Consider the following 72,089-nt stretch of genomic DNA (forward strand, 5'->3'; position numbering starts at 1 on the left):
GTTATAGTGGGATTAAACATTTTCATTACTGTTAAAACATGCCCCTTCATTATTCCCCCAACACAACTTGAAAGTCTCATGAAATATGTTAACCTATCCTAATTTGTCATAATCACATGAATACTTTGCCAGCCTAAAGGTCTGTCTAGCTCATTATCTTATCTCCAACAAGATCTGGACAACCACGCATAAATATTTTCTCAATTTCTGGCTATTTCTAGCCCAGGAAGATTTCTAAACTGGATGTGGTTTTGTATCATTAATCCTCAATGTGTTGCTTTTTCATATGAGTCACCGGAGACCTACTGTCCTCTGAAGAAGATGTACTTTTTTAGTTTTTCATTTTTCAGTATGGTTTCTCCTAGCTCCTTTGGAGAATTCTGGTCATTATATTGAGGAAGATAACGAAGCTCAGTTCCTACCCTCTTTATGTTCGGTCATGGTTCTATAAACTCCAATAATATTCCCTCTAAGTCATCTTGTCTGTGGATTCAGGTTGCTGGGTGTCTCGGCCACTCCTTGTACCACCCACACCTTTGATCATAATAGTTGCCCTTCTCTGAATCTCTCTATTTTACTTACAGCTGTAGTGGGTCAAGGGTACAAGGACTGCACTCCATATTCCTGGCTTTGGGCAGATAAGGAACTTCTACAGCAGCATAATGATGTTGTCTATTTTGGTTTATCTCTTCTAAAACTCTGAGATGAGAACTGACCTAAAACTCTCTGCTAATGAGAACTGATCTGATGTTTTCATGAGCCACCTATGATAACCCCAAGACCCCTCTTTTACATTGTAATAATTATTACTTTTTAGATATGCTTCACTTTATATTGTCTACACTAAATTTCACCTGCCATTTGTTGCTTGCCGAGTTGGATATTCTTGCCAATTATCCACAGCCTTTGTCCTCAATTATCCTGAATAATTTAGAAAACTCAAAGAACTTTCCTCTGATAAATGGATGGCTTAACTACCTCTGGATCCCCTTAATGCTAGGGCTTTTCTTTCTCATGGTTTTTGCAGCCCACTTTCCTTCCTCTGAATCCTCCATGAAAGAGTTAGGCTTGAGGTGAACAAGCAGTTGCAAAAAGGTTAATACTCTAAATGAGCTCTTGAGTATTTGGGGAATATCATCTCTGCTGTAAATTAATTTACTCTTATTCACTCTTATTTCCTTCAGGTCATCTTTCACTACCTCCACTATATGTTGGTATTATAGATCCTTATGAAAGTTTGCTAGGAGAAATTCTTTGTATGGTTTTTGTTTTATTTGGAATAGCTAATTTTACTGTTTTCAGCATCACCATTCAGAATTGAGTGCATATTTGTATAAAGATCTCTATTATTCTGCTTCCAGAGAGATACTTTTTAAAAAAAATCACCTGATTTTAATTCACAAACATGATAATGGTATCTCAGCATCAGATTTGTCAAAGAACCACATGAAAAAACCTAGATTGCTGCACAAGTTATTGTACCAAATTAATGCTGAATTTCTGCATGGGTGAGAATTAGGAACATCTGGAAGTGGCCCCGTAGTATTTTTTTTTCCAGTGAAGTGATTCCACTTGAGACGAGAATAAGGACCTAAAAAGCAGAGAAGGATGGCTCCCTGCCAGTGGCTGGGCAGGAGGTATGGAATAGGAGCTTGGACCTATTGGAAAAGCTGTTGAACAGGTGAGAGAAACTTGGAGCAGGTGCTACAGGTGGGTGGGAGAAAGGGACAACATGCCAGAGTCAGTCCTGGCGGCAAACTGAGCTGAGAGCAGTGGTGTTTTACAGGAGCCTTTGAAAGAGTTCCTGTCATGAAGTGAGAGCAGCATGGGTGCTTCTTACTCTTATATAAAGTGAAACTGTTTGCCCCTACCATGAACCAGCCTGATCACAGCAATCTTTAACATTTTGCAGTGGCTTATACACCACACACAGCCATTTTACAAAGAAACAGATAAGGCTTTCCCTGACTGGCATCCATGCAAACCTACCACATCCTGGAGGTTCCCCCAAGCAGCATCACCACTGGTGGGGTTGAGGTTTGGTGGAACATCAGAGAAACCCCTGTGCTCCCATGACATTTGCAGTGAGAGCCCCAGTGACTACCTCTTGGGCTATGAGTAAAAGCACCAGAGATCACTGCTCTGACTCAGAGCTGTGTTGCCTTTGGACTAGCCAGGCAGATGCATTCCAGGGAATGAATCTGAATTCACTTCCAGACTGGAGTCAGGCTATGGGACCCATCCCCTCCATCTCTGCCATATCCCCAGAGCCCAGAGTGAGTGAGAACATGCTCAACATGGACCTCTATGTTGGTGTCAGCTGAGGGGACAAGGCTTCACAGTCCCAGAGGGCCTTTCGGTCCCCACAGCAAGCAGGGTTATCTCATCTGCTGTGATATGCCACTGGGATGCAGTAAAGCTTAGCTCTAATTTCATCTGCTGCTGATTTGACTGACACATCCAGAGCAGACTCTCCATCCCAACTGTCTTCCCACCTAGCACAAACCTGTACTAGGCCTTCTTTTAAAGATAGTTAGCAAATTGTCAAGTCAATATTTGTAAAGCATTCTGAAGACGGAAAGTGGACCTTCCACATGACAAGCTTCTGCTGTTCCTGATCTCTTTCCAAATCACAGGTTTCTTACTACTCTGATATTCTTCTGCAATGCCACATATTTCCCTGTATAACACAGGTACTTTTTTGGGTTTCTGTTCTTGAACTTGCCATTGATATCTTGTGATCATGGATTTAACTGCTCTGCACTTTGTCAATGTGTACAGTGGTTATAAAAACATCTAGCCAGCTAACAGGAATTGTGAAATGGATGGACCTGATGAACACTGTGGCTTGTTTTTATGGGCTCATGTGAAAGGCAGATAAAATGTGCCAAGTAAACAAAGTTTTACTGCTGTTATTGTTTAGTTTGATATTTACTCTTTAGCATGATGGGAAAATACCGTGATATGATAGAGGACAGCTCTAGCAAAGGAAAACCCTCCTTGGTCCTTTTGGTCTCACATACCAGATACTTCTCACACAGCGTACTTGATGTGTCTGGCAGAAGAAAAAAGAGAAAGAGAGGGAAAATGTGCATTCTGCAATTCTGTTTTCACCAGGCACTGGCCAATAAATTATGTCTAGACTTTGTCCCTTAACCACTATGCAGAAGGTCTGGTCTGAACCACCTATAATAAATTAATTGTGGTGAGAAAAAAAATCACAGTGGGAAAAGAAGCAGGGTCTTCGTTTCAGCTTCCCCTATAACTTCTCTGCCAATAAACAGCTTTACTATGATAGCTCAGCCAACAGGCACTCTTTTGAAAACTTGTACTGAAGCCCAGACTTTCTTACAATATCACAGTTCACTGACTTGCCAAATAGTTTCTGGGTAGATAGCACATCTGTATCTGGATCCATCCCAGTATTTTCTTATATAGCTAGACTCCATCTGAAGTATTTTACATAAAACCCTCTGTAACCTCTTCTTGTTTCGAGCTTTGAAATCAGAAGAATGATGAACTATTTAATTATCTCTGTGTCCTGCCAAGGCTCTTTCATTACCTGTAGCTGTCTGTGTGCAAAAAAAGGAAAAAAAGAAGACATTTTCTGAAAACAGGACTGTGTCTGGGAGGTCTGTTTTTGGAAAAATGGTCAGCTCCAGCTCTCTGTTGAGGTGTTGCAATCCTGTGCCTCCTGCACAGGAGGAGAGACAAAAGATGTGACACACCTCAGCTGAGCTGTGAGTGGGCTCGGCAGGAGCCAGCTTCCCTATATCCCGTGCATGGCATGGAAACTGATAGATAAAAGGGCCCACAATTTTTAGAGTTTGGCAATTTAAACATGCCAAATATATGCCCATATATCTGTGGCCACAAAACGAGTTGTATGTGTGAACCTCAACCTACGCCACTTCTATTCCATGATTTATATTCCCCATGAGGTAGTCAGAGAGGCAAACATGCTCAGGTTTCAGCAATGAAGTGCAGACACAGATTTTCTGACTAGAACTTGCTCCTTCACAAGTGCATCCCAATGCAGAGCTTTATTTCAGTAAGATGAGAGAGTCTGGGTCAGAAGCAGGAGAAAAAATATACAGCAGCTACTTTATAACCCACTCAGCATTTATGTGACTCTTTGCTTTTACAATGTAATTTTATTCACTCATATTAAATACATCATTTCTATACCTGCCAGTTCAACCTGCTGCTGTGGCATGTGGGATGGTGGAGCTGGTTGCCATCCTGCAGCAGGACTTTGTGACACAGAACCTGTTTAAGGAAAACTCCACTATTAGCTGTTTAGTAGTAGACACAAAGGCAGTAGCCAAAGGAAAGTAAAGTAGAACAGTGGATTTTCCACCTGTCTAACGTATCTAGAGCCCTTCAGTTGCACTATGCTTGTTAGGCTAGCAGGCTGAAACTGAGATCTGCCAAAGAGTTTCTGCTCCTCCGTTTTTTCTCCTGAGCAACAGCTCACTGTCTCTGGAAGCACTCTTATGAAACATTACTAGCACCCTTTGTTCTTCTGTCCTTGCATGGCTGTGGGTCCTTGATTGCTCTCAGACAGAGCCAGAGATGGAACCATCATCAAAGCTATCAGTTCTGGCTAAACCTCTTAAAGATTTTTAAGTATTAGGGTTTTTTCCAGGCTGATGCTTGGTGCGTTAGGCCAGTGTAGTCATACAAAAAACATCCCCGTAAACAGGCTAGCACACAACGTGAGCAGACTGTTGCATGACAGTGCCAAGTCTATTACAGACACTCTTTGAAAATAGCATTAGAACAGTCTATAAGGTGTCAAGCTTGCCTATTTAGACATTCGTAAGCCAGGGAATTACAAAGTTGAGGTATGGTGATTGAACATAAAACCTGTAGTATGATATTTGATGCATCATGTCTTCAATGGGTCTCTAATTACAATTAGCATACTATTTCTCAAAGAATATACTTTCCCTGTCACCATGATTATTCCCATGTACAGAATTTTGTAGCGTTTTTCATCATACACGTTAATTTTTCCCACTGAATATATAATTAATTTGATTGTTTTTCTTATTTAGAGACATATGAGCATTCACACACCCCCAACATTTTTATAGCTGTATCTTAAAGCTCTTTAGACTAAATTATATACATCTCTCTGTAAGTAATATGTGAAATAGGATTTTTGATTTTTATTTAAGATTTAATCCTGTTGAAGTTCATAGCACTAATGTAATTGAGGTTAATGATTTGGAATTAACCAAATATAATTAATATATTAATAACCAACATATAATTAATTTTAATTATATTTATTATATGTATATATACATTTTTATATAATTATAATTATAAACCAAAAAACCAAATATAATTAATTGATATATTCTCAGGAACCAAATTGTCTTGGAAAGTCAAGGAGATCGCACTGCTAATTTTCTCGATCCATTGAAAATCCATGCATATACATTACATATTTTTAAATAGTGATTTTGGGTTTATGATATGAGTTATCAGTATTTTAATATTTTAACATGAGTGGAAATGAAAGTGACTTAAACACCCTTGGGAATAAAAATCATGGATGGGATGGGCTCTGGTACTATAGAAAGGTATAGTTCAGCAGCAGCCAGGCTAATACTGCAGTATATGAATATATCTAGAGAGAGAGATCAAGCACAGTTCATCTCAGTAGGGCTTCTTGATGAGCAGTGTTCTCACCAAGGGATTTGGGGATGATGGTGTTTGGTGGACAATGAGTGAACTGAAGGCCTAAGAGAAAACCTCTAAGCTGCCAGTCTCTGTATGGGACGGATGGAGCACAAATAGCAGTGGGAACTGATGTGATCAGAGCTACCTTGAGCAACTCCACAAGTGCACAGTAAGGAAAGACTTGGTAGGAGTCTCCGTAATATTCTGTAGACCCAGGTCATTCCACCATTGCCATTTATTTTATCCTTTCAAACATACAGTTCATGGGGTGGCTACAGGCTCACCTCTTTGGGTGGCAAACAGGATAGTTTGGGAGGAATAAGAATGGGAAAGACAGGGAAAGCTGATCAGGAACCAACAGAAAAAAGAAGACTCCTAGGAGAAGAAAACCTGAAAGAAAATATGTGGACACAGCTAGGTATTGATAAAAAAGTTAGATCATCAGAGAAGTACTTTTCAGATATCCAAAGGCTTGGAAAAACTTGCACCTGGCTGCTGTGATGCTTTGGATGTATTGTAACCTCCTGGGTGTAAACATATGAAGCACAGGATGATGTGGGATCTGCGAAGCCCTGGGAAATTCCTGAAGTACACTCACATCTAGTGTGAGTGTCTTGGAAATGAGGAAGAGTAATTTATATTGAAATTTTCTAATTAAATATCGCAACATTATCATACCTACTTTTATAGTTTGTTTTCATTTCCCTTCCCACGTCCCAAAACAGCGCTATTTCATTTTTTTATCCAAATCTGGGACACATGGGTGTGTGAAATACTGGCATCTTCATTTGAAATTCCTGGGTTTGCTTTTTGATCAGAACCTCTTGAGGAGGATAATAAAGAAAATAATTTGGGATGATCTGTGTATCAGTGTGTCAACAGGTACGATAAGAAACCCAAATGGAGCTGTGCACATAGAAAAACATATGAAATAAATCAGTACAAGTTAAGAGGACTCGCCCACCCATCTTTTCTTTGCTGGAATGAATAATGTGTAAGTTTCCACTAGATCATCTTTTGATTGTCAGGACTGATTAAATATTTTCTGCTTTCAACTCTGAGAAGATGCTTTTAATAATTTTTTAATATTTTATTGGAGCACTATGTATGCTGGCTCCCATTAGCAATGAAATCTGTCCAGTGAGATTTGGATTTGACTGAAAACACAGATTTTGCCTTTCTTCAGTTAATCTTTTCTTGGGTACCAAATGGATGAGCGGTTAGTGGCAGAAGAACACTAGAAAGAAACAATGCCCCAAATTATACATCCAGCCAGGTCACCAAATTTGAATGAATGTTATATGTTTAAGTCCCATGTGAATGCTTTGACTGTTGTTATACATTTCATTGCATCTGAGTTATGATTTTAAACAACTTTCCATAAACCTAATCAGGGGGCTGTACAAATGCCTGTCTTTAAAAAGCCATTCAGGTTATACAAAAGCATGCGGGTGACTAGGCCCAGTATTTGCATCACACACAAGTAACCTTATCCCTTCTTGGGTGTCTTCAGGTACCTGCATATGAAGAAGGCACTTGAGGATAAATATATCTGTTTTGACCTTCCAAAAACCGCAGTTGCCCCACTCCTGCCAGGCTCTTCCTGTCTTGCCTGTGCATTCTTAGGATCTCCCTTTGGCCCAGTAGTTCTGTATTCCTTACTGGATCTGAAACACCATATTCAAGCTTTTTGGCAAATGCCATCCACCCCTGGCTATTTGTTACAAATTTCTTTGACTTATTTTAAAGCCTTCTGCTAACTTCACCTGTTTTCTGAAGGACAGAAATTTTCTAGCAGAAGCAACTGTTCTCATTGTAATTTTGGGAGCTGCTGTTTTAGTGGGAAAATCTTTGCTTTCCTATCATAACCTTGAGCTATTTGGCATAGTAATAGCTACTCACTATGAAGGCAGCTACTTAACTTCTGGAGATGATCACCCCCAGTCAGTCCAGATTTTAAGGAACTAGTCAGTTTAAAGCAGGGAATTGTTATCCTCAAATGACCCATGGCAAGTTGAAGTACCTCTGTAGGAAGAAAAGAAATGGCAAAAATAAGAGACATAACAGATACGTTGCTGATCCAGGTACTATACACAACTTTGAAATGGAAATGAAGGTGAGTTGAGAAAAGAAAAAAATCGTGTTTTATTTAGATTATCATGTTAGAAAGGGCTGAGGAATCTGAGAGCATTTGGAAAGGAATGAAAGAACTTTTTAGCAGAGCTAGAACAACTCATTTTAATGAATTAAAGATTTGAGTTAAATTGTAACAGACATAACAAATAGTTAGGGCATTAAATAATCATCACCTGGCCTGTTAACAGATTTAGAAACCTTCTGACCTTCAAGAAGTCAAGTTAATCTACTTTGTTGTAGTTTGGTTTTTTTTTTAAATCAATAATCAACTTTTCATCTTTTGAAATTACTCATTTAAATAAAGTACTGAAAATAATTAATTGCCCTTTGAAGAGACTGGTGGATGAAATCCCCTTTTTACAGTTCAAATCTGCAATCATTTTCTTTCATGATTCCTTCAACATGTCTCAGTGCTTGCTGAAACTCTGAACAATTTGGAAGACTTTTTGTGTACCAGAAATGTGGTGTTTTCTCGGATTTATGTAATCACAGGTTTTCAACTGCTTTAATGCCATTAACTAACGTTTCCAAATGTTTGGTGTGTGGAAAGATCAATAGCTTTATTAATTTAAATGTATTACTCCCCTCACCCTTCCCTATTTCAAATCTGGTTTCTGTTTAAAGCTCTCCATAACCTCAGCCTTATTCTAGGTTAAATGTGATATTAATCAAGCTGTGGATAAAGGCCACATATATGACTGAAGCTGTGTTTATTAGCTTTAGTGAAGCCTTTGATTTGGTCACACATTCTTTGCTCTTAACAAAGCCCCAGAACAATAAAATATGGGGTTTATGTCAATCCCTAAATTGGTTATCATCATATTTAAGCAATAATGGAAAACAAACTATGCTCACTATAGTGGCATATGATCTGATTTTAAACCCTCTGGTGCAGGTGTTGTCAATGGTATTCTTCTTCTAGTACTTTGGTTGTTTTCTTTGGAAATGTCATATTCAATATGCGTGGATAAATAGAATATCTGCTTTTGTAAAGAATTTTGTTTTTTTAAATCCTTCCTCTAATCATAAAGTAGACTTTATTTGTACTTTCCAGCTTATGCAAGATGTGGTCTGAGGAGAGGAAAACTGGATGTTCAAATAGTTAGTTGTTGCATGGTGTTGTGAAGAGCTGTTTTGAGGCTGTGTGCAGCTCCAGCCCTCCTGATGGCTAGCAGGATTTCCAACTGCAGGGCTGTCCTGTGGAAGACATTATTGGCCTGATTCTGCTCTTGATGTGCTGGGTATAATCCCCGCCCAGGATTAGGCATGTGGTGCAAATTCAGTCTGAGCCCCTTGAAGAGAAGGCCACCCTTCCAGGTATCAGTCAGCAGAGAGGGACTATAGGAGCCACCACAGGGAGAAGACTTTCTTAGACTCTTAAGTCTAAGAAAGTCTTGGCTGTCAATTCCTGCTCTTGTGCTAATAGAATAGGGAGCAGAGGAAGCAAATGTTTTACCCTCTTTTAGTGAGTAACTACTGACTATTGTGCATATTTATATACTAACATTATAACAGACATTTTAAAAAACATTATTATATCTGTAAAGAATGTGATCACGAGAGCTCAGAGCAGGGCTGTGCCTCCCACAGAGACAGAGGGTAGAAAGGTTAGCCTTCTTCCCCATCATGGACAAATTAATATCATGCCTGGAGGGCAAGTTTCAGGACTTTGTCATTACTTGGTCTCCATGTCCCTTTTCTACTTACATGGACAATAATTTCTCAAAATGCAGGGAGACCCAAAGGTTAACATAGTTCTCTCTTTGAATAATCAATCCTTGTAATGTATAGCCACTTATGCAGTCTCTGAAGCAGTGACTCAGTCCATGACAACACGCACACCTGATTTAGAATATAGTATTCTAAATTGCTGAAGCCTCTTTTTTGATTTTGCTTCTCCTGCCAAGACTCATTGGCTGGCTGCTAAAGGTAGAAAAAATTACAGTTGTAAACAGAGTGCAGTTTTTAACAGGAAGAGATTCAACATCTGAAACTGGCACTGAGACATGTGATGCTGTCATTGGCACAGGGACACTTCATGCCTCAGCACCAGTTGGCACACAAAAAGATTCTGTGATAAAAGAAAAAATACTTTCTCCATCCTCTGTTAGAATTCCTCCATTATGAGCTCTTGGATTATCTTGGAGATGTAGACTGGCTTATGCTGCAGGTTGGGAATACTGGAAATAAATATTTTCATCTTTTATAGTGGGTGCTTTGTTGGATTGTTGAGTCTTGTTTTCCTATTATACTGTTAGTAGTAACTAAATCATAAGAAAACTCTGTGTGAGGTTATTGTTTCCAGTGACATCTGCTGTAGTTGTCTAGATCCCTTTGAGAGCTGGCATCTGCTTTGATGCATGATATGCACTTTCTAACCTTCAAGTAAATTATTTTCTTAAGAGCAAGGGAGGGAATTTTTCAAATCTCCAGTTTGCAAATATTTTCTGAGAAGACAGTCTGCATTAGTGTTCAGCACAGCTAATATCTGCAAAATGAAATAGCTTCCATGCAGCCACCATACTTGATCGAGATCCAGAAACACCTAGAAAAAACAGTCATATCAGATGGTCTCACAGAACTGCAGATGTCACATTCCATTGTCAGTGACTTAAGGAGGAGCTATTAAAGCCACCAACAATCATGACGTAGTGGTTCCTGCTAAGCTCCTTCACGACATTGTTTTACCCAGGTGAATGGCATAAGAATTTGACAAAATCATGGTGTAAGTATTATAAAACTCCCACCAGAGAAAAGGGCACTGAAAGCAAGTGCAGAATTGAGAGATGTCTTGGAGATCTGAGAAGTCCCACCTGAAAACCTTTGCTTTCATCAAAGTGAAGCGAGGCCGCTATCAAAGAGACAGAAAGAGAGTTAATAGGAGTGAACAATAAATTTTTGTTGCTTTGCAAGGCCACTCAAATACGTGAATCATTATGGCATGATTTCTGAAGTAGTCTGGAGCAGCTTTGTATAAGGTTTGTGAGGTCACTCGCAGATAGCAGCATCAAAACTTTTAAATGCTAGAATATCCCTTCCCTCTTCTCTCACTGTCCATCATATTCAGTGGAACGAGAGCAGCAGGACCAGGTCAGAGTTAAGGTTGGCTGCCAAATTTCAAAGCTTTCAAAACCTCATTATTTCATAACTGCAACATGGTAATAGCACTGCTTTAAATTAGCTGATATGTATTTACTAACTTAATCTTAGTACAATGCAGGGGCTTAAGGATCTGGGAATATTGCACAGCTTTGATCTCTATAAACCCCTATTAGCACAGGTACTGATACAATTATCTGCTAGGTCACTCTACATACTTACAGGCTAGCAGTCCAGTCAACAGATCAAACTACCTCATTTATCATCATGTGATCTGTTTCTAATTAGTTCGCTCCAGTTAATGTTTTCTTAAAACTGTCTTTTTTGAGTTTTTTTTTTTTTTCAGAAACACAAAAACCACTTGAAATAACTTCTCAACATTGGCTAAACATATTATTTATTTTCTGGCATATTTCCAGTTGTATGAGTTACACAGAATTCATTTAATTCATGAAATAGCTAATTTTCTCTGCTCTCAGAGATGGAAGGCACAGAACAATGTTGTGGTGATGGTAGGGTCTGATAAAAACCTTTTCTACCACATCTATTACATTATCCTGGCTCATGGAGTCGGACATTCACCATTCTGAAGTAAGCCTAAATACAGCTAGTTTTATCTCCTTCCAGGAAAACATAATCATGAGATTTGCTGAATGGCCGGTACTCTGTGAACAAAAGTCAAATTAGACTTAAAAGTACAGGTTGTACTACTAATATGGATTGGAACAAAAAAGGAAATGTCAGCAGTTTTTCATACCAGTTGTAAATTGCTGGTCTTAATTAAAGTGTAATAAAAATTTTAATTTGATCAAAGCACGCAGCACCTTTTGTAAGCCTACTGTTTCGTCAGAGAGAGTCAGTAATTGCATCTGCTTATTACTAGATTTGCTATTGGAAATACACCCCTCCTGATGGTCTGTGGGCCAGGATTTAGTGTTATTAGGCTTGACCTGGTTTGATTGCCTGTCAAAGAAAACCCTTCAGCCCCAAGCCTTTCATAAACCACTGTGACCAGCGTGTCAGGAGGAGTGAAGTGGAATTTAACAAGCTGGGTATACTGGTGTGGAGGGCCTGTAAAGAGCATGAAACTACCAATCAGAAAAAAAAAATTTAGTTAGACTGGTAACGAATGGCTGTCTCAGAAACTCATAACCTGAGTTTTCATCAAAGACTGAAGCGTTAATATGTTGTCATACTAGTTTCTGCAAAGCAGGTGTTCACTTCTGAGGGAGAGTACACATGGACACAAGCCAGGGTTGAAAATCCTGCTTTACTTTTGCCCAAATCAAGTGAAGCCCAAGTTTCAGGTATCATCAGTTCAGCACCACCTCTTTGCTTCCAGGTGACATGCTGGGTTATTTTCCAGAATTTTTCTTTTTCAATAAGATTCGTAAGGGAAGGTAATCTCTGAAATGAAGTCATAGTTAGCACTGGCAGACACCTGCACATCGAGTATGGCAGGGAAAGATGCACAGGCTCAATCCGTACCTCCAGATTTTCTGTGTAAAATTTTGATGTCCCAGCATTAATAGGAAGACATCTGTGCGGCAAATGCTTATCATGCAACTTCCCATAAATTTTATAGGATGAAGACAAAGGGCAAGAAAAAGCCAGCAATGGAGGAAAGAAATAATTTGGAGAAGGAGAAAAATGTTAAAAAATTGTAACTAAGGAAAAGGGAGAGGAAAAACAGTGTTTTTTCTCTTCCAAATATTGGTGACTCAGGCACTGAGAAAAACTCCTGCCCTTGTATGTCAGAGCCTTGCCAGGATCAAAATTTCCCACTCTCACATTTCCTGTTAGATCATCAGAAAGCAGAAAAAGAAAAGAAAAAAAAAAAAAAGAGACCCCTCTTTCCAATTTTCTCCAGATTTGGAAAATAATAATTCCCTATGAATGCCCCTCTCTCTCCAGTGACATCTGTATTGTTAACAGAAATGAGAGCTCAGAAACGCAAACTTCTGCAGTAAGAGCAGTGCTCACATCCTGGTTTTGCCTGTTTGACAGTCAAAGCTGACTCTCATATCCTGTGTTTTTTTCCATTGTAAGGAGAAGTTCCTATTAAGGCAATTATTGCTCCCAAGCTCAAGAAAAATCTCTCCATTTTTTGACACCCTCTTTGCAATGCTTCTTCGTTTCCATGGAGAAATTTTGTGCTAAGCTGGGTTTTGTTATCAGTTGGCACCTCTAATTATAGCTAAGTGGATACTCCTGAAACTGAAATAAAAGTTTCTTTAGCCACCTTTTCATGTTACATCCAGTCTTGCCCTTCTGGAAGTACCTGGTGTACCTACTGTGTGCTGATGTCCTGCTGTTTTAGATAGTGACTCATTTGTAATGAGTTACACTGAAAGCAGATGAGATTATGACACATTCCTTTATATTCAAAATGGGCTTATTCCCTGACTTCTTTGTTGTTTTTCTGTGGGTTTTTTTCATGGAAACTACTTGGTAAAGTGGGAAATGTATGTGTTCTTTTAGGAAAGCCAAGAAATAACCACAGTGTGATCTACATGTAAAATCACTGAAGGTAGATCAATTTTATCCCAGTAGTAATGGATATGGTTTTTTTAACAGTGTGAAAGGATATTGTTGTAATGATGACAAATGGGAAGCAATGGTCTCTGTCATAATAAAGTGACTTCTGATCTTTTCTTCAACTTGCCATTTTGCTACTGTTGTTTCCTTGTTGTTTGCTTGCAGCTCAATGTGGATATGTTAAGGGCTCTCAAGGAGTTTGTTCAACTGTTTAAACTGTTAAATGCTTCGTGATTCTTTGGTTCCAGTGAGAGTCATGAGGCTCTTACAGTCAGTACTACAGAGTACTGTAAAACAAATATTATGTCATATTGGCATATACCATACCTCTGAGCCCTGCCAATATTGTGGTTTTGTCTGACCCATTGCTTCATGTGCAAGGCTCATGCAGATGTTCTCATCCACACCTCCATGCTGAAGTTTTAAGGTTATTGAAACTTCAATTCTAACTTTTTGAATAATAAATAGGCATATTTTTAGCTTTTACCTGCAGTAGGATGGCAGATACCTACAAATTAAAAAAAATACAATTTCAATTCGCAAATATTAAAGATATCTTGTTGTGCATAAAAAACAAATGCTGGGATGTTGACTGAGCATAAGTGCTGGAGTTTGCATAAGGAAATGTCAGCATGAATTTCATAGGGTGAATAATAAATTCCTCACAGTGTATCCAAGACCATCATGACGAAGACTTACAGAAATGGGTAATATTTTTATTTTAAATTTTTTATCCTTCTTTGGTGTGGAAGAAGTTCTAGTATCATGAAGACAGGCATAAAAATAAATATCTTTCAGTAAGTAACTGGAATTGTTTCATTTGTCACCTTAAGAAAGTGGGAAGGAAAAGATGTAATATCTCAAAAATATTTGAATTACATATATATCTTAAATGAGTTCTGAGGAATAGTAAATTCACAGCCTGGAACTAGAACCATCTCTATTTTTCACAGTGTTTGGGTTTTCCTTGAAGGATGTGGAACTCCTATTTACACTGTCTTGGAAGCTGTTTTTGTGGTTTTGAATCTTTACATAGAGACAGTTTTGAATCACATGCTGTAGCATATGTCTAGCCCAGCTGTTCTCTCTGCACTTATATGGTCCCATCACTATAAATCTCTGAGTGGATCAAAAGTAAAAACAAAATTATTCCTGCAGTACCCATGGCTGGGGAAGCCTTTGGTGTCCACCATTAACTATATGGGTAAATTAGAGATGAGGGTTATGAAGCGTTTAGTCTCAAATCAAGCACAATGTCTCTGACTCTGCTTGAAATTGGTCTTTTTGCTGAGTCCCAACCAAGGGCACCTTCTTCATTACACCTTTTTCCAGGAAGCAGAGAATATGGGTATTTTTGAAGTGACATGTATGGACAGTTCTCGTGTGGCACTGATGTCTTCAAAGATTGAAAAAAAATTGCAGCTAAAATCCTCAGTGCTGTGCAGCTGTATTCTGTACAACCCTGGGAAGGATGAGCAGTTCCAGGAAAAGAGACCGAAAGCAATTATCTCTGCAATTTTTGTCTGTCTTTTACTCTTTTAGTACCCCAGTGAGCCATCTCTGCTTGTATTCTTTTCCCTAACCCACAATAGCTTCTAGATCGAAAGTTTAACACGAAGACCAGATCCAGCATATATTTTTGCCTTTTTTATACACTGTGCTATTTTAAATGTGGGGGGAGGGAAGAAAAGAAGGAGCTGTTTTGATCAAAGCATTTTTCTTTGACATAGCAAGGCATAATAATGTATCCTCACAAATACCTCAGCTTTCAAATACAGGAGGCATTCTCACATTTATACCATAGAAGGTGCTACTGGGATATTCCAGATTCCCTTCATTCCCAAGAGATCTGCTAATCTCAGAAAAATGAGGGAGGCAGTTTGCTTGGCCCCAGATTTCACAATACTGTGATGCACTTGGGGAGTTTCAGAACCCAGAATGCAGGCACAGGGCTACAGGTTCCTCTTGCTCCTGAGTGTACCACCAGCTGCACCCAGAGGAAGATCCCAGGCTGGATGAATTAGCATGAAACCACTTCTTAACAGCCACAAATTTTAAACAGCTCCCCCCTCCATCGCCCATTTGAATGTATTATTGGTATTTGAGTACATGAAATAACCTTGGTTTATACACTTAGCAGATAGGCATATCAGATGGGTGGTGTCATCCAGGCAGTGTAGTGTGAGAGCATCTCACCCACGGGATGTTGAGCAGAGACGGAGGGAAAGCTGCATGCGCTCCCCCTGGCTCTGACTTGTGGGAGTTGCCAGCCCAAAACATAACTATTTAACAGAAAATGAAACTCTAAAGAATAATCTGGTGGAGTTTTTGCAATGCCTTACACAATCCAGATTGCACTTCCTCTCCAAGATAAACAATCAGTCAAGCAATGGAGAAGTGGGGTGGTATTCAGGACAAGCGGGCTGTCCCGGCTGGGCATCCTGGCTCAGTGGGTGAGTGGGAGACCATTGTTTTGTATCCTGGGACAGTACACTGGGGTAAACACTGCCTGAAAAGACAGGTTTTGAGATCTACTGATGTACTACTGTGTAGTGGAGTGTGTTATACTACCTAATCAACTATTTATACTACATGGTCTAGAACTCTGTTCCTTGACAAATGGCTGAACTACAGTGAAGATGTCCTGCATGTTTCCCTGATGGAAACATTCTTCTCAGAAAGTCAGCCTGCAAATACTGAGTCATATCAGAGAAATCTAGAGCAAATAATGTAAATAAATGGAAGATATACGATCAAGATATATGGATGGCTGCCCCAGGGAGGGAGTTTGAGGAACAAGAGGTTGTTGCTATCTAGCCAGGAATGAATACTACTATTTTAGCACTTTTTTGAGCACTCTTGGAGCTTAAGTAACAGACATTCAGGATATTGTTATCAATAAAGCCTTAGAGACTGTTCTCCTGTTCCTCCTTCTGGCTGCTAAGGTTGGCTCTGTTTGGACTGTACCTAGAATGTCACAGTACCTCCCAGAGCCAGAGAGGCTCTAGCCATGTTCCCTGAAGGAAAGGCTGGAGGACTGTGCTGGGACAGTACAAATGATAGAAAGGCTCCAGGAGGTAAGAGCTCTAATGTACCACCTGATGACCAGCTGCAGCAATCAGTGTGGCTGAATAGCCTTGGGTGGGGCAGCCAGTGAGAATGTCTGAATGATCCGACATGCACTTGATTTGGAGGGACAGAAAGCACTTTGTAGTGAATAACAAAATCTCACTCCTTTTGGTCATTGATGTTTATCCTCAGAAGTTCCCTCTTAGACTCATAGATACATCCGAAAAGCAGAGAGGATCCTCATCACTTGTGCCATCTCCAGGCCACCAATGCCTCAAATTTATTTGGACACCATCAGTGTGGAGAGGGAGGTGAGCTGTCCCACAGTGGTGGCAGCAGTATCTTCTAGCTTTCTGTCATGCCTTGGGCTCACACAGGCAGAAATGTTCCTTGAGGTTTGCCAGGTGCTTTGACAGGGATGCAGGTGCTAAGAACAGGCTTTTCATTTTGACAGGAAATAAAAAGGCAACCTGAAGAACTTTTCTTCCTTTTTGGAAGTAGCATTTAGGACATGAGTGGTTCCCATTTCACAGGTTTAGAAGCCCAACATGCATCTGTACATCTCTGTAGCACAACTCATCCTCCAGTTACTCAAGTGAATCTTCCTGAGCATGTATACTCGCAAGACTCCCACTCAAATCTTTGTGTGCCAAGCTAGTCTGAGCAGTCAGGACGTGAGCAGTGTGATTCACTTTCAGATGTAAGAAAACAGTTCTTGAAAAGGATTACTGTGTACAACAACTCTGGCAAGAGGTTCTGTAGGAGTCCAAGGTCTCCTTCCTGACTTCCGTGCTAAGGAAGGCAATGTTATGGCAAGACAGAGCTCTTTTCCTCTACAAGAGTAGCAACTGTTAAGTAGAACAGACATGAAGCACAAAAAACCCCCAGGAGTTTCAGTAACTACTTCGAGCCAGATTTTAGAGGTTACATCTAATACATCAACATACCTTTCTTTCTTATGTTAATGAAATATCAGTCAATAACTTGTGCAGAACAAATCCTCTTATATGTATAAGCACATAGCTGTAAGTCATCAGGGTAGCCCAAAGCTCTAAAGCAAGAGATCTTCAGCAAGGATAAGTCAGCTTAGCTGCACTGCAACATTTACAGTAGACATCAAATGAGAATCTGGCTGTACAGCTGAGGACTGTGAAGCCTGAAGGAGGGGTATTCCTTGGGGACTGGGCTAATACTGCCTCCTCTAGTATGAACTGTCTTTGTATTTATTTTGAACTTTATTTTCTGGTGGTTTTGAAATGACATTAACTACTGTATTCTTTAAGTGGTGCTGAAAAACCAAAAGCATTTAATTTCCAAGGGTATGCTCTTTCTGAAAACTGAACAAGAAAATACACTGTACAGGGCAACAGGAACAGAGCGAATAAACCAAAAAACCCACACACCATCAAAATATCAACAGTGACTCATAAGGCTGACAAATTGCTACCTAACTGAAATTAATTATTTAAACTCAGCATAAACCAAACATTGTGATAGAGGCCAAATTCTTAATTTTGCTGCTAATAGTGGTGTCTGACAAATGCAAATACAAGAAACCAGATTTTATACATTATTGTTGTAGCAAAATTCTTATTTAGTATTTCATTTTGTATTTTAAGCCATGTCTAAGTTATGAGGCAGGTTTTCTTACCTGACTTCTGAGAAACAATGTGCTTAGATGTAACCTAGTCCCAAGAAGCACAACAAGATTATTTAGATAGCTAAATACAGTGTATCTGAAAACCCATTCGGGAATTTGATTTGCAAAATAGACTCAAAAGAATGTTCTATCTACTGTCAATCACTAATAGTTTTTCTCAAGGTAACTGGCTTATCACAATAGCTTAAATACAGATGCTCTTCCCCAGAGCAGATGATCGCTTGGGCACCTGATCATGTCTCCAGGGGTATACCATAGCTGAAATAAACAAACATGCAGGTTTTGCATAGTTTTGGAAATCACATCAAATTGGAGTAGCAAATATTTACAGCTGGGTGAAAAAAAAAGGACTATATACATGCAGTCTCAGTTTCTCTGTCACTTTCAATATTTTGTCACTTAGGATTCGGTCAAAGTTTTCCAAAATTTTTCTTCCATATCATGGTCACTGTTTCTCGGAAAGTTTTGCTAGTATTTTTCTGCTTCATGTCTTCTGTCTTTATGAACCACTGAGGTTTTCCAATTCTTTCATGTTTTTCTTTTAATACGGTCTCAATATCTGCTTGTCTTGTCTTTTTGGGGGGAAAAAAGTGAGGATAACTGGCTCTGTTTAAAATGTGGCTCATGAAAAAGCCAGGTGTAGTAGTGCTCCCTTATCTCTGACTGGACGCTCCCATATATGCCCTATATTAAGTTACAACTTGGTAAATGGTATTCTGATAACCATTCTGCCTGCATGTAGCAGATTTCCTGTACCCTGAGAAGTCCAGTGGTGTAACATGTTAGTCATAACAGCTGGAATTCATAAGCATCCGTAGGAAAAATTGTCCAGGTGGTACCTGCTGGAATTTAGGATTCGTAGTCCAAGAACAGGAGAGAAGGGAACAGGAGGCCATTGCTGTGAAAAGATGAGGTCACTCAGGTGTGGCCACTCTATAAATGTATTGTGGGTTTCTGTGCAAGACAATGCATATGAAAGGGTAAAACTGAGGATGGAATGGGAAGCAGTTGTGCTGCTGCGCACTCTGAACATTGCAAAGAGATACTCCTTCCTTTGGAATGTGCCAGTACTTTGCCCTTTGACTAGTGACAGTGTACATCTTTGGACAAATCTGAAAATTCAGAGGAGGTGAACAGAGCTGGTGGTAACAAATCGAAATAATTTCCCTGAAAAATGACTTTGTATGTCTGCTCTGTGCGTGTGTGTTATGTATGAATGTATTTGGCTTTACTTTGTAAATCTCATTCTTGTGTTTGATGACGATACATATACTGTTGTAAAATGGAAAGTCAGGTTTTAGAAAAACTGGGATGACACTGTACCTCTAAATATAGATGAGGAGTAGCTGTGTAAGTTGTTAGGTTTATCCTGCATGTAGTGGAGATGATGTGAGACAGCTTTCTGTGCTGAGCAGGAAGGTCTGACTTCCTGAGGCACCAAGATTAGGAAGTCTCTGTGTGAGTGCAAGGAACAACCTGGAGGACACAGAGTGTTTGGAGGAGAAATTAAGCTGCCCAAAAGCTGACATCTTTGACAGAGCAGCTGGGGAGAATGGGAACATGCCAACAGACCTGTGAAGCTCTGCAGGGCCCTTAATGCAGATAGGAAAAACTGAAACTGAAAAGGAGTGATAAAGGAGAAACCACTGAATTTACAATTATAGCGTTAAGAAGACCTTCCATGGGGGAAGTACATGAAATGATTAAGAGTCATTTCATTTTAGAGTGGTGAAGGGCTCTCAGATGAGCAATAAGCTGTAATGAACAACTTTTCAAGATGCCACCCCTTAGGGAAAAGCTCTTAAAACCCTTGCCAGTTCATTTTCTCCAGGGTTGATTTCAATTTGTGGGAGCTACTGAGCATTCCACATGGCACATCACAGCTCTGTTCTTTATTCAACTTCTGCCTAGAAATGGCTGCAAGTCTTTAATCTGGGATGTGTGAATATAATTCTTTTCCTGGCTTGGCTATCTGCTCTTCAAATGCTGCTAATTTCAGCGGGAATCCTTCCTTAGCTAGTTTGGAAAGATGACTCAAATCCTCAGTGGCTTTAGATCAGTACCAAAATCAGTGTCGGTGGGCCAAGGTCATGAAATGATCCCAAGGCAGCCCTTAGAATTATAGTTGATACCCACTCTGAAGACATAGAGAGAAAAAAATAGAAATTACTCTGTTATTTGTGTTTGCTTCAAATTACTCAAGAGCAACATTATTCTGTCCTTCCACATCAGTGCTCTCCACCTTCAACACCTTTTTTCCACTTGAACTGAAAACCTTCTCAAAGGAGAAGACTGGAGTTTACAAGAGACTGCTGGATGCTAGTCCTACAAACATCTTTGCACATGGTTAGCTTCATGCACAGGGGTGGTCTTGCTGATGTCAAGTTAAGCACATGCCTAAGTGTTTAGAGGAGTCAGCCTTACATCTGACATCCAAGTAAACAGACAATCATCTTAAATTCTCCAGGAATTTCTGATCAAAAAGGATGTTTTGTTAAAAACAAAACAAATCTTTCAATGTATCTAAATTCAACATAAAAATAGCTTTTAAATTAAAATGGTATTCATAGCTTTAAACCTTTAATTAGTGAAATCCCTTTTTACACAGTGAAGTTTAAAACTTCAGCTATATTTTAATATCTAAATGACGCTTTACACATTATGAAAGGTCAAATACATCTCCATTAAACAGAATTTACTCTATTGCTACACCAGTTAAGCATCAGTCACTCACCTTTGTTTAATTTAAACTGATTCTCTTGTATTCCAGAGTTTTCAGATAAAAATTTACTCCAGAAGTGATGAATTCTGCATTATGACACCCACAAGTAACAATTTGAAAGACAGTCTATTTTACTTGCACAGCCTCTTCCATCCGGTGATCTCAAGCCACTTTGTAAAGCTCACAGAAACATTCTTAAGCCAGAGGAGCATTATTGGCTGCATGTAGGGCAGCAGGTACAGGCAGGGGCTGCATGGGTGTGTTCAGCACTGCACCATGTGCTCGAGGATCAAGTTCTCCAAATCTAAAGGGCATTGTTTGGTTTCAAGCTGCTTTGGTGAGGCAGGAATCCAAGAGGACTCTGAGCAGTAACAGATCCTGCCACTTACAGACAGACAGAACAGTGGCTATTTTGTGGTCTCAAGTGTCCTCAGCGTGCTTTACTCTGAAAACGAGGACCTGGGAAGGGGCACAGTACCACGAGTCTCTGCTTCAAAGGCATGACAGGCTGAACAAATGGCTAGGTGATGTTGTTTGAAGGTAACAATTTAGTTGATAAATTTAGACATCATGCTCTTTTTTCTGTTTCTAAATTGTCTGTAATGCAACTGACTTCTCCAAATCTTTAGATACTGCAGTAGCTTTGTTTTTTGGCCTGTGGGCTACTGGAAAAATGACTTCTCTGACTATTCACTGTGGGTTGATTACTACTTCTTGCCACATGGTTGCTCAGCTTAATGGTACGGTCTTTCTGTTTCCTGATTGCACACTTCAAGCTTTATGAGCAGGAATAATCTTTTTGTTCCTTCTTTATGAGTTATTCATGAACACACAAGATTGCTCAATGCACATATGGAGTTAAAAAAATATAAGTATTTAAGTGGCTTTTGAGAGTCTTCATAATACTGTTATGCTTGAAAATATTTATTTGGTGCAGTTCCTTTACATCCCAGGGTTACTTAAAAATAAAATCTTTCATCTTCCAGATTGCTGGGATGAATGTGTTTGCACACACCAGTAAAGCAAGGTTTTTGTTCAGGAGACTCAGATCTGGCTTTGTGGATGCTATATTTTGCCAGACCTAAACCATTGATTTCCACCAAAGCGACTCAGTTTAAAATAACTTCTATTTTGGTTTTGCCAAAAAACCAAATAAACAGCTCAGAAGAGACTCTGTAGCTACATAAGAGAACATAGGATGTTCTTTGAACTACAAATAGATTTTTTTCTTCTATCTTACTGTAGTATAAATGCATATATATAGAAAAGGCATCTGATATGCCTCAGCAGAAAAGATGAGTCTTAGTTATCAGCTATGAAGTTTCAAAACACTTTCAGAGATATTTTAAGAGCAATAGGTAATAATCTATATACTTTCTCATAAATATAAGCTGAGGTTACCAGCTAACTGATACAGTAGATGGAATATGGGACACATGATCTAGACTTTGAAAATCTACAGCTTTCTTCCGCTTTGACTGGAAAACCACCTTCATTCAGTCAAAGAAATATGTGATCACATTATCTTGTTTGACATGCCAAGCAAGAGCCCCTGTGGGAATGGTATCAGTGTCTAACAGGCAGCACCAACACACATGCAGTGCCCTAAGGGAGTCCAGTAGAATTTAGAAGTGCATAAGGTAAGTCAAATATCCTGTCTGTCTGCCTTGCAGCTTAAATCTTTAAAGCCAATGATCTGCGACAACCATTTTTCACAGTTAGAAAATAAATCTCACTGATTCATGTCTCTTGAAGGCTTGAGGAGTGACTTCTGAACCTGAGATTACACTTAGCTAATGTACCTTGATTTGTACTACAGCCTTGAAAGAAAATGACAGAATAGTCTGAGTTGGAAGGATCATCTCTTCAGTGAATGGACTCTACAGGGATCAAGTCCATGACCTTGGCATTATTAGCGCCATTCCCTAACAAACGGAGTTAATTCATGATCATAGCATGTCAACACTTTTCTGGAACCTTAAAATTAGTCCTTTTTCAAGAGGATTAACATTATCAAAACTCTATTAGCCTATCTACATGAAAATTAGATTAAATGTAACTAGCACAACTTCAGGTGAAAATAAAACCCTTATGGACAAGTTTTACGAAACCCTAGACCACAAAAGCTGGATACCTGACTAAGGAAATAATGGTGATCTTTGTAGCCACAATTTTAGATGTTAAAAATGGTGTAAAGAATGTGGGCAAAGAAAGTCATAGCTCCCTTTTCTGACATTATTTTATGTGATCCTGAATACTAATGACCAGTGTGACCTCATTTTGACAAGATGCATTCAGGCTAAGAGGGAAGGTTATGTCTGAACAGTGTTACAGAATCCTTTGCTCATATCACCGGGAAAACCACATCTGAGTCAATGTAAATGCCCCAGGAAAATACCTTGCCTCTTCCTGTGGTCAGCTCTAGGTCAGGCTGTCAGAACTGGTGGCATGGCTCCTTTAAAAACTCTCTCTCATTTCCAGAATAGTTGTCTCTAAGCATAATAATGTTCAATAACTTAAAATGAAAAAGAAATGCCTTTAGCACTTTTTAGTTAGTTTCCAGGAGTCCCAAAATATACCTTTTCTAAACAACTCTAGAACAATACTTTCACTGTAGCACCAACTTCTGCACATGGCCTTGCACCCTGTAGCCCAGGTGATCCAAATCTTCCAGTCTTGTCATGCCCTTATCTCCTCTGCTTGCTGCTCACCCCTGACCTGCTCCAGCTCATGTTCAGACCTTGCAGTGGTGAGCTCTGTTTCCACATGCCCAGGCAGTAGTGATGGCTTTGCTCCATCCTAGCAGATATGCCATGAGCAAGACAAAAACACTTGCCCAGTGGTGCCTCTGTCTGCTTGAGATGTTACCTGTGATCGCTCCCAAAAGCTGAGGCCATATTGTAGTGCTCGCTTTCTTGCTAGCATGAGGGACAAAAGAGGCAAGCTGTTTGCTTGGGCTGCCAGCCTGGCCCCCCAGGAGTCCAGCATAACACTGGAGTTGCTGTGGGGATGTAGCAGCCTTCAAGGTGGTCTTTGCCTCACTGTCTTTATTTTGGCTTTAGATTGTAAGTGCGTAGAGGCTTACATGACCACTTTATCTTCTTTTGAGTATGCCCTCATGCATGAATCACCACAGTACTATCCAAGTGTCCTTTCCCATGCCAGACCTCAGCAGTGTGTACCTCCAAGCCTTAGCAGCAGCAGCAGTGAGGGTGCTAAGTGAGGTGTCGAGCTTTGTTAAGAACTGGCAAAGCAACTTCTTCTCATATTTTAGCACACAGTTTAGAGTTTTTGCACTCTGCAAATTTGTTGGAAAACTTATTGTTAAGGTGATCTACACTTAAAGAAAACCTCAAATCCTTTTCCTCTTTATTCTAGTACGTCTCTGTCTATTTATTTATCTGTCTAGAAAGCCATGACACTGGCAGTGTTGTTGCTTAGTTCTGCCAGTGTTTCACCAGGCAGAAAGTCAAACTCACCCACCTCCTGCACTTTGGGAGCTTCTGGTCTCGTAGCTACTAATGCTGAAAAACACAGTTTGCCCTTTGGTGCATTTGCTTCACCCATGTTAGAAGTCCTTGCAAAATGTCTCCTAGTCTGACAAGTGACAGCAGCTGAGCGGGGCATATGGGGCTGGGGCCATGGGGGCCTTGTGGTGCTGGCTGGAAGCCTGCATGACCACCATCTGCCCACTACACAGGAGGGACATGGGCCCAGCCACCACAGGGGAACCTGCTGCCAAAAGTACTTTATATGTCCTCTGAAAAAGGTGACGTGCTTTCCCACAACTGGCAACAGGCCTTGCCACAGCTGCTTGCTGGCAGGGCATGGTCCTGTGGGGATGCCATGTGCCAGTCCCAAGCACCGTGCCTGCTCTGTGTAGGGGAGAAGGAGGTCCCTTTTCCAGGCAGTGCTTGGCAGGGCTTGCCAGTGGGAACGAGGGAGGGCCTGGGGCAGATGTGGAGGCGGTTGGCAGAGTAAACCTTGGGAAGAGATGGTCTGGGTCTGTGTGTGTGGGGATGCCTGTCTGCCTGCTGAGAGAAGGGTGGGGTGCAGCAAGGTGGCCCTGGATGTGGGGAGCATCTCTGTGCTAGCATGGACACACACTGTGGGGACATGCAGATTCCCCTAGCAAGGTGGATACGGGCTCGTTCTTTCTGCAGTGGAACTGAGTCACGTTCCTCTCTTTTGATGATTCGATTAGGCTGTGAAATATAAGAGGAAACAAATATGAGATGAATGCAGTGTGAAAATAGGGAATTAAAACAGCTAAAGATTTCTACTAGATGGAAATGTTTAGAAGTCCTGGTTAAACAGCTGATGTTTCGATGTATGCCTTGGGAACAGGACACACATATCACAGAGGTTCTTCCCAGCACAGTTGTGTCTCTCCTTATCTCTTGCAGTAAATAGCAGAGGCTAAAATGAAAAATCCCTTTTCAGTGTTCAAAACTCTACAATCCCTGGAGAAATCATTCTGAAGCATCAGCTAATGAGTGCTGTCAAATGCCAGGCTGGTCTTCCTTGATCTGGTGGCAAATCACTCTGCTGGCAGGTTCAGAAATGCCTCAGTTCAAAATGGCCTCACAGATCTGATGGTGCCTCAGCTGAAGGCCACATTCTGCCTCTGCTGTTGTGGCTGCACCACGGGTGAAATGTTTACTAAAGACTTCTCCTGAGTATTTACAGGGTAATCAGGTGAGAAAGACTTCCATTGCCATTAGTAAATCTTCCTATGATTCTGCTTGGAGTAATATTTTCTAGGTGTTTTAGTTCAAATAGTAAATGCTAAAGGGCTGTGAACATTCCCAACATAAGGTTTAATGTTGGCAGGTCATTTTTGCACTGCCATCTTTTTTTCATGACTGAACTAAATTGCTCTTCCCTCTTATGGCCAGCCAAAAGAACTTTTTATTCAGAATGGCATTATATGCCAAATGTGAGAAAGGGCAGGCAGCTGGGAATGGGCTCATTTCTCCAAATTTTCATAAATGAAGCAAGGAGTCGCAGTCAATGCCACATTTTTTCTTTTATATTAAATGAAGAAAAAGTCATGGTCAAAATAATTTAAATTACAAAAATGCTGTTAAAGGAGTTCTTGAGATAGAAACTCTGAAACACTCTATCTTCAGTGGCAGACCAGGGGCCTCAGCACTTCCAGGAAGGGGGAGCAGGTATGCAGCCTTTGAGCAAGCAATGGTCAAGAGCAGCATTCTCTGATCACCTGCCCAAAGCCTCTGAATGTGACCAGATCCTGTCCCTGGGCACACTACCTTTAGGCAGTAGCCTGGATATAGGATGTCGTTACGCATCATGCATCATTGTGAGTAGCAATAATAAAACAGTAGAGAAGTGCTTACCACACAAAATGACTCACTTGAGCAATCCAGAAATAACTGCTGGAAGGATTTGAGGACCACATTGGAATCAATAACATTCATACCCTAATCAGTAAAATTCATTATTGCCTACTCCATAGTCAGAAGAAATGGGATCTTTCCATGCCTACTTCTCTGGGTGAAAAATGAGGCACATGATTAAGAACAAGTGTAAGGAAAAGCATGGGTATTTGGATATAAAATCATAAAGTCCAACATGAAAATTTGAATTTCATTTTGCATGTGGGAAAAAAAAGAGCAGCAGGAAAAGTTTCTATAAACAACCCAGAGGAGAAAGAACAGTACAGATCCTATGTAACAGGAAAGGAGAGCAAGACAGACATGGTGTAAAGAAGTCTAAAATATTTAATGCTTGGTTCTGCTTAACTTTATTGAGAAGAAAAGATCTCAGGTAAAATAAAGGAAGAGAACATGCTGAAGAGTAGATAAATGTATTCAGACTGTCAGGACCTGATAAACAATTCTGTATAATCTCTGAACCATTGGTGAGTCTTTGCAGTAACATGAAAAGCTGCAAATATGGTTCTTCTGAAAAAACCAGGAATCTATAATCAATCCCTTATAGGAACTCCTGGAAATGTTCTAAATTAATTTACTAAATAGACAATAAATAAGTTGCAGGAGGATCCCAAAGAGTTAAAATAGCCCACCTAAGCATGCCAAGAATACGCTGTGTCAAATCAACCTCAATTCCTTCTCTGAGAGCATTTGATTTAGGGAATAAGAAAAAAGCAGTATATGGGATGTCTCTCTGATTTAGACAGAATTATCCCACACAGGGCTTCTGCAAAACTGAGGAAATAAGCCTAGAGCTTTCAATCTAAACTGATTGAACAGCTGCTTGAAATGCTCCTTTCAAAAACTTCAGAGGCTTTCAAAGGCACAGCAGTTTGCTAGTTAGGTGTGGCTGCAAGTGTAGTCTTACAGAAGTGGGAGGTGAAGACCATTTCTCGCTAAAGTCTTGGCGAGACTGGAAAGAATCTGATACATTTGCTGAAGACATTACAATTAGGTGAACGATCCAAATTCAATGACATGATCCATACAGTCAAGACATGAATGTTACACCTATTGCCCACAAGAGGAAATGTAAAAGGCCATGGAGCAGCCATACAGTAGAAAAGGACAATGGGTGTCATACGGAGTGAGTCAGAAATGTGAAGGTGATGCAGAAGCAGGAAATCTTATTCTGGGAAGCATTATCAGGCTGCTGTGAGAAAACTACAAGATACAGCCTCTCTGTCCAGTGAAGCTTTGGTGGGTACTTGGGATCTATCCTAGCAGCCAGGACAAAGTAAACTGGAGCAATGGCATTTTAGGAATGTCTTAGAAAAATTGAAAAGAACCTGGAAGAGTTCAACAGGAAGAGTAGAACATATGCCCTGTAAGGCTGAGAAAGATTTGGTATCACTCTTTTAATAAGACTATATATACATCTTTATGACTGTTTGGAGCATTTGCTGAACTCTGCTTGGTTTAAAGTAATGCGTGTTCAGATTTCCCTTTGCCAGGCATCAAATTTCTGAGAATGTAAAGGAAAAAAACCGTATGACATTAGTTATCACGATTAGGGAAATTTTGGGTTTTGGGTTTTTTGTTTTTGTTTCTGCTGTTTTGGGTTTTTGTGTGGTTTTTTTTGTTTGTTTGGTTTGGTTTTGGGTTTTTTTGGGTTTTTTGTTTGTTTGTTTGTTTGTGGTTTTTTTCTTTTTTTTTTTACCTAGACATCCATTGAGGAAGGAGCCATGCCCAAACTGCTGAGTGAAAGTCGACCTTTCTCCACATTGCACCATTTTCCACTCATAAATGTCTTTCTGCTTTTGTCTGACAATGATGTGAACTGGTGTTTAGCAAATCAAGATGAAACTATGACATAATGTTTATAATTTAATCACGAAAAAATGTGAATCATTAATAATTTGGAGTTTCTAATAAAATCTCAGAAACATCAATGGTATTTAGGTTCATTTCAGATATTTTTAATCTGTGACATTTGGATGGGTTTAATTTTTCTTTCCCTAAAGTGATTTGTAATGAGAATTGCTAAATTTCAAAAGTACCTAATTTAGTCTCTGATCTTTATTAGAAGTTCTAACATATTTTGAATTGTTTTAATAAAGTCTTTCTTTGGAAGTGTTTTCAATCACAGTTGAAAACAATAAATAAGTTTGGGGAACCTTTCAGAAGTCAGTAGCTGCATGTCATAGGATTTAACATAATGCCATAGCTAATATGCAATGCAAGTCAGAAATAGCCTTCTTGAAATATAAACGTCCTATAAAACCACTACTGGACATTTAAAGCAGTGTCACTTCTCTTACCCATGGTAAGAGACTGCTGTGGTTAGATTTCTTAGCTGCATAGCATATTTTAATTTCTCATTTCTTATTCTGAATTTTTAAAAATGTAATTTAGCTCTATAGAAATTGTTAAGGGAATTGTGACCTTAGCTTGTAAACTTCTGTCCATTCAGTCTTCATTCTCCATTGTCAGCATGAAGATAGACATTAGTCATTCTGAGTGTATATAAAAATATTTCACCTTTTGCAAACTGCTCTGAGGAAAGAAGAGCAAAATTGAAAATATGAACAGAATTGTTGTCTCCAGAGAAAATTAATCTTACACTTTTCCTAGGTCATAGTATCTTTCTGGATATGTCTGACAAGGAAAAGCTGCATTCAGCAGTGGAAGAAATATCTGCCCCATGATGTGGCAACTCAGGATCAGTACATGATCTGCTATGAGAAAAGAGTATAAAATTTGAAGGACTCTTTTGTAAAAAAATCCAAAGGTCACTTTGTATGTTTCTCTGTTCCATGTGATGAAATCTAGAGACTAGATCTTGCAAGGATAAATGTGGGAAATTTTAGGGCAATAAATACTTGTTTTATGTTTCCTGCAAACATTCCCTTGTAATAACTGACATATATGCTGAATAACTTTGACCCAGGTAAGCACCTCTATTGAAGTCCACAGAATTGTTTTTGACTGGGAAGATGGAAGAAGAAAAAAAGCAGGCCATCAAAAATAGTGAAGTTAATCTTAGCTATTTGTAAAAGCCAAATGCAAAAATTTCCTTGGTCACTCCTAGGCATGAACAGTTGTGTTTATATATATGCACTTATACGTAAACATACGTGCCCCCATGTATGTACTTGAGTAGTGTTCACTTTAGTAGATCTTCAACGCTTAGTACAGTAACAGATTTTCTATTATAAAAATCATATTTCTCTTCCTGGATGAGTATCTAGAAGGAAGGAAAGCAGGGAGGAAAACTGGTGGGAGGAATGATAGGAAAAGTAGAAGGTAGAAAGGATCCAAGCTTTTTCATTGCACAGTTTCTGTCTCCTCTTCTGAGCAACAGCAAGGGAATGACAAAATGGAGGGAAAGCAAAGGTGATAATATAGTCCACTGGTACGTTATCACATTAGTCCACTGTTAAGTTATCACAGTCCGGAAATGCTCAGGGGCAAATAGGAAATGGGTTACACCCAGATCATATAAAACTATACAAGATAGGGAATGTTTCCATAAGGAAACGCTGGTTTGCAAGCTAATGGAAGTGAAGTGTTTTTGAACCTCCTGCACTGAGGTAAACTAGCACATCTCAGCTGAAAGCAGTGAGAATCTGGCCCACATTCGCTATTATTCTTTAGGATTTATAGTATGATAATAAAATCAATGATCTGACAGACATATGTTTTGGGCATGTGAGACAGGAAAAAGAAGTTGGTTCATTTTTCCATTTGTATCCAAGACCAGTGTTGAGCAGTTACCCAGTCTCAAAAATGTCATTTATGTCTCAAAAAAATTTGATAGATATGTATTTTACTTGCATTTTTGTTGGCTACTGTGGTGAATAGAATAGCTTGAATAATTGGCCTTTGTATTTGGATTTAACTACAGAAACTCTAGATGCCTGTAAGTTGAAGCAAACAAGTGGCTCTGTGAGCACAGAGCCAAGACAACCTGATTTCCCAGGTTTTTATGTCAGAGAGACAGCAGCCATCCTACTGCAAAGGCTGTGTTTATGGGCGGAGCTACCCAGTGTGATGTTGCTCCTACTCCCACATCTTGATGACACAGAGCATGGACCAGTCAGTTGCTTCACATCCTTCCCTAGAAAAGGAGCCAGAGCGTGAGAGGTAGGTGAGAAGTTCACCAAGTCCCACAACTGGATGGGCAAGGATCAGTACCCCAGCTTGCACAGTTGTGGTTCAGCAAGAGGATCTGAGTGTGTATGTAGTAACTTGTCCCGAGAATTAAATATTCTTAAAATACAAATTCAAGGAGAAAAAAATTCTTGTTCTAGTCCCCAGGTTTTGCATTACATGAATGTCAGTGCTACATTGGAAAAATTGAGAAAGAATTTCAAAGTTGCTGTAGTCCTGCAAGTGTCTGTATCTCTGAAGGAAGCAAGTGGAGAGAAACTAAGAATTAGTTTATTTGTTAAGAATAGATCTAGAGATGCATTTTAGCCATAAAGTGATGGTTCTTATATAATTTCAGGTACATAGAAGATAACTGTCTAATCTGAAATAATTCTCTAGGAAAATTCTGCACTTCAGAGAGGTGCCTGGAGGATTAGCTGCATTTGAAGAATTGCTGTCACTGATAATATCATTCTGCCTAAAACTAATACAGGAACGTACAGTATGAACAGGAGAATATATTATTTCTTTGGGTAATGTTTCATTAACATCTGGTCCTCAGAAGAAGAGAAACACCATGTTCTATGCACAGGTTAGGCTACAGAATCTTCCCACTAAAAGTGCAGAGAAGGCTTCAGAAAGGTCAGTCTGTTGTGCAACTCCTTTAAAACAATTGGGATTGAGAAGTGTCTTGAATGTGGCAAACTCCTTTGTCTGAAGTGGGTCGCTGAAACAGCCGTCTGACCGGATGCAATTCTGGATCTGTTTGTCAGATACTGGTGAAGATGGTTATCTAGATCATGCTACACAAACACAGGTTGTGTATTGCAGTAGAATTATGTTTAAAGTGCAAAGCAGTTTAACACCCAGGTACTGTGAATTTAAAAGAGTTTTTTATCTACCTTCCACTAAGTGACACCTGTGAAGTGACAGTGCCTGGCATTTGGAAATTAAGTGAAGATACAGCTGCATTAACCTCCTTAAACAGAAATTAATATTAACTATATTCGCCCCTGGCAATTTATTCCTAGGTTGAAGGCAAAAGTGCAAAAAGAATTTTTCCACAAAACCCCTGATAATATTTTATAACTGAAGTGGAAATTCCAATGAAAAGTGTAGAAAAATGTGCAGAAAAATAATGGGAAACAAAAGTGAAGATGATTGTTCCATGAAACAAAGTGAGAATTCTGAGAACAGGAATAAGAATAAAATGGAAATGGACAACCTGGGGAAGAAACAAGCGGCACTACTTTTGGTAAAGGAATTCCTATCATCCCAGGATATAAAAAACATGGCTTAAGAGGGTCTCTCTGATAGTCTCACACAAGAACTATTTTTGTTGGGAACTTTCATTTTGGCAACAGTAGTCCCTTGAAAGTACAAGTATTTGCCTTGGGAGTCCACAGGCTCCTCTGCCTGACCGATTGACAGCTCCAAAGAGGAGGATGGGATCGTATTTATAATGGGACATAGCGGAATGCAGCTTTATCCAAAAATGCTATGGATTTACATACATTTAATATCCACATTCCATTAAGTGACATCTAAAACCCAGGGAGAGACTTTACTTCAAAAGAAAAGAGACATTGGATGATTCAGAGACTTAGTAATGGAATACAGAGCCATTCACCTCTAGGTCAACTGTCTGAGTTCAGCTCAAGTTATTATTGACCAAACATTTATACTAACTGCAGGCTGTGTGGAATATCAATGGCTTTATGGCTCTGCTAGATATACTATTTGTTCGTGTCTGAGGTGTCCATATGGCAAAAAACACCTCAGACTCCCTTTATAGTCAGGAAAAACCAGGTACTTTTAAGGCATAAATCATCTGGAAGATGTCTTCTTTAGGATGAGATTAATTGCACCCTAGAAGTATTTATTTCTCTCTGTTGACTACAAAAAGAGCACAGGGTGACTAGCTCCTATGTAGATGTTTATACTGCAGGAGTCTAAATTTGTATAAGATGAATACCACACTAAGTGATTCCTCTCTAGTCACCCTGAGGGCTGCGGTAGGTCTTCAACTGAACGTGGGTATCATAGATCCATTCGCAGGGAAATGCTAGCTCATGTTTGCCCTTGGCCTCCTGAATCTCACCTCTATTATGTCTCAGTGTCCTCTGGCAAATAATCAGCAACCTTTCTTACTCCTTATAGGAGAGATGAACCAACCTAGGGGAAGGTGCCTCTTGGTATTAACAATGCCCTTTTTCTTAGTACTTGTTAGCAAAATTTGTTAGTGATAGTGTGGGTGGTCTCCAGAAAGGCAGTATGCTGGGAAATGTGTCTTTCCCTGTGCTTAAGGACCTGTGTACAGTCAGGGGCTCTCTGATGCTCTACCAAACTTTCCGGCCTGGCAAATGTCAAAATACATGAAGTTGGCACTTCCAGTTGCAATCCGTGAATGGGTAAATTACTTCCTCTTGCATCTTTTTTACAAGCCTTTGTTGAGTGACTGAAATAAGAGCAGATTGTGGAAGCCTCTGTCAAGAGATTTAATAATATTAGTACTAAATAATAACATTAGCTTCATTCTCAAGGAAGTGTTTGCAGTGGCAGGTTAAGACAGCATGCAGAACATGGCATGTGAGAATTAGTCATCCTTCTCTGCTCCTGAAACATTGGCTCTGTCGTAGGTGATAATGGAAGCAGAGGAAAGTCTTCTGAAGGTAAGGTGAGCATTTATTTGTTTTAGAATATTTGATGGTATATTAACTGCTATATGATCCATACTGGGTTGTGAGATGTTAAACACAGCCTGTTTCTGAAAGTCCTGGCTCATGCCTGGCAGATGCTTTCTTCAGTAATTCCAGTGATGTCTTGCCTTTTACATAGAAAAGTGTTTGTCCTCTTCTCTTTGCATCAGCTGGTATGTGCAGACAACTGGACAAACAGCTTTTGGCGTGTGCTCAATCTTAATTTTTATTAAGATTGTTACAAAAGGCTACCCAGATGTGTCTTTGTGTTGGATGGAAAAAGACTTCTAGGTGTAAACTAAGACACCCCTCCAGTTTTGAGCTCTTTTTCCCCTTCCAGGAATAATTCAAGCTGTTTGTGGTGCACTGGAGCATATGCAGCCTCTTAAGTAACTTCAACAATTATGGTAGATCTTTGTGTTCCACAGCAGAGCTCCTGTTTATCCTAACAGCATTGCTTGCTTGCTGTAAGATCTTTCTGCTCTGTCACAGTCATCTTTCATCTCTGTCTTAAAGCCTATAAGAATGAGTTGAAATGATGGAAGCAAGCACCCCTTCACCCAGTAAAATATATCATTATTTACTAATTACAAATATCTGTCTCTTCCTCCATCTCAAGAAAATCAGATAATGCTTTTGCAGTCAGGGCAATGCTGTTAGAGTGGTAGAGACATACCGAGCAGTCTTCTAACCAAAACGTTTGGACATTGTGGTTCTGTCATATGTATTAGAAGTTAATGTAAGTCATACAACAAGGCCAGAGAAATGAAGTCAGAGGAAAATGCATATGAAAATACCAAATTTGGCTTTAGCCACAGGTACAGCTCTTGCTTTTTTTGACTACATTGCTTGAGCAGCCCCTGTGTCTGTCCCTCACCTACTGTGGCCTCAGTGGAGCTGTCACGGCATGGCTCCACTAAGGCTGCTTGGCATTGCAGTTGAGGACATTGTCCAAATCTGGAGCAATTTAGTGACTATTTCTGTGTTACCTGGATTCCGGTTTGCTGTAGCCAAGGCTAGTGCTCATTATGGGTTGTTGCAGTGTGGATTTTGTTTTAACTAAATAAGTAAAGTCCATGTGTTCAGTCTTACAGCTATGCTACAGCAATACTAGAGTACTACGCCCATCTATTGTGCACATACAACAAACTATCTACTACATCATATTTCAAATTAAGTGACACTATATTATCTTAGGCTTTTCATAGTGGGGATACAAGTCACTTAAGTTTAGCTGTGTAAAACTACCATGTCCAATTTAAACTGCTATAGGTGCTCTGTCGAGACACACAGGACATTTTTGGATATTGGTTCCAGAATATACTTATAGGGACAGCATTTAGGGTACACGGAAGGGGTGTTACTTTGGCTATTGGGTATGTTCAGACAACCAGTCTAGGCTAAGGCCTTAACTTTAAGGTGGCTAATGTAGTTTAGATGACTCCATACATAACCTCTAATGAGGCAAGGCTTCCAGTGAGCTGAAGAAGAACATAAAGCTCTCAACTCAGTCCCTTGAGGAGAGCAACAATAAATATGGCGAGCAAAGTAGATGCAAAACAAATACATCTTATGCTTCCATGTTCCAATAAAAACAAAATGATAAGGCAGTGAAGCTATATCTGGTGGTGAATTTAGTAAAACATCTGTCAGACTTTCTCATAGAAAAAATCGTAGTCTGCTAAAAGTTCTATGAAAATGTCTTCACAAAAATTACTGATAAACAGAAATGGTTCGTATTGGAAAGGATTCTGTGGAATCAGGAAGAGGAGTGAAGATCCCATTAAGAATGGTGAACAGTGAGATTCAGTTTAAGTCAGGCTCTGAGTGTATCTCACTTAACACAAGGCATTATATTTTGACACCTATATTTCTTGATTTCCTAGTTTCTTCTCTACACTCCAGCCCAGCCCACCCCCTGCCCAGTACCTGTTTTTTAAAAATAAGCACAATTCTATTATATCAGCTAGATAGGTGTTGGGTCCCTCTATCAGACCTCCTGTGTCCTGCATCCCGTACGAATAGATTTTATCAAAAAGATGTATGGATTGGAAGGCATTTCTAAAGGAGTGAAACGATCAGGAGGATGAAGGGAATGAGTGCTGAGAAAGAATGGGAATTTTGTCCTGTAACTTGTTTTCCATCAAGGCTGAAATCCATTGTAGTCAATGCTAGACTGAGATCAAACAGACATTTGTAAATACTTTCCTTTCTGTGAAACCTTGAAAAAAAATTCAAGTTTTTAAGAACAATGGTAAGAAAAATAAAGCTTACTTTTAGTATCTGCACTTCAGTTTACATCTTTCTTCCTTTTTCTAGTGTTTTTATATTTTTGGTTTTTTAATGATTGCTCATTTATTGATTTCCTTTAGCTTTACTAGCGTGGCAAATCTGAGTCTTCTGGTCCAAATGACCTACATCCATTTACCATCAATACTGTTCCAACTCCAGGCTTCCTGACACCACTTTAATGTGAATTCCAGACATTAGCATAGCACTGCAACATTGATCTGACTGATGCATACTAATACACAAAGTGAATATACACAGATGTTGACCAATCTTTTCTTTAAACCTCTCAAATATTTTTCCTGTCAAGATAAAATATTGAAATGTAGAGTGTATTTTCCAGAAGAGTGGGTGCATTTAGTAAAATCACCATTTATTTTAAAAATAATTTTTTAAATCCTGTTTGGGAAAGTAGTTAGGCACATACTTAAGTTATGTAGACTGAAATTTAAAGCCATACCACCACATGTCTAACAGAGCTCCTTCTTGCTAAATACCTACCCACCTTAAACACTTAATCCCAATACACTGAGCCTCTGTGGTCTTTAAGATTTTTGTCTCAGTGCACAGCTACATTCTTTATTCCCTTGACCTCTTGCTACTCTTCTTGGTCTCAAGCTCCCTGTCTGCTCCCCCTTCCCAGACATGGGGATGTACAATTCAGCTGTCCCAAGTGAACAGGAGAAGTGATATCTGACATTTCCTTCAGTTTCAGCTCTCAGCAACATAGGCATGAACACTTCCAAGGTGTGGGCTGAATTAATCCTACCTTTCTATGGAAATATTCACATCTCTTTGCCTCCCAAAGTGTTTTTATGTGGCAGTTTGAGACTTTTTTTTCCACTTTGCTTTGGTTTTTCTTTCCCTCCCTCCTATGAGTGCCCCAAAAATATTCCTTCATCAGCATTGTCTTTTTGACTAACAACAAAGTTGTCAAAGTAATAATTTGGTTTTACCTGACCTGCTGGACCCACATAACAAGCACATTCAGCAAATAGTGGACGTCACAAATCACTGTTAAAAGACACAATGTCTATAATGGTGACCAAAGCTCATAAATTGTAGGGATATTGTTCAAATAACCACCAATTTTTTAATAAAGCCTGAAATCGATACTCATCTGGAGTAAAACCAGTCCACATGTACCAACTGTGGGCATTTTTCATGTCTATATTACACTGTAACTTTAATGGGACATAAATTTCAAGTATACAATATGAATGCATTTAAAAAGTGCCTTGTATATACAAATTGTTCGATCTCGTTTGGACTGAGCAACATTTCAGAGATCTGATCTTGTACACTTTTTCCACAGGTATGTGAAAGTCTGGTCACTCTGGTGGTACCAGTGGTTGTGTGGGAATATGGAGAGGAGGGTAACAAGCATGGAGACTTAGCAACTTTGGGCATTATTGTTTGTTACAGTGGACCACACTGGTCTTACAAGTAGTGTGAGAATGGAATTTCTATTTAGAGTGAAATATTTACTGTCTGAATTTTGACTCAGAAAATTAAACCTAAGTTAATCAGTGCCTCTGGCACTTCCAGGAAAATATTCATAGAATCATAGAATGGTCTGGGTTGGAAGGGACCTTCAACGTTTATCTAATCCAAACACCCTGCAATGAGCAGGGACATCTTCAATCAGACCAGGTTGCTCAGAATCCCATCCAACCTTTTGTAAAAGTTCTACAAGGGATGTTCCTCTCTATGGTCAAGACTTCCTTTCATTTCCCTGCATGAAACATGAACTTTTGTCACACTTTGTTAGCATAGCTATTCTGGCCAGAGAGTAAATAAGAGCTAGAAGAGTACATAGCCAGAAAAAGTTAGAATTTCTTCAGTATATGACTACGTGTGACAACATATTTTGCCAATAACTCCACAGAAAAAATTCCCATTTGCTTTCAATGATACAGGGATTTTATTCAAAATTTTCAGCATACAGCTATTTTGTTTCTTTTTCATTGCTGGTTGTTTCTAATGAGGAGGTAGGTTATGATACACAGCTACCTGTGTGGTCTTTCAAGGTACTAAGCACTATTTTTTCTCATCCTTTGCTGATGAAAAGTCTTTCAACATTTCTGATAATTCGAAGAAATGTTCTTCCTTATACTGTGTGCACTTAAGTAAAATCTCCATTTTTTTTTCTATCAATCTGATTGCACAAGTTCTCCAAGCTGAGCTTCTTATCTTCAGTTTCCATCTCTTGTTTATAGCGTCTGATACCGTACTTAATAAAAATCTGTCATAGCCCTAAACATTGAATTGTGCAACAGTTCTAGGAAAAAACTATAGAGGTGGTCTGTTTTAGTTTTGAAATGCCTCTTCTGGAGGCCTGTGCATTAGGTATACCTAGGTGTATATATAAAACATGCTTTGCATGTTTTCTCCTTTGAACTGGAAAACTGCTCCTCAAGAGCTGTCAAGAGAAGGAAGTAATGGCATAAACTCATGTTAGAGCTTTGGACTGCTTTTGCATCAAGATTCAGGAAACACTTGCTGTCTTGATCAAACTGACATGAATATCTGGCCATTTATTTCTCTATATTTACTAGAGCTGGGAGAACCCACCCAGGACAAATATGTATTACAGTGAGAGATAGCTTGAAATACAGCTTTACTCAGGTAGAGAAGGCAGTTCCTGAGTGATGGATAGTCAGTGGATGAAGCCCTGATTGCAAAACAAGAGGAAAGACAACAATCCAGAAGAACATTTCTGGAAGAGAGCAGGCTAGAGGGTAATCATGGATGAGGATTGTAGCAGAACTGGGGTAAAATTGAACATAGCAGCAGGTGTTTCAGAAAAAAACCTAACAGGTCAAAGATGACACCAAGAAGCTAAACATGAAGAGCATGGAAGCCAGGCTGAACAACCACAAGCAGGGATCGAGTCACAGATTTTCTTGGTAAACAAAGAAAGAGTAGCAAATATGGCATGCGAGGGTGGGTAACTGAGATCCCTTGGTAATGAACTTATGGTTGAAGTCTGTTCATTAATGGAAAATTAAAGGGAAGAATACTGAAAAGAAAAAAGCATGAAAAAGAAACCAAATATTAAAAATTACAAATGGAGGTCGTAAACGGTGTATAATTGACCTCTGCCTCCGCAGGGGAGTGCTAAGCCACAGCAATCAGAGAGATGTCAGAAGGAATGAGATGAGAGGACCTACTCAGATGCTTTGGAGACTGCTACTCTGCACTGAAGTGTACAAAGGCAAAGGAAGTAATGGGCAAACCACTGTAGCCCAAATGGGACTGTGCTCTTTCCCTGTAGCCAAACTCTGCAGCAGCGTTAGGGAAAGGACGTTTAAGAATGGAATGAAATTGCCCAAACAAGAATTTTTGCAAGTTCACAGGATATTTTCAGACTCCAAGCCCTAGGCTAAAATTTTTGGCAAAAGGAAATGTATTGTAATTCTGACTTCTCTTAAATTAATGAAGAGAAAGATATGATACATTTTGTAGAATGTAGATCCTGGATTACACTATCATTTATTTTCAGTTGTTCCACCTCAAGGTTATTTATCTAATTATCTATATTATTTATATATTATCTAATTTCCTCAGGGTTGTCTACTCTAAATTCTGCTGTTAATAGGACTCATTGCTCTGAGTGATCAGAAAAGCTAGCAGACAATTCACAGTCACAACATTTTACATATCCATAGCTGAAAATTAACTTTAGGAAAAGTAGGACCTATTTATAGTGAAATTCACACTCTTTCAAACTTCTGCTTTCAGATTTTAGTTTTCTAAGTCATGATACAGCTGTGGTTTATCATTTTGGTCTGTACACTGAGAAGTAGCAATGCTGTGCCCATTCACTGCGGTCTGGTGACACCACGATACTACACACCAGGACACACTATCTAGGTCCTGCTTATCAGACCCTAAGGCTGAGAGAGGCTAGGGATAGATGCAGATAACACCTACTGCTCTCCACAACCATGTGTCACAGGTCACCACTTAGCCCTGTGCCCGAGCACTGGCCATAAAGCAGCAACTGAACAGCATAAGTTTGTTGTAAGAAAGTCCCAAAAAATATATTTTGCCTTTTTATATTCCAAGTTCAATAGAAAATTCATCTTAATTGCAAGAGACTAAAAGAGTACAGTGTTGGTTGTGGTGGGGGTTGCAATTTTTGGAAGTTGTAAAAAGCGGGATGTTGGTTTTGGAAGGAGAGAGAGAGGTTTCCACAATAGCAACATGGCATTTAACTTAATTAAGCAATGAGAGAAGATATAAAACCTCTCAAAGGAAACATGCAAATAAAGAAAACCTCTCAAAATCATTAAGGTTTCATGGACAGAAAAAGGAAACTTGCATGGGAAGCGACAGTGGAAAAAATGAAATATTTCCAACTTCTGTATTTGAAAGAGTTTGGTAGAGTTGCTGTTTGCAGCATGTGTACATACTAAGGAACGGGCCTTGCAAGCAGCAGCAGGACATATCTACATATCCTGTCCTTGTTCTTTGAGGCAATCCAAGTCACAGAAGGTGGCACAAAATGGACCTAGCTGCTCCCTGAATGCTCTTGCCAGAGATATCTGGGTCATGGGGAGTTCCAGTGGATCTGCTGGAGAGTTGGAGACACATGTATGCTTCCTACGATCTCTGGGAACATCCCTGAGGAATCCACCTTTGGAAATAATCTCTTATGGGAACAATTAATCAATGCTGCCGGCTCAGGACTGTGCCTAACCACACTTCTCAGATCACAGTTAATAACCTGTAGACAGCCTTCAGCAGCCAAGGAGATACATTGGAGAGAAACACATGCAAAAAACACACTTGAATTTCTTTAGAATACAAAAATACTACATAGGACAGGTTTAGCATCTTCGATGGTTATCAAGCAAGAGCTAATTCTTTCACCAAAACAGCTAAATAAAGGCTTCTGTATGTGCAGTGTTGATTCAGTGAGAGACCGAGCCTTTGAAGTCTGTCACCAACTTTGAATCTGAGAAGTCTGTTTCTGTCCATGTCACTGCCACCCACATGTGTCTAAGCGTCTGTCTCTGTCTGTGGTTTTGCTTTAAATTGTCAGTTTTCCTCATGGCAATCAATGCATCATCGTCAGGACTCTGCAGTGAACAGCATGGAGAGCTATGAATAGCCATACCCTGGGGAGCTGCACACTGAGTGTCGCTGAAGGGAGCAGGGACATCTGGATCCTCGCATTGCAAGTAGCCCTATATATAGAAAGGGATTTGCAGTAGAGAAAACTAAATTACAGAACTGATATGCAAGACACTCGGGCTGTGTTTGTGTCTCCAGTCAGCTGCATTTAAGCTTTGCTTCACCATAGAGAAAAGCCTGAGCATGCCAGTAGGAATAATAACTGATCATTGGTATCAGCAACCAACATCATGTATTCTGCCATCTTTTTCCTCACAGACCTTCAGGAAAGGCAAATATATTTATGTCCATTTTGGGTGTAAAAATAACAGAGCTTTTTGTTTCAGCGTTTGCATGCAGCATTTTCTAGTCGTTTCAAAGATAATATAATATTTATGTGAAGCATAAAATAAACATACTCTAGTAGTTCCATGCTGATACATTAAGTACTATTTAACTCTCAAGAGACCTGAGAAACATTTATGAAGACAACAATACATTTAGATGCTAATGCACAAATATGATACCAGCTAATACTTGTCTTGCCACAAGATACAGCTTTATTCGTCATATTGTTGCAATATCTATTTGCTAGAGCCATGAAATACTGTTTGTATTGGAGATCTTATCCTATTGCACTTGGTAAAGTTAATGAAGTCACGAATTGATTTAGGAGAGTGGAAAAAGCCGCTTTTCACCCTGATTGAGTGTGTGAAACCCTAATACACTTCCAGATGACTGAGTGGGAAACGTAGGGTGGTTTTTAGGTCAACTAGTCATTGCTTCATTAGCTTATGTATTTCAGTTACCTGAAGAACTTGCGTTTAAGCACTTGATTCTGCAAATAGTTTTGCCCTCTGCAGGCTTTCAAGGGCCTGTCTTTCTCTGCATGGGTAGGTCTGGGAGCCCAGAACACAAGTGTGATTTAAGTGTTGGGGCTGGTGCTAATCTTCACTCAGCATAACTTGTGCTCTCACAGTAATATACAGAGTGGAAGCTCCAGAACAGCAGATGACAATGTTGGTCTCAAAGGAGAGTCTGGTCCTACAAAAGGCTCTTATGAGAGCATCTCTGAGATTTGGCTCAGAGAAATGGATGATAAAATAGTCCTCAGAAATTAGGGGTGATTTATCATTCAGATTCCATTCTATTGCAGTACCTAATGTTTGCTGACTACTGGGTCTAGCCAGAGGTTTTCCTGACTCTTTCTGGTCTACTTCAACTTATCCCAGCTAAAATGCTCTTCTCTTGAGGCATTTCAGTTCACTCACAAGGCACTGAAAACTATGGACAAAAGCAGGTCACCCTTCACTTGTGGGAGGAGGGTCCTTTATTTAGAGATCATAGGCACAGTAGTCATCTAAATGTAAAGGTAAGATTCATGACACCAATGTGGCTGGATAACATCAAAAGATCAGTTTTTGTGTCATGAGAATTGCTCTGTTTTAATACTTTTTCACTAGGTTCAAAAATATTTTAGCTCCTTATAAATGTAAGGACAGGCAAGCATTGAGGTAATGGAATAAATTAGTTTTAGATGCTACTGCAGTATTATGTAAAAGGTCACCTTTTATTGCAGCAAAAACTGAAGAAGGCAACCTGACTCCTTAAAGAAAATTTTAAAAAACCCCTCATGGTCTAAGACACTGTCCTGCATCAAGTATTTTTGTTTTCTTTTGGACATTCACAATTAGGGACATCAGGATGCGAGCAAGATCTTCGTTTCTTAAGTGTTCATCTGCTCCTTCCACTTACTGGCTTTGCTGGGCACTCTCATAGCGAAGTCTACATTAAGCCCCCATGGAAGCTATTTATACATCATTGCTTGGCTAAGAATCATGTTCTGTCTTGGTTTTCTTACTCCAAATCTACCTCAGGTTTCCTATAAATAGGCTTAGTGACTTGGAAAAGCAAGCACTGGCATACATCGTATCCTTTGAAAGGCATTGTGTTCAGTCATTCCTAGTCACAGAGAGAAACAGCGACATTCATGTTAAGGTGCTGCTTAACCATTGCTCTTTCTAAAGAAATTTGTAGTTTACAATTGTAGATGACGGTGTCACTAGACAGAAAGCACCGGAACAGGGAGTCCTCAGAGAAGTCAGGGATCTATGTAGGTAGATGTAGACACTGGTAGGTGTCACCAGTGGCCTCTTTCCCAGGCAGAGCAGTCCCATAAGCTGAGATGGTATGGGCTGTTGATTCAGCAGGTTTTCATACTAATTTTGGGGTTGATGGGTAGAACATTAGCCATTAGCCTTAGTGTGAATGACTTTTATTACCAGAGAGAAATAGAGGAAGGTAATGGAAAATGCAACTTTAAAGAGGATAGTCCCTACTTATGGCAGTGTCTCCAGGTTCACCTCTGTGTCTTGGCTGCTTTGCCTGAGGCCCATGGTGGCAAATGATGGTTGCAGGGCAGCTAAAATTCCTCTTAGATGGTGCTGTCATGGACCCCAGGTGTCAGAGACTGCTCCCATGATGACATCTCTGGCAGTGTGGACCTGTTCACTGCTCTCAGCGTCATAGTATTTAGCAGTTCCTGACCCGATTTGGCTGAGGGAGCTCAACCCCATCCTCATATTCAGCCTAGGATGCATCAGCAGAGTGATGCAATGCAGATAGACCCTCCAAAGTACATAATGACATCCCAGTAACCACTGCAGGAATGAAAGTTTATTGACTACTTAGCTAGTCCTTAAATTTTAGAGCCCTGATGAAGCACTCACTAGAAGTCCGAATGCTCCATGTAGCGAAAGGAGTGTTCTTGGCGCCTGAGGCAGCTGCCTCAGGAAACAGCTCTGCAAGTAAAACTCACAGAGTCCATCTCTAATGGAGATTTTTCAATATTTCCTGAAAACTTTCCCACAGAATGAGTCAATAATGTCCATTCCCACTTTAGTTATTGTTGGACAAAATTGTCCTTACGAGTTCTCAGAGATGCATATTTCCACTTTGAAATAAAATATTACCATATTAAAAGACTGAAAATTGTGTACTCATTGTAAAACATATGTTTTCCTATTGAGTAACATCTCCTTTTACCTGTAAGGAAAACTTATTCATAAAAAAGTAAATCTAATGCCTATCCAGAAAGACAATATCTCAGTTAGTTACAAGCCTACAGATTATCAACACTAAAAATGCCCCAACCCACAAAATATGGCTTCTTTAAGTTCCCTGAGCTGAATAGGGTGCAAGAACTTGGAAAGATCATAAATTTCTCAAAGCAAATGCTCATGAAATATCTCCTGCTTGTGAGGATGTTCAGGTACTGTGGTATAAAGCAGAGTCTGAGATAATAACCAAGAGAGTGAATATAATGCACATGGTGGCGGACTGTCTCTCAATTAGGTTCTTCCCATTTAGTCAGAGTGGAGAACCAGGGAAGTCCAAAGTATTCTGCATGCCATGGGCCTGCTCCTCAGTTTTTGTCACAGCATGACTGAAGAAAAACTGTTTTGAACCTGTGCCTGGTGCTTTGCAAGCCAGAGGCAGACTGTGGAAGAAGTGGCAATGAGCCAGCTTCTCTAGTTCAGTGTCACATGCAAATTCACCTGTAAAGGGAAATCCAGAAATTCCACTTTATAATTGTATTTATTCATTCTGCCTTAAGTGTTACTTATTCTCATGCTTTTTTTCCCCCCTGAGATAACTTTCAGGAGAAGGCATAGTGTTGAACGCATTTTGCCCCAAAATCACCTCGCCCAGAAGTGTTGGCAATCTTTTGCACGGCACTCTGGGAAACCTGTGCCTCTGCCTGACTCTCCTCATAATGAAAACATTTCTCCTTAAATCCCAGCTGAAACTCTCATGTTTCTATTCATGCCCATGGTGTTTCTTCTTCTCACCATGCATTATTGTGAAGAACCTGTCTCTATCACCCTGATAACCTCCCTGTAGGCTCTGGGGAGGCTGAAGCCAACTCTGCTCTAGGCTGAACAAGCTCTCTCCTCTCCTCTCCTCTCCTCTCCTCTCCTCTCCTCTCCTCTCCTCTCCTCTCCTCTCCTCTCCTCTCCTCTCCTCTCCTCTCCTCTCCTCTCCTCTCCTCTCCTCTCCTCTCCTCTCCTCTCCTCTCCTCTCCTCTCCTCTCCTCTCCTCTCCTCTCCTCTCCTCTCCTCTCCTCTCCTCTCCTCTCCTCTCCTCTCCTCTCCTCTCCTCTCCTCTCCTCTCCTCTCCTCTCCTCTCCTCTCCTCTCTTCTCAGAAGCTCAGGGTGGAAGCAAGGAGAGGGAGTGGGAAGGAAACTGTTGGTCCATACTATGGGGCCATTGTGCTGTTGGATCTCTCCTTGTTTTGCCCTGAAGCAGAAGAGAGTAAGCTGTGCTTTAAGATTAATGGCATGGCAAAAATTACATTTTTAACCAACAAACAACTTCTTGAAGTAGAACTTCACAAAGTAGAAGACCTACACTAAAGCAACCTCTAGCAAGGAGCTGGAGGGAGATTTACAGTCACTTCATGCTTCTGTAAAATTGTTTTAATAAACCTGGAAGTTTATCAAGCATTTAGGAAAGTTAGAAAAAACAGTTCAGTGAAACAAAGCTGTTCTGCTACAGCTAAAAATATATTTTTAAATGAATACTGCATTTTTTAAATTAAGAAATTGGACAAAGTCCTACAGAACCCTGTTTCAGGTTTGGCATTAAGCCTCCAAAAATACTATTATGGTCAGTCTCTGCTACTGAAACATTTACTATGGCTGGATGCAGGTAGGCTTGGTCAATGTGAAAGATGCTTCTAATCTCCTTTGCTCTTGATGAGTATGTTTTTCACCATGTTCCAATTCAGTAGTCTGTCTCACTGCAGCACAAGCTCCCTGCCCCCACCCCATCAGATTTTATTACTTAACTCACAGATTTGTATGAAAGCTATTTTTGTTCCTAGCAGGGTGCAAGGAATTTTTTTTTTTAGATAATTACTATGCTGGTGTTGCTTGTCTGCATTTTATTTGGGATATGTTTAAATTTATAAGTTGATAAAAGTGAGTTTTCTGTTTGATCATTAAATGGTATGAAAATTGGTGAAGTAAGACCACAAAAAAAACGGTAACAAAAACATCTGATACTGTTGGAAAAAAAAATGACTTCAGAAAAGTAAAACAATATCTTATAATTATTTCCTCTATGGGACTGGAGACTGAAATAGATCCTATAACCTCTTGTCATCGTTTAGACAATGTTCTAATTACTGTGTGCCATGTTGATCTATTATGCACTGTGTCGGAGCTTGTGATGTAGCTCATATTAAGAAGTCTAGCTTTCCTTAATTGAAGAGAAGTACCTTAGGCTTAAAGAGTTAGCTGCTGCTTCATGAATGAAACCTTGTATACTCATTTACTGCGTGCTTCATACCTCATTGCCTTGCCCCACAGAAGTAAGTCAACGCATATTTTGTTTGAGATGTTGCTGGATACAGTAGGTATACCTCTAGGTTTTGAGAAACAGACACAAATTAAGCAAAGATATAGTATCTCCTCTAACATTCCTCAGAGCTTTCTACTTGTTTACAACACTCAAAAAAATTTCTGCATATTCTTTTTTTTTCTCTTGTGCTGTTTTCTGCGTGATTTTTGAGGGTAAGAAAAGGAACTAACTGTATATATGCCTGTTGTTGCTCTAATGGCTTTCCATATTCTGGTCCTTTTTTAGTCTTGTTATACTGCAAGATATTTGGAGCAGGAAGCTGTGATAAATTTGAACAGTGCACCTCACAAAGACACTGCTTCTCAAGGGAACAGCTGAGCATTGCTGTAAGTCTAATACAAAGAATGTTCATGCGGTGTCATTAATTAAAATAAAAAAGAAGTAACTACTGCAGTTCAAAACTTGCTTTAATACATCTTCCAGAATTAAACTCTTAAAAATTATTGGAAAAAAAGGATCAAGAAAGGTAATGGTCTATTTAAAGTGAAAAAATACACTGATCTTTCTAACTACTGTAGATAATGGAATTCTCTCTCTTTCAGCCCTTGTCTTTGCATGTGTCTGAAGGAAGACTCATTTTTCAAAGCATAAATTTACCACATCTTAGCATCTGTTTCTGTAGCAACAGCTAAAAGCACAATTCCAACATAAACCCAGTGTACACAAACCAAAGTGTTTATCTTTACTTTAGAAGGATGCTTGCTAATCCTTGTGAGAATATAGAGAGAATATAAAAACCATTATGTACTATAAAGCTCTGACACGGAGAACATATCTACTCTTTAACAATTGAATTGCTCTTGGTTCCAAATGATCTTTATGAAAGCACAGTAATTATTAACATGGCACCTGTGTCTGAGTGAAAGGTAGTTTCTCTGAGATGCGCCAAAAAAAGTTGCATATAAACCCAAGTGTTTATTTTATTTTTTCCGGCTTTCAGGCTCATGCAGCACATTATTTTGATTAGTCAGCTCATGTGGTTGAGGGTAACTTTTGAGTTGGATCCTTCCAGCTTTTCTTTTCCAGGTAAAGCAGGCCCATTCAAACTGCCTTTATAGCTATTTCAAAGTTTCATGAACGGGTGAACACATGCACATGCACACAGGTCCGCACACAGTCCTCCATGGTTTCAGGAGCTCTCAGATTGCAAATATCACCAAACTTCCCACATTGTTAATCTTCAATTATCAAAGTTTCCTCAGGAACTTCCATGAATTATTGTTGAAATTTCATGTATTTACTGATATGCAACTATTTTTACAAGCCTTTGTGGTCAATTTTATATTTTATTCTTGAATCCAGCATGTCAGGCACCTCTATTTAGAATGCAAAATGTTTGACCAACTTTAGCAGAGATGATCAAGTCATCAATGTGTAAGAGCAGGCAAATTCAGATCATCCTTTCTTCCTTTTGTGAGCAGAGATGGAAAGAGTTACTGAATAGCCTTGTGTTTTTCTAACAGGAAAAGAAGAAGGGACCTAAAAAAAAGTCTCTAAGTAACAGTGCAGGAGGGCATGGTGTTGACTTGTTATGCTTCTAAGCAATGTAATTTAATATATGAGAAAGACGCCCTTAGTCTGGTGGTGACCATCAATATTTCTGACACGAATACAGGCTCTACACAACAAAAGAGTTTGGTTCCAATTTTAGTTTAAAAAATATTATCAAATAAAAGAGTGGGCTTAACAATTACACAGCATCTAGAGTCTTACATCAGAAATAGAAATAACCCAGATTCAGAAATAACTTCCAGGCACATCAGTCAATCAAATAAGGGTGCTACTGAAAAAAGATCTAAATATCTTAGTCACAACAAAGATGACTATTTTCAGAGAGGGTTCTGCACATTCTGTTTGCAGCTGCAGCCCAGCCCTAAAAAGAGAGGTTGACTGGGTTTGGAGGGAATCCAGCATGAGGATCTGAATGAGCTCTGCAGCCTAACCCTCCAGCTGAATATGAACAGCTCAAGTCAGATCACAGTTTTAGTCCACTGTAGGCATCAGGGGAGTTTTGAGGTGTCCCAACTGTACATTTGAGCCATAAATCAGTTTCCATTTGGGTCAGCAGAGAAAAAACATGTGTCGTTTGTTTTCTCGCTGCCACTCTTCAGAGCACTTCCAAAGAAGGGATGTGGAGTAATGCTTAAGACTTAAATGGTATAAAAAGCAATATTTTTAATCAGATGAGTTGTATAAACTAATGCTTAAAGGACTCTTAGGTGCATTCAGTATCTTGTGAATGCAGGTACTGCAGCGTGAGAAGTGATGAGGGTGAGAATCAAGGAGCCAATTCCTCACCTGGTATAAAATAGCATGCGCACACTTACCTGCTGTGTTTCAGACCCACTGAAGGGTTGAATGGTAGTGTCAGAGATGGCTTAAAAAAGAAAAAAACCCACAGAAATATAGAATCTATGATTTAAAGGCTTAAATTTTGGTGGTGATGGACACAAAGATTACTTCATGGCGGTGCAGCTCAGGTGGACTGATGTTGTCAGGTGACATGGACAGAGCAGATCTTTCCCAGATGAAAATATTCATAAGCCAGTGGTGAAGTTTTCCTACAGAGAGTAAATGCAGAGCTCTACAGGCTCTTTCATGCAGTGCAGAGAGGATAACAAGAACAGGTGGGATGCTGAAGTTGTTCGATTTAAGCCAGAAGTGAGACACACAGTATTATGAGGGAGAAGAAGATTAAGTAAAGGGTCATATTATCAAGGGAAATGGCAAATTCTCCCTCTCCCTGTATTCTCAAACTGAGCTGGAAACCTTGGTAGCTGTTGGAGTTTCTGCAAATGCATCTGAAATGCCATGGTGTGTGATTTAATGACTCCTTCTGGCCGTCACCTCAGTGGGGTGTGAGTTTCTGGATAGGGCAGTGGGGACCAGCTTCCAGAACTGCATGACAGAAGGAACCTGGCAATAGGCTATAGGCAGCTTCTGCTATAAATAAAGACACAGCCACCCTCAGTAAAGACAATCTGAGGATCTGGGAATTTGGGGACATGCTGCAGAATTTATTTCTTCTACAGTTCTTAGAGTGAGAAACAACTGCATGTGGGGTCATTTCCTCTTACTGTTTGAATGGCAATGTGTTGTATCCCTTTGAGCCCTTTGCATCTCACTTTGTTTATGAAGGCTAGCAGCTATGTCCCACGTGGGTTTGCAGTGCGAGGAAATGTCTTTGTCTCAATTTAAGCACATCTTTTACACTCACTTAAAGAAACCAACCAACCAACAAACTCTACTTTCTTTAATTTCTTGGAGGTTCCGTGGACTTTCGAAGAACTTACTATATCTTCCTTCACCTGGTAAAACATTTGCTATTGTGAAGGAGATGTCTTCTCCCTGAAGAATGATTCCTGTTTGCCCAATAGGAATGGAATGCTTCAGGCACATTATCACAGAGGGATTCTGATTCTCCTGTGTGCCAGAAATTATTTTTATCAGGAGGATCAGTGGCTCTTACCTTTGCTTAAATACAGGTCATCTAATGCCTTTTGATGAGTGATTTCTTAACTACTTATCTATGCACATTTTTCTATTGCTGTCTTCTTGGAGGAATTACCTCTGATCTTTCCATTATACATACATCCTACAGGTGTTCTTAGGATCATAGAACCGCCACAGGCAAAGCTCTTACCTGGAGATCTGTATAATTTTATAATTTGAAAGAGTGATGGGGGTACTTCTGCTGCATCCCATGGCATTTGGGGAAGAATTTAATTTCCCTGAGGCTAAGGAATGACCCAGGGTTCCCTGATGGAGGAACTTGCTGTTGGATCACAGATTTAGGATGGTTTAGTGTAGCTGAGATCTCTGGTATGCAGCAAATACTGGAGAAGATATAGATGCAATAGCAAAAAAGAGTCATATAAAAGAGGACTCCGACCTAGGCATGGATCAGGGAGGAGATTTGCATGACCACATTAATGTGAAGTTCATAAACTCCTAACTGGGTTCATAACACTGACTTTCCAACAAAGTTATTCATTCAGACAAACATACTATCATAAACAAAGCCTGGAGACAGTCAGACATGGAATGTGGAGATATGTACTTCTGAAAATGTAACCTTTTCCTAGAAAATAATCTACTTAACAGATCTTCTAAAAACAAGGAAGACAGGAAGAGGGTCACTGAAGAAGCAACAAGTATGGTTATTGTCAAGGTAAAATATGTGTTAAGTATGATTCTGGACAAGCCAAGTGATCTTTGCCTGCTGGCAATTTTTTTTCAGCAGAAACTTAAACTGTGTTTTAAATAGCAAATTAGATTGCCCCCCAAGGATGACAGAACTCGTCTCCCTATCTGAAGTGCTGTTACTTGGCACAGCAAGTTAAAATAATTTAAAAACAATAATAAATAATCTAGCTTTAAAAAAATGAGTGTTTTTTTAGGTTACTTAGAATGTATTTACAAAATGTCTGTTGAATTTATCAGTGATAATGCTTTAATCCAGGGGTTTTAAACATTTGTTCAGCAAAATGGTATGAACATTGATAACGTGAGGGGGGAAAAGTGAGATTATTCCTTTGTCTTCATAAAATCAACAAAATGGATGGAATGAGAGCTAAATCTAAAACACACTACCACTGGAGATGTCAATACTCAATGCAGGCATTTGCAAAAACTCACGTCTGTTTCTTCTGATGGGCACAATAGCAATTTTGGAAATCTAGTTCAATGCAGAAGACATAGGGGGTTTTGAAGATTGTACATTCCCATGTCTTCCTCTTCTGCACGATGTCACTGATGTCCTTACTTCCTTGAGCTTCATATGATCTTAGGAACATGAGTTTTTGTATGTCTGCCTCTTTGTTCAGTTTAATTCCGTAGCCCTGATGGTTTCTATGTGAAAGGTCTGATGCTCACCTTACCTCGACACGCTTCAGAAGTGTGATTTTTCATTTGCCTCAGTCTAAAGAAAGTTTGACAGCCAGACTCCGGGATGGGTGGGAGTGAAGGACTGGTGACAGTTCACAAAGCTGTCCCTGATGACTGCAGAAAGGCACAGGGTCTGTATGGCTCTTAACACACCTGACTAGTGGCAGCAGTCTTCATCTCAGTGACTAGGAGTCTACAGGGCTGGATAGGATCCACCCAGGGGTACTGAAGGAGCTGGCAGAAGAGCTGGCCAAGCCACTTTCAAACAATCACAGCATTCCTGGCTAATCAGCAAATGCATTGCCAATCTACATGAAGAGCCAGAAGGAGGATTCAGGGACCTACAGGCCTGTCAGCCTGACCTCAGTGTTGGGGAAGGTCATGGAGCAGATCATCTTAAGTGCCATCATGTGGCACGTGCAGGAGAACCAAGGGATCAAGCCCAGCCAGCAGGGGGGGTTGTGAAGGGCTGGTCCTGCTTGAGCAACCTGATCTCCTTCTGTGACAAGGTGACAAGCTCAGTGGATGAGGGAAAGGTTGTGTATGTTTTCTACCTGGACTGTTGTAAAGCCTTTGACACGTTCTCCCACAGAGTTCTCCTGGATAAACTGGCTATTCATGGCTTGGGTGGATGTACTCTTCACTCAGTAAAAGACTGACTGGATGGCTGGGCACAGAGAGTGGTGGGGAATGGAGCAGGGGGCTGGTCACTAGTGATGTTCCCCAGCACTCAGTATTTGAGCCAGCCCTGATTAATACCTTCATCAATGATGTGGACAAGGGGATCAGGTACACCCTCAGTCAGTTTGCTGGCAACATCAAACTAGGTGGGAATGTTGATCAGCTGGAGGACAGGAAGGCTCTGCAGAGCAGTCTGGACATGTCTGTGCAAGATGAGCTGTGGATCTCAGGAGCACAGAAAGAAAGGGAGGCTGATTCCTGGGTTTGGTACCTCAGGGTCATCGCAGTGTTACTTCCTCCCATAAGTCCTGAGGCAGAGAGATGGTTGGAGAGACCACAAATGTAACCTCTAAAATTCTTCTGAGTGAACTTCTTTACAGTTATAAACGAAACTAATTGCAGGCAAAGGAAAAGCATAATCATCAAAGTTCCACATAACTTTTGGGCAAGGGAAGAATGAATTTAAATGTTAATATTATAGCCTAAGTAGAAGACCCCACTTTCAGCTGTTTTTTTCTTAACTCTCAACTACAACTCAGATACAACCAGGTCTCACTTGGAAATTCTCTACAGATGTTTGCCACACATAGCTCACATTTTCACACCAGATAGTGTTTTGTGCAGTATGCATAAAAGAAATCAATCCCTGCTTCTGCAAGTATCTGTATCTTGCAGGAAAAGCCTTGCTTCTTTTGCCTATCATACAGCCACAGTGCACTGGAAACAGATGGACTTTGCATCTACTTATCCCCTTCCAGCTGAAGACTTTAAATCATTCTGAACATATTAACTATGTCTGAGGCAATTAGTCTGATAGAGGATTTTCTCAGTTTGGTTTTCCTGGACATGGAAAATGTAAGAGACTCCTTCAAGAGCACAGACCATGTCTGGTCTTGACTACAGTGGAGATTTCCAGTGATAGATGGTCACTTGTTGAAACCATCCCAAGAAAATGAGTAGCACCAATTTAAACCACGATGCAATAATATATTTTAGTCTGCTTTTTAAACTGAATACTGCTAGGGAGATGTTCAAAACTTTAGCTTGACAAGGGTGAGGCCTCTGCAGCTCCATGCCCTTGAGTCCAACCTGTCATGAGCCTGAGCCTGTATTCACAGTAGGCACTTGCACACAGAGCATGCTTATACACCACAAACGTATGCACGTGCAGGATTGCCCAAGCAGATCACAGACAGACACACAGAGGACTCACATGAACACAAGCAGTGCCACTGGCCTCATCTTGCTCCCCTCTCTGACTGAGCAGGGTGGAAGTCTGTTAGAGGGAAAATTTATACGTATGTATGCACACTGTAGATCCCTGCAGCAGCTGGGCTCAGACACACAGATTGCCCTGTAGCTGTCCCTCGAGCCCAGGCTTTCCAGAAGCTGAAAACTGGACATATGATTCTCTGGAGGCACAATTCCACTCCTTTTGCTAGTAAAGACCTCCTTGTACCCACCAACACACATGCATCTGAGTAAACCACCAAATCCCTTAGTGGCTTCAGCAGATGTCTGAGACCTCCTTGGACCTACCAGCAGCCACCTCCTCCAGGTTTCTCACCCCAGAGACACAGCTCTCTGGCTTCCAGGCCCCCTTACCTACTTGACAGCTCATACCACTTGATCTTCACTGGCACCTGCAGGGTGCTTGTGTGCACACCTGCAGCTGTCCCAGGCGCTGTACCATGAATACAGGAGTCTTTGAGCCTGTGGCTACACTCAGGTCCTCATGCACACAAATGCATACAGAAGAGACAGTTCCTCACCCAGGAAAATATAGAAAGGAATCGAATAGGATAAACTGTGTTGATGAGGTACAGAGCATGGCCAGGCATGTGTACTGACCAGCAAACTAATTACACACAATGAGCTTTTTTAGTACGCTTAAGCCTTTTTTTTTTTTTCCACAAGCTTGGCCATCCCTAAAATTACCTTGATTCTCCTTCCTGCCTTTGTTTTCTCCCCTAACCATCTCATAACAAATCATCTACACCCCAAAACCCTTTGTCTGGATCCCATAATAAATCTCACAACTACACAGGCAGTGACCCTCCTCAGTCCAAAACATGCTCCAGAGATCCAGTCTGGAGTGTTCCCTTGCCAGTGGGGCTGAGGGTCCCCCAGGACAGCCCTGGGAGCAGCTGGGTTGGTGCTCATGTCCCTGAAAAGGGGTGTTTGGGCTACCCTGCTTGTCACCCTTCCCTGAGCTTATTTGTGTGTGTGGAGATGAGATTTTTACAGGTAAGGGAACAATTTCCACTAGTATAAATCACCTGCTTGCACCAATGCTAGTGGGTTTGCACTAAACTTGCTGTATTAACAGACTTAAATATGTTTGGCCAGATGATCTGCTTGTGCCATGACTCTACTGCATCAAATAAGAAATGACAATTGTCCCTAGCTGGTATAACCATGTTATTGAGCCTGGGAATATATCCCAGCCAGTCTTCTATTAAGTTTCCCTTCTCTGAGCCATCAAACATTAGCAGATGCAAGTTTTGTTTTGTTCTTTCTGATGCTGGAGTGATAGGGGAGAAAAAATTTCTTTTTGAGGTTACGTGAGAAGGAAACTAAGAAGTTAATATACTTTTGTTTCTATGTTTCGTTGCTCTCTCGTCTTTGGTTCATCTTATGACAGGAGAGTGGTATGGAAAGAGACAGAAATCCAGGGTGAGAAAGAGACAGCAAACACTTATGCAACAGAGCCTTGAATATTTCAGGTGTTACATTAAATCCTTGCTTGTTTTTCAAGTTTCTCTTTATGTGCTATAACAAAGCTCCCCTGAGCTTATGAAATCAGCTCAATTTCAAAAACAATTGCTAAAAGGAGAGTAGTTTATTTTCCCAAGATTTCAAGTCTTATTTTCTTAGACAAACTCATCCATTTTGCAATGTTCTGTTTGTAGAGACACTTTCCTGGTCTCAGAAACTCAAATGACTTCTAAGTTAGTTTTATAAAAGTAAATATTTAACAGATGCATGACTGCACCTTGGAACTGTGGAGGAACATATTTTAACATCTCACCCATTCACAATGATGTTTTCATCTGCTCAGGTGGTGAACACATGTGCTGTCTTTCTAATTTCATTACATACATAACAACAGTTATGAATAAAGATAATACAATAGTGACAGCTAACATGTTCCCTTTTGTGGTGTGGAATAGTTTTTTGCAAGTTTGCTGAAATCTACTTGCAAAAATTAGAAAGTTTTTAGCCAGGCTTCTTGAGCCATTGCTGTAGCAGCAGAATGGCTGCAGTAATTTGGGAATTTCTGCGTATGAAGCTTCCTGTCCTACTCTTTTGAAGTCAGTGATAAACAGCTCTATAGCTGCAGTGAGACCAGAACCTTGTTGTTTGTATTCAAATAAATATGGGTGGGATGATCTCAGGATTGTGCTTGTGCATAAATCATTCTCCATTCTTCCACTCTCACTCTCCAAGCCACACCTATTAGCCCACAGACACTAAACTAAATAAAAGTACACTTTCAAATCTCACATCAACATCCAGTTTAAACAGTTGACATAGGAAAATCATGTCCAGAAAGGCTCAAAGAAGTAGAAGAGCTTATCAATCACCTGGGAACCTAATATTAGAAGCTGAGATAAGGCATGCAAAGCTACTGACTGCAGTTGAATGTGCTATGGTGCACTCCCTAACAGCCTGGGGAATTGAAATTAGTTTATATTTAACAAAATTATTAGACAAAATCTTCAGCGATCACAAGCACAGGTGCTGTGAAATTTTCCATCAGCACAGCTGTATTAATTTCTTGATAAAAGCCCAAATGTTTTTCTCATCTATCCATAAACTTGTAAAAAGATACTTTTTCCCCATACCTTTCCTTACCATTTCAGCACAATGTGACTGAAGCATAATTGGAGCCAGATGGCAAACGCTACTTCTTTTAATGGCAAACTCATCAAAGAAAATCTTCATGAAAACCTTTCTTCAGCTTCATCCTAGCTTTACATTTTCTAAGAACTTCACAGTTTCTAAAAGAAAGAAATAGAGCTTTTGTTGAAAAAGCTTCAACTTTTGCTCACCATCGGTTGATTTTTCCCCCCAAGGGTATCTAGTGTATGAAAACCAGTGTTTTCCTTGACAGAGCATAGGAAGTTTGTGTCTTCTGTTGGGCATCAAGGTAGTAAAACCTTGAAGTCACAGTGACCATCAGCCTGCTACAGTGTCCCAGAGGAGGAAAGAGGCTTCAGACACATGGCCAATGCTCACAGAATAGCTAAGGCTGGAATGGACCTCTGGAGGTCATCTCGTCATCTAGATGAAAAGATGACCTAGACATCCTCTTGTTCTCCCTGCTGTGATGATGGCACTGCCTGGGGACAGTGAGGTGCACTCAGGTCAAGGGAAGCTGAGAATGGAACAGCTGATGTCTCCACAATACTCTGAGCTTCCCCCTAAAAAGCACCTGCATCAGTTTTTCCTGCTTGACTGAAAGATGTGCAGAAAATACCTCTTCCTTTTCCGATTCCTTAGCTTTTCATTGGGATGGGGGACTTGTGCAAGAAAGGGGTCACATGCTTGTCATATCTTCCCAGGTAGCAGTGTCAGTTTTGGAGAAGCCCTGGGAGGAGAAGGATACAAAACCCTCCATTTTTGCTCTGGTTGTTTAATTTCAGTAACATTTACTTAATGGCCAGTCCTTTTCCCTTCTCCACATCTCAGGAACTTCTCTTCACTGTTATTTTTCTGAAAACTGGGGGAATTCCCATTTTCTCTCTATTCAGAGGGAACCAATTCTGCAGGAGCAAGTAGCCCTGAGGAAAGTATATACCAGGTAGTTTGTAAGTACTCTTTAACTTAATAAATGGTGAATCCCCATTTCACTCTTACAAGTAAACAAGTGAGGAATGTCATCAGGAGGCAATGCCTTGATCTCCTTGCTCATACCACCAAGGTTAATTAGTGAACTTAATTTCAGGTTAATTTAGGTACTCTGGTTTTAAGTTCTGTCAGATGTCTGAATTTATTTCAAGATAATTGTGTGCTGAGGTGCTTTGTAGACTGGCAACTTGCCCTGAGTAGTGTTTTGTGTCAATCAGGGGCAAGGAGCCGTACTTCATGGGCCAACAGAGAAAAAGGCCAGGATATATTTTAATGGTGAGCAATCCCAAACAGGTTCCCAAATAACTTGGATGAGAAAGCTCTTGTATCAGCTGCAGGAACTGTCAAAATTTTTTTCCTAGGTTCTGACCTCTTGGACTTAAATAGAAATAAATGAGGAATGAGTAAGACAAATAAAGGAAAAAAATGTAAGAAATAGCAAATGTTTGGGGATATAATCAACCAAAAACCAAACAAACCCCCATGTGACATCCCCAAATCTGCCTGCCAAGCATGTGATTTACATCTCCTGCAAGAGGATTTAAAAGAAATGTCTAATAACATATTTCACTCTCTTAACCCTCTCCCCTTTTGTTACCTCTGTCCATGACATTTAAGAGCACAGCTGGAGCCCCCCAAGCTAACTGAAGTCATATGATGCTTTGAGGGCAGCCAAACATCCCAGAAGCAGTAAGAGGCTGACAGGCTCAGCAGCCCTAAAGGATAGCAAAGTGCTCTTTGAAAAGAGAGGGAAACAGAAAGATGAGGCAGGGAAAGTGGAAGGGGGAATGGGGGTTGGGGATACAGACTATTTGATAAAATTTGTCATGTCAATAAAAATATTCTTTTTAATTAAGTATTACATGTTTTTATTTTTCTTTTCTTCTATTCTAATGGAGGAGTCATACTGAACTATTTGTGGTATGTGAAGTATTGGAAAAATAAACCTGGACAGAAGAGAGGCACAGATGTTTTCTATGTTCAATTACATTTTTTGAAAAACATTCTTGGTTACCACCCTTTGCTGCAGGGAGACAGCTTTGTGGGCCACGTACTGAATGTCCTCCTGTGCTGTTTGGGGTCTGTGTGAGTCAGTAGGTGCTGCTAAATCTGGGGAAGAGAGGGATGATCTGCTCAGGACCTGCCCCTGGTGCAGACATGCTGTGCTACCAGGCTGTCAGCAAAAGGGTCCTCTCATTATTCCTGCTAGGACAAAGTCCACATGGGACAAGCGTGGCTGTGTTGGGCCTTGCACTGGTGCCACCATCAGCACTAATTGTTCTCTCCTGCTGTGGACTAATTTAGTGGTTGGCAACAATAGCCAAAATTCCACAAAAAACAGGTGAAAAATGTTAGGATTTGCAGCTGAATATTAGAGCAAAATGCAGCCTAAGAGGTAAGAGGTCAGGGACGCTGCTCCTTGGTTCGAGTCCATGTGGCTGTAACTCCAGTCAAAACTGGCAGCAGAAAGCCAAATGAAGCCAGCTGTGGAGAGGGGCTCCTGCTCCCCTTACATTGTTGAGACAGTGGGATGAGGAATGGAGGATTTTCCCAGCTGTTAAGATCTCCATGGCACTGTATAACCTTAGAACAAAGAAAAATTTTCGTGTAGGGGTGTAGGATTTGTGTAGGATTATTTGACCCAAACTGTCAAATAATCATTATGAAAATATAAAAATTATCTTGAACCTTGAGCCTCAGGAAGGAAATTATACCTTGCAGAGGAAAAACACAAATATGCCAAACTTTTTATTCTTCCTTCATCAGAGAATCATAGAATGATGGAATGGTTTAGATAGTAATGGAGCTTAAAGACCATCAAGTTCCAACCCCCTTGCCATAGGCAGGGATGCCACCCACAAGATCAGGTTGTCCAGGGCTCTATCCAACCTGGCCTTGAGATCTCATGTCTGTATCTTTATTTCAAAGCAGCACAGCAGAGACAAAAGGGCTGTGTCTGTCCTCTTGAACTATTCTATTTGAGCTGGATATTCAGTCTGACCACAAGAAGAGCTTCCCCTCCATCCAGAACAGCACCATGCACTTTGTTGGCATTTGGCATCAATATGATAGAATTTAGCAGTCACCTGTGTCAATCTGGCACAACAATTTGGTTATAGATACATATATGAGATTGCTGGGAATAAGAAGCATGATTTGCTCTAATCTCAAGATGATCTACATGAGGGACACATCCTCTGTAGTCTATAGATCTCCATTAGCACAAATATATTATACATTAAGCCAGAAAAAGGTACACTTAGAGAACCTTCTGCTAGGGTCTTTCAGAGAAATATTAAAAGAGCTCCCTGAGAAAAATTCAGCCCAACATTTTCGATAATTCCATAGCAAAATCCACTACCATGACTCATGCATCACTTAAATTTGTTTTGTGGTGACCAGATAATCACAAAATTATAATGTTGTGTTATGTTGGAGATACTGGTTGAATATAATCACAGGTGGATTGATTTTGCAGTGTCTTTCCATTGCTAGATCACACACCTTGCAACCCTGCATGACGGATAATGTAGAATCCACACGGAACAAAGAGATCCATAGAAGCCAGGGATTCCTTTTTACAGATGATTTAGAAATATCAAATTTTGATGTAATTTTGATTTTGTGGAAAATAATGATAATTCTCCACGTAGGTAATAATCTTCTTGTATTTTCTCAATAAAATGCATTGATTATGACATAAAACAACTAAAATGAATGAAATAAAACATTAAATTTAAAATGCAGCTTCAATATAATTAGAAAAATTTGTATAAAATTCTTAGAGAAATATAACATATTAAACTAGATTACAGGAAAAGAAAGCACAAAGAGAATTGGTTCTGCCAGTGCTGGATATTGTAATGAAACATTCTGATAGCTCTGTCAAAATTTCTCTAAAAGGTCTGAAAGAAACTTTTTCCACATTGTAAATGGTATGTGTACATAAACCATCTCACACCTATCATTTCAGGACTCCACCCCCATGCAATCTGTTTGGATTTTCTTCTATATCCCTGTAATTTTACATTAACCTGTGGCTTTTGGGATATCTTTGCCTAGAAATACTCTCCCCAGATCTGCCACAATCTTTGTGAGACCTGGAAATCATCTCTTGGTTGCATCTGTAACAAAGACTTAAAAGGGAGAGCGCCACTGGTAATCTGCCGTAAGGCAGTCAGCACTTCAGCTTGAAGTTTGTTTAAATTAAACTTTCATGGTCTATTCATTTGAAAAGTTCACACCATGGAAAGAAATTTTGCAAAATACTGAGGACTGCCCATGTTCCCTTGGTTTCCAGCTCAGGAGCCACTGCTCCTTACTCTCTATAGATAACATCAGCTCTATCAGAAGAAAAGAGAGTAAGTCATTTGGGGAAATATTAAAGTTATTTTCTTACTCTGTGCATAGACGACAGAATGAGTGAGATAAATGAGAAATTCAGAGCCCTACAGCAGTCAGGAAAGGGCTTGAACTTTCTTTAAATACCAGCGGTTTTGGAAGTCTGGTCAATTGATCCTGCATAAAAAGAATGTTGTTGGTATCTCAGTAAGCTGGTTAATGTGAATTGGACTAAAGAGTTTCAGAGGTAATGGGGAAAACTCCGTTAGCCAAAAAATGCATTAAGAAAATATGTTTTAAAAAATATAACTTTACAGAGCTGTCAGCACGAGGAGGGTGTGTGTCACGCCAAATGGAACCGCAACATCTTCCTGAAAACTTTCAGGTTCCATTAGCAACTGAGGATGCCTGTGAATTCAAGTGTTATATCCATTAGTGAGCAGTTCATGCTGATCTCTATTAACTGAATCACTGTCCATCTCACAGACCATCTTTGTTTTTCTTAGAACGACACCAGGAATAATGTGCAACCAAACTTTACAACTGAATTTGGTCTTCTTTCGCATCTACAGGAAAAGACATGCATGAATGCAATTATTCTCTTAAGAAAGAAAAACCAATTAACCCATGGATTAATTTGGGCCCAAGAGGTCTTCTGGCACCAGGCTATACTGAAATAGCAGCCAGGGTCACAGATGCTCTCCTCTCTCTCTTCCTGCCTGCTGTATTTCACACCAGAGCCATGCATAAACGCAATCTTTATATTCAGGGAAGGAAATACAGAAACTGTGCCCTCCTTATTTCCCTAAGACTACACAAAGAGATTTCAAAAAGCTTTTAAGAGCCTGAAATTCAAAATTGCTGGCTGTTGGGTACTTGAGTCAAAAATACCAGTCTGGACTTCATTCCCTCACTTATCCCCTGGAAGTTCATGCTAGTTTGTCAAATGAGAAGTCCTAAGATTTGACGCCTAGGCATTCTCAATATTCATGAAGCTAGAGGAAGCACAATGATGAGGGAGCATGATACCGTAATGCAGTAGGAATTCAGGCAGACAGACAAGTTTAGGGTCTGTACTCAGAATTAGACTTCTCTTTTTCATCCAGTTACTACTTAGTAAAAGGAATGAGAGATGGATATTTTATTGTATATTTTATACAATATATATTGTTATATTGTATATTGTATATTATATACAATATATATTGTATGTTTTATGTCACTCTTTTTGGAAGACTAGCCTTCAACCCCAGGCCAAGAGGAATTTTGATCTCAGTCTCTCCCTGCATGATTGCTCTAGCCATTAGCTACGATGCGAAGACCACAGCAATGTTATGATGACCTGTGAGTGGCTGACATGTCTTGCACTGAATTTATTGCTTTGGAGTGATGCTAGGTATGCTTTGAGCAAGGCTGCTGGGTATGGTTAGCCAGAGAAGCACTTGGGACACTGTGTACGTTTCAGGTGGCTACAAGGAGAGGGGTGTTTAGATGTTCAGCTCAGCAGGCACACTGCAATTAATACAGAACTTATTTAAAGAAAACTGAAAATAAAACCTGGTCTCATTCTACATCTCTACTACATAGGACATTCCCTTACATCGCCTTTTGTGTAGCCAGTATGATGTCCCCATAGTCCTAAGATAGAATTATTTAGCTCATCATGCCTGCAAATATATCAAAGTTGTGTTTCAGCTCAGTGATTCTTTCACACCAGAAACTTGAGGGGAGGTGTTTCATGTTCTGGGACATGAAGATGGGAAGCCTGCTGACATGGTGCTGAAGGACTGTAAAAGGCAGAGGGCTGAAGCTGGGACAGGCTCACACATACTGCTTCTGGAGCAGCTGTTGGACTGAACTGTCCCCAGACCTGGGCACAGGATTTGTTTTGGAGGGAAATAGTTGGTTCACTCTGCAAGACAGTGAAGAAGCACACAGCTTCTTATGGAGTGCATGTGCACCAGGAAAAATGCAACAAGAACTGAGTAACAGCTATTTTCCAGGCTAGGAAGAGAGTCTGGTGCTAACACCCTTACACAGGGGCACTTAATCACTTTTTTGTACTCCTTCAGTGGAGGAGCCAGGAGTGGATGGTGGGAGGCAGAACCAGCTCTCCCTCTCCTTCCACACTGATCCTCTGTTCAGGAGAGAGGCTATGCTATGACAAGTAAAAATGAGCACTTATCCCCTCTCAGCTATAGGAGGAATTCTCTGAGGAGAATTTAAGAATAAGCTTAGCTAGTACCCAAGAGGCACCTTCCCAGAGCAGTTCTGGTCTCTAGCTGATACATGCTATAGTTGGATAGCAGAGACATATTCTTTTCATGATCCTTCCCGTCTGCTGTCCCAGGAGTCCAGAGATGTGTAGGTACTTTTCATCCTTTGTTTTCCCCTTCCATGTTTTCTTTGCTTTAAGACCGAAACCTGAAATGGTTAATTTAGTTGCATTCCCTTCAGCACAAAAACAAGGGAACCTATTAAGAAGGCTGAATTCCTTAATTACAGAAATAGGGGGTCTGGAGGTATAGAACTGTATCTCTCAGCAACAGAAATACATTGTGCAAGGCAAAGTCAGCTCCAAGAATGTCAAGTGATGTGCTATGCTCCTCAGTTGCTGATGTTTTAGCAGAACAAAAAAATGCATTTCTGTAGAGGTTGTTCCAAAGACAAATGTCTTTTCCAAAGTTTTATCTGTACATGGAAATATTTTATGTAATAACACAAAGTTCACCTGCTACATTATATGGAGACATCTTTAGAAGCCAATCCGCAAAAAAAAAATCTGCACCCAATTTGTTGATCTATAACTACATCAAGACTCTCAGAATGAAACATGATTAAGCATCATATTTAAAAAGACAAGCAGTGTAGTACAAATTACAGTGTACCACATCAAAGGAAACCCAGGAACACAAAGTCCACAGAACAGCTTGAAGAAGTTATTTAGAACAGGAGCATAACAAGGATCTGAGGCCCCATTTTGGGAAATTTCAGTCTACCCTGCTAGATGGTTTTCAGGTGGACAGCAGGACCATACAGAGTAAAATATTATACTTGATAAGCACCAGCCATGGAATCCAACAGTTTCATTGAAGTCTTTATGGGTCCAGATCCAGCATCCCTTGAAGCACTGCCTGGCCACTCACTGCTTGCACAGGCTGCTCCAAGGAGAAATGGACAGAAGAGCTCAGAGCTAACAGGGCTCACCAACACATTGTGAAAATCCATCAGAATGTCTTGAAATGGAATAGGAGTTATTACAGCATTTGTGTTCTTGTGCAGTTTGAAGGCTCCTGTATCTTGTTTGGGTTGTTGCTGCAGTGGCTGAGGTGTGCCTGGCTGTAGAGCAGCCCCTCATTCTCTCCAGGAGCCAGGTTCCAGATCAGCAGCTTTGGAGCTGGGGGGGTCACACAGGCTCTTCCTGTCCCACAGAGAGGCTCCCCACAGTCAGTGGGCCATAAGGGCTCTCTGCCACAGCCACTGCCTTTCAGAGACCTGAGCTCTGCCACATGAGCAATTTTGTTCTTAAATCCAACCCACACAGATCAGTAAAAGTTTCCTTCCAGTGCCAAGCACAAATAAAGGAGAGAATAAGCTGGAAAACAGATATACTAATGAATATAGACAGCTGACAACAAAGTTAATGGTGAGGGAAGATCATTTTCGAGCTGACACTCTGCACACCTGTGTTGAACACCTATACTTGCTTATCTCCCTCCAAGATCAGATCAGTCTCTTTCGGAGTGCCTCAAATGCCTGAGACATGCCAGACACCCGTGGACCACAGCAAAATGTTGTTGAGTTTCCAAGGAGCTGGAGGAATTAACTTGTTTATTTGAAGCAGTTTATTTTTTAAAATTAACTAAACATCTTCTGAATCATGTGAAAAAGTCATCTACATATAGTTTCCTTTCAATAAGATTTTCCTTATCTGTGTATCATGCTTCCAAAACACTGAATCTCTAATATTCAGGTACATATGTTGCTACACTTTTAGAGAGTAAGCAAAAGAAACTCTCCTTTTTTGATAGCAATTTCACTCATTTATAATGAAAAGTATGGTAAAATAGATTTCCCATAAAAATAACATGTAAGAAAATCAAGAAAATTATGTACTAGGTTTTTAAATTAAAAAACCCAATGCTAACACTTTAAAATAAACAGGAAAAATATGACAATAAGCTTTTTCTTTATTTTTTTTTCAAAAGGATTACAGCCTGTTATCTGGATACTTGTAGGATAGAGGTTTCTCTTTAGTGGCCTGGGTAGGCTGTGAGACACATTCTTGTTCTTTATCAGGGCTTCATCCAAAAGATGTAAAGTGTGTGCTCATATTTCAGGCTAAGTAAAAAAAATGGTCAAGTTTTATTTACTTATTTTAAATTGCCAGTTCCTTGGGATTTTGATGTGGATTTTAAATGATGTCTATTAACTATGTTCATATCTGTAGCTCTGAATACACAGTGGTCATGAAACATCCTTTGAGGTGCTTCTGTTGACACAGCACCATGCTGGAGTTTTGAGCCACCACTCAGTATAGAACACTTTCTACTGAATGCCACCTTCTCTTCTCACAGCCCTGTGCTTTCCTAGACCTTGATTAATAATCATATGCTGCATTGTTTGTGAACTTTAATGTATAAAGGTAGGACTCTGGATGCCACTCTGAACCAGGCTTCCCTTAATATGGAAAATCTGGAAGACAAAAAAAAAGAATGAAAAAGAATAAAGATGACTTGTTTGATTGAACTTTTTATCTGGATGACTTCAAATACTTTGACATCTATCTATATGTTTATTTGGCAAATGAATCAAGAATAATTAAATGAGAATGGTAACATCTGTCACCAATCAATGGACTCGCAGTAAAATTAATATGATACTTCTTCCTCCTGAAATCCACTTTTTTTCATCTGATGCCATTCATTGAGATCAGATGCATTTCACGTTAGCTGTGTCAGATCTTGGAATTACATAAGTAATAAAGTCCTGAAGGCCAATGGCATGGGAACAATGGAATGCGTAACAATGTAATCAGCAGCAAGATCTATATTTAATGTGTTAAATTTTAACATTATAACATGTGATGATTTTTAAACCTCTTTGTTCTTTGTTGCCAGGTTCTACGGCTGCTAAGAGTTTTAAACTTGTGTCATTTCATCTTAGCTGATGCCTTTTTCTAATTTTATTTTTGTTTCTGACTTTGGAAATTGTTATATAAGACACATGAAGGAGACAAGTGAGGCAGTATAAATGGATAAAACAGTCTAAACTGTGCTTAGCAAATGTTAAGCAGAGCCAACAACCTTTTAAACTTGATGGTCTCTTAATTGTTTGCAGTGAACACAGAAAGAAGTTTTCTTGTTTCAAAAGCTGCAATGGCATTCGATAGCAATAATTTTATTGCTGGGATTACTTGAGCTCTAGCACTTTTTAAATGAAAATGTTGCTTTGCAAGAAGAGAAAAATTCCAGGTCAGTTCAACAAGTTTCTAATGAGTTCTACTCACTCTAGTAAATGACAGATACAGCTTTTTATATTGTTCCCTTTTCATAAGATCATAGGATAGTTTGTGTTGGAAGGGACCTTTAAATATCACCTAGTCCAGCCCCCCTGCAGTGAGCAGGGACATCTTCAACTACATTCGGTTGCTCAGAGCCACTTCCAACCTGACCTTGAATGTTTGCAGGGATGGGGCATTCACCACCTCTCCAGGCAACTTGTTCCAGTGTTTCACCACCCTCCTTACAAAAATCTTCTTCCTTATATCTAATCTAAATGGATGCTCTTCTAGTTTGAAACCATTACATCTTGTCCTATCACAACAGTGGTAGGCTAAAAAGTCTGTCCCCATCTTTGTTGTGGGCACTGGAAGGCTGGAATAAGGTCTGCTTGGAGCCTTTTCTTCTCCAGTATGAACGCCAGCTCTCTCAGCCTGTCTTCATAGGAGAGGTGCTCCAGCCTTCTGATCAATTTTATGGCCCCCTCTCAACCCAATCCTACACTTTATATCTCTAACATCAAACCCAAGACTATGCTAAGCCAGTGTCAAGAGGATGGTGCTAAGGATATGACAGGAAAAGCAGGAACCTTACAGATAAAGAGGATCCCTCTATCAAAAGACTATGGCACAGGGACAGGAGACCAAATATGGCAAAAACCTTCAGAAACCAATCCTAGGAATCCCTAGGGAAGCCAGATGGGGTTTGTAGGCAGATGAATTTAAGTAGAAAGAATCACCACACACATTGGGACTCTGGAAGAAAATGTCTTGTGTTGGATTCATCCCATGTAACTCTGACCAGTTGCTGTTAGAAGCAAAGGGCTACCACTAACTTGCACGGCCTCTGCCCTTCCCTTTCCAGTGACCTGGCCACAACTCTGGTAAAAGAGATGGAACTTTTGACAGTGGCTTTAAGTAAGGAGGACAAATGATGGCAGTGGCTTAAGCACTGGCCTGATCCTAGAAGAGGACTTTGCTGGTGGTGCTCATAGCTTTTTGGATCATTTACTAGGACTGAAAAATTGCTCTTAAACTGTGAGTTGGCACATTCTTCAGAGCAAGGAGAAAAAGACAGCAGAAAAGCCAAAGAAAACACAATAGATAATGGCACATCTGACACTAGGGAGGACACAGAGCTTTGGGCAGGGACCAGTAAGGGTGCAGTATTTTTTCCTGATGAGGAGCTCTTAGAATAGCCCACAATCAAAATGTGGAAGGAGTTTCCACTGACCCACATGTGTAAATGCAGAGAGGCACATGCCAGGTAACTGCACTCTACCTGTGCAGTTCATTCCTGCCCTGGTTTCCTTATGTGAGAGTATTTCTCCAGATCCACCCACACAGCCATCCCAAGGAGATGCACCAAGCTCTTCTACCACCTGGGCTTTTCCACTCATTGACTAAATCATTTGCCTTCAGAACAACCTGAACATATTCTTTGCTCTTTCAGACTTTTCTGTCTTATCTTGGGACCTGATGATTATTCCTGTTTGTCCACTGCTTTCATTCCACCTATATTTGCAGACCCAGAAAAAAACTAGCACTGGTGTTGCATTCAGAAAATCCACAAGGATTTTCAAGCCCATCAAAGCGATTAACCTTAATTGAGTAGTTGTTTTGTTCAAGCAAGGGCCAATACTTAAAACTGTAGCAACTTTACCAGATGAACAATTTTAACAAATCCCCATAAACCTGACTTTTTATCATCTGCCCAATAGATTTAACATACTTTTCTTCTGAGAGAAAAACAGGTATCAGGACATCTCAGTTATTGAACTGAGCTTTTTTCAGACTGGAAAACATACATTATTTGCTGTATTTCAACATTCTCTAGATCCACTTCTTGCCTTTCTCTGGCTGAAATGCATCATCTAGCTCACACATGAAAAAAAAGGACAGTCCTTCAGGATATACTGGGGAGCAGAGAACTGAGTAAGGCAACGCATTTTGGAGAAAAAAAGGAAGTTCAAGCTCTGGGTTTCTCTATGGAATCAAAATAAATCTTGGGATTTTCAGATACCTGTAAGGCAGCCTGTAAGATTCGGAAAAGATGAAGGCTTTATCTGAGAGGCAGAGGAGATGGAAACGTTTTTCAAACCCAGGAAGCCACTAAGGATTGCAGAACTAGAGAGCAGGAGTGTGGGAAATGGTGGGATGGGGAGCAAGGACATTCATATTCAAACCATTTCATGCAGTCTACCTTATCCACTACTCTGAGCTAACTCAATTTAAAGAGATGATGTGTTTTAGTTTAAGGGTTTGCATTCTAATAAAATCTTGCTTTAGAAACTGGAATCCTTTCAGTATTGCTTGGTGCACTCACCCTCCAGAAACAGTGGGGCAATTCTGCCTCCAAGTCCTGGCCGACTTGAGGCCCTGCTGCAAGTAAGTGCGGAGGTCTGAGGGGGACAATATGGCAGAACGATTAGTAACAACTGAAAGATGAAAAGAAATCAGATCTGAAGACTGAAGCTACACAGGGCTTTGGAGATTGAGGGCTACTCTCTATGCTGGGTCTCAGACATTTCTTTTTCACTCGGCTATTGTGTACTGCCACATTTTGAGAATATGCTGTGTTTTTCTAAAGTTTCTCTATGCATTACAAGCAAGACATAGCTATTTCTGCATACCCAGAAACCTCAGATCCATTTGATGTGCATGTACAGAGAAATTCTACCACGTGGATGTGAGGCATTTGTTAGAGCTGCGCAGTTTCCAGAAAAAGCTGGATGGACTCACGGTACATGCATGTATCAATGACACAGCACTTCCGTATTATTTGCAGTGCTTCCAAAAAGCACTGGATCTACAGCACACTCTGCAATACAGATCTGCACATGTACAGCCAGTTGGACTTGACCAGAGATGTTGAACTTCCTGAGCATTTGCAGACCATGAGGAAAGCATTCGCTGCTGCTCCCCTTGGATTTGCAGTGCACACATAATGTGCTGCACGTGTCCATATTTTTGTGTGGGAACACCTGGGCAGAAGTATGGGGGCAATAAACAAGTGTTCAAGGCGGGGGAAAATTAATGGAGGAATATTATGCTAGGTGAATCAGAAGAAACGGGTTGTGATGAATGGCAGTTTGGTGGCTGTAGAACAGTTAACAATGGCAATGGCAGTGCTCAGCACTGCATGGGGTCTCCTTGGGAGTACTCAGGGCTTTTAGTGCCATGGAGAAGGAAAGATAGGGCTTCAATGATATTCTGCAGGAACAACAGGTCTATCAGAAGTTCAGGTGAACATAGAGGGCAAAACAAAAGCTATGGGAGAAATTGTATATTCTTAGCTCAATATACTGATGGACTACAGCGTGGGACATTTTAGCACACTGGTGTTTTGTTGGGGGTCCTGGGGGGGGTCTTACTTTTGTTTTGCTTGTATTTAGGAAATAGCAACAGAATTTTTATTCCCTGTGCCATACATGCAAACAGCAGGTTTCCTAGGGTGCTGCTGAGGGATGCACTGGCAGCCATGGAAAACACATACAAATGCATGTGAGACTGCAGAGAGCCCACTGGAGAGACTCCAAACACTTTGCAGACTCCTGAAGGAGCAGAAAACACATTTCAGTCTGCACCACAAGTCAAATTCACCCTTGATGGCATAGGCAGGTGAGCAGTTCCCCTGTACCACAGAATCACAAAATATTCTGAGTTGGAAGTGACCCACAAGGATCACTGAGTCCAAGTCTTAAACGTATGTGCAAAGCAGATTAAAAGATCAGTTTAATAATTTTTATGAAAAGTGTTCACTGCATATGGCAAAGTAATTTTCAAGTCTAGTGTCTCAACCATTCATTTTTTTAGTACCCTGAAGGGAATTAGAGCAATTGGACTAATTGCCTATGTATTTGCCTTTGTAGACCGAAGCCATTTTTAAATGCTGTAAGATGAGAAAAATTTTATTTTCTTACTCTTCTATAACCAAAGGTGTCCAAACTAATAATTTTTTTTTAAACTTCGGCATTATAAGTGCATCTCAGGCCAAGCTTTTATTTACCAAGTCATAGCTGTAGGCCAATTCTGATGTCCAAGTTATAAATGTCCTTGAAAACAGTAACTTCTAATGGAAAAAGATTTGGTGAGGTAAATGAGACAGTATAATAGCACAAAATATCTGTTTTTTCTATACACCGAACCTCACCGCAATCTTTTTGTGAGAAATTTATATTGCTAGAATAGAATTTCCCAGTGGAATGCATATTCTTTATAGTATTGATGAATTAACCCCTCTCATTTTCTTCAGATAGGAAATTTTTATTCGTTTGCCTAATATTCTGAACAATCCTTTAAATACTGCATCAAGTATTGACCACTTTGATGCCTTATTTTTAGTAAAAGTTAATAGCAATTATGCTAAAATTTGACTAAACTTCTTTTTAGCATTTCTTCCAAAAAAGCTTCCCTGCATAGCAAAGCACACACTTTCCTTAATCTTGGCATTCTGCTCCTCGGCTGCCGTCATTCCATCTGAAGCATTTACTTTGAAATGTCTGCCAAATATTTTTGCCCTGGTACCACAATAACAGTGCAGCAATGTGGGAGTGATTCAGCTCTGTGCGTTTACAATGAGAGCAGAGAAACAGGCTCAGGGAAGTGGTCTGTGAGCTGGGTTCTCCCAGTGATATCCCAATCCTGAGCAGATCTGCTAAACCTCGTTAAACGTCATGCTTGCATTCTTCTAAATTACTGTTTCTTCTGATAAACAAGACAGCTTGGATGTGAGTTGCTTGGGTTTTGTTGTCCACTTAACTTCCAGAAATTAAACTCAAAGTAAGTACATTCTAGATAGAGCAGCATTAGGCAATGTCTTCAGTAGTGCCTATCTGCAGAGCTCCCCTGAGAACAGAGGAGCTCCCCTGATTCACAGCAGCTGGCTCCATGGTCCTTTACTGTGGGTACTTAAATCTTGCAGGAAGTGTTTGGGCAGTGCATGACCTGTCTATGTGAGGAGAATGCAAAGCCTAGCACAAGACCTGCTGTTTAACACTGAGGTATAGGAAGCATTTTGCAACAGTCAGGATCTCCAAGCTTCAGCTCGTTCAGATCCTGGCTGCCTTGTAAATCTTTCTTGCCCCACTTCAATGGAGATAAGAGGGATTGTACGCTTGAGGTTTGGTTGAGAGAGACCACCCAAGTCATAGCTCATTTCACTTCTCCTGACCTCCTCTGATAAGCCCATCAAAGCAGCAATTAAAATTTGTTTAGAGCAAATGTGTTCCATCAATCTCCATCTGGCTCTACAAATACTTGAGACCTGAGTAAGCAGCTGAAAATTTTAAAAACAAGAATGAGTAAATGTAAAGACAGAATTTCCCACCCCCGTTCTGGAGCAGGATGATCTGTTTACCTTTCCAAAAGAGCTGTCAGCAGAGTGGTCATCAAGAAATATGAATTCACAAGTGGTGCACTCCTAGGAAAACAAGTACATGTAGAAACTTGTTCCTTCTATTTTCAACATTTTTTTTCTTTGCTATTTGTGTTTGGCAGCAGACTTTCTTTTTCAGTTCCAGTGCAGCCTTTTAATAGATGCTTAGTAGCCTGCTTTACTAGGTGGGGCTGAACCTGCAAACATTTTACTCACCTGTTTGGCTGTGGTTGTACAAGTACACAGGTCAGGAAAGTCAAGTAAGTGAATAAAAGAGGCACCATGATACATTCAGTTTGTATGTGCTGCTATGTGTATAAACAATAAGAATCCTAGCGTAGCCTTTAAAAAGTGTCCTGTGTTATTCTCCTGTGCACTTGATGCTACTGGTGTCTTTTCATCACTACCCTAGCCATACTAACTCTAATGGATAGTTTGTGAAAAATTGAATAGAGAATGGACAGTGTTTTTTAGGGGACCTAAAGTTTACTTTTGATGGGGGCATTGTGTTGCAGTTGGAATACATGGACATACTCCACCCAGCAGGAACCAATTGCTTCATTCTGAGCACTCCAGAGCCAGGACTGCAAGTGTCACCAGGGAGGAGGTTGTACAGATTGTGAGGAGCTGGGGCTCAGGAGAATGTGCTGTCCATAACCTCTTCCCTTCAGCCCCAACCATTGTCTCTTCCTGAAAGACAACATGCACAAATACTTGTCCTTCCCCAGACACAGCTTGTGGGGCTGTGATATACAGTGCAATTCCTTATGTGAGCTTTCTGAAATTTAGCTCTAAATATATTTGCCCTTTCCTGTAGATTTGTGCCTTGCAGACTCATACAACCCATACAGCCATACAGAGAAATGCAACAGAAACCTCTTGCTTCTGCAGTGTTTTGGGCTATGCACACCCACACAGGGGCTTTATTTAGTTTGGTCTGTAATCTTTGGGTATGGGATGTTCTTGCTAAATCATCTTGATGTCTAGGAGACGTGCACTGGAGGAAATCCAAATACAACTGCCCTGTTCCCTGGAGCTGGACAGAGCCATACTCACATGTACCAGGAGTTTATGCTGGGCTGTGTTGGGGGCGTGTACCATTCTCCACATAGCACCACAGTCTCCTACACCTTTTGCAAAGAAAGACATCTCTGAAGAGCATGAATAAAGTTGTGTACCTCTTGACTGGTCATTGTGTGTAGGAAAGGAATGAAAAGTCTTTGGACATTTCCCTCTTGCATGAGCACCCACAGAAGTGACATCTGTAAACAGTCCTTAACCTCCCTGCAGCCCAGCCCCACTGGAGTCAGACACACTGCACTCCCTTTTATGTCCTTAAAGGTGATGCAGAACTGAGTGCCTCTGTATCTGCCTGTAAGCAAGCACAGATGTGTGTTAATCATATGATCACAGCAGCACAAAGCTGCCTCTGCTGATACGCTCTGACCA

Source organism: Corvus moneduloides, chromosome 2 (genome assembly GCF_009650955.1).
Source record: "Corvus moneduloides isolate bCorMon1 chromosome 2, bCorMon1.pri, whole genome shotgun sequence".
Taxonomy (NCBI): Eukaryota; Metazoa; Chordata; class Aves; order Passeriformes; family Corvidae; genus Corvus; species Corvus moneduloides.